This window comes from Trichoplax adhaerens, genomic scaffold (assembly GCF_000150275.1).
Source record: "Trichoplax adhaerens TRIADscaffold_5 genomic scaffold, whole genome shotgun sequence".
Classification (NCBI taxonomy): domain Eukaryota; kingdom Metazoa; phylum Placozoa; class Uniplacotomia; order Trichoplacea; family Trichoplacidae; genus Trichoplax; species Trichoplax adhaerens.
Window position 1 is genome coordinate 1,822,971 of NW_002060947.1, and position 60,948 is coordinate 1,883,918.

The window sequence follows — 60,948 nt, forward strand, 5'->3', positions numbered from 1 at the left end:
AGCGATATTATTACTGTGCTTCGAAACTTTTTATATGTTTACTAATATTATGTTTCAATTTTTAGAGAAATTAAGTAGACGATCATCTTTTGAAAGCCTTGAAGGGAATATATCCGGTCAAATTTAGAGAAATCTTACTTCAGTTTGTATAATGCTTGGCAGAAACCAATCGATTTTGTTAGATTATTACTCGTTTTAGTTGCTTTCGGTGTTCAGTTGTGGTGTTTACACAATTTTTGTCTTGACGATGGGTGATCCCCGATGCAATTATGCAAGCAGATCGTTTTTTCTATATTGATACGTGATATTTATAGTTTGTATTATAGCTTAATAGTAAAAAAAGCGTATTTAGCTTATTTTTAAGCAAAAAGGAAATTCTGGCCATCAATGCTGGACTATGAGCGTTATTATTGTAGTGTAAACTATTACAAGGTCAATGAATTAACAAGAACTTTTTTATAAGCGAATTGTTTAAATTTTAGAGAAAACGAAATGGATAATCATTTTCTATAGTTTAGAATAAATTGATCAAATGCAATTAGATTTGAAATAATTTGACATCAGTTTGCGTAATGCTCGATGATCGTTAAGAAATCTAATAAGAACTTTTTATTTGTCAATTGTTTAAATTTTGGTAAAAACTAAATGGATAATCAACAAATAGATAATTAATACTCCATATTCTTGAATAGGTTGATCAATTGAAATCAGATTGAAAATAATTTACATCAGTTAACGTAATACTTGATAATCGTTGAGAAATGGAGTTATGTACTTTGATTGGATAGTCGATTGGCAGCGTATTTGTAGTACAGAAGTTCGGATTTAGATATGCAGTAATGTGCCCCGCATTTGATTATATGAATAGCTGTATTTGATTGTGTTAATAGCTATATTTTGATATAGATAGATTACTAAGAATAGATATTATCGTGAAGCTAATATTAGATGATTGATAGCTACTATATTGGAAATTGTTGATGACTAATATTAGCCAGTTGATTAATTATGGTACAAGATTTATGTGACTAGAAATATTGTAATTGTGAAGAAGCCCAACACTGAAAGGCGCTGGACATTAATAGAAAAGTATTGATATCTTAAGTAGAGTGATTCGAATTGTAGAAGATAATGATGTTCTATTTGAGGAAAACTATTCTGTTTGATGACTCAAGTCTGATTGTAGTTAATTAAATTGTCATAAATGGATTTTACGAAATGTATTTAAGAACCATGGAGATAAGCTCACGTAAAGATGAAGAAATTTCACTTCTCTATGAGCTCGAAATACTTTAGATTTTAAACTAGATTCTTGTAGTAATTAATTATTGCTATAATATTCCTGAAACCTTGTAATAAAAAGCCTTTTAGAAAATATCAATTGACTAAGACAGTTCTTGTGAGACACTTGTAATACAAGACGATAGAGTTGAGGACACAAAATTTAGCTTGATTAGTTTGAAATTTAAAGTATTGTCGTCTGCCAAGTCTCAAACTTAAAGTATCAACTATAAAATAGATCGCGAAGCTTTGCGCTAACAATAGGAAGTTTTCCTTCCCTCTTTACTCTCATTAATTTTGATGTACGAGTAGTATCTAGCTGAGTATTTTCCGTGCGAAATTAGATAGAAGTAGGCGATCTAATGACCATTATTTGACTATAAATTCGGGAAGATGTAGACTCATAAATAAAGATTAAATAGAAGAAAAGAGACAAATTTTCAAGGCTAGCATTCTTAGTATAGAGAATATAGGGAAGGGAAGTAGTCCTTTCTGATAAAAATCGATATCTTTATCGCGTTATTAAATTAGATAGGCAATTGTATACGGTAAGTATTTCTGACCTGTAACTTTTCTAGTCTATGTTTACTACGGTATAGATTTCATGTTAATTTCGGTCTGCTGTCTTTGATGAATAACTACTGATTAAAGATGATTACTGTAGTTTATTTTATTGAGAAGTAATGATGATAATTACTGCGTGACTATTAAAATCGTACATCGGTGTTATTCGTTTTATTTCTTTTGATATTACTTTAGCTAATATCAATAGCATTTATCTCAAGATTTGGTTAATTGCAAGTAATTTATGAACATTTTTATCTCGAAAAGTTGCAATGGATGACAATGATATTATTATGAGGCTATTTTGAGTTTGACGTCGCTGATGTTGCTACTGTAAATATCAACCGTGCCTAGCCTCAAACAAGTTAATTACTAATAATTTAATCATATTTTTTGTCAAAAATTAGATTTGATGTCCGTAATATTGTTAGTCTAACCGTAACCCGATATAAGCTAATTTCAATAATCTAATCAAACTTCTTGTCAGAAAACTGAAGTTTGATGTCGCTGATATTGCTACCACTAATATCAGCGTAGCCCTAACCTAAAAAGAGCTAACTGCTAGTATCTTAATTACATTTCTTGTAAGAAAATTGGAGTTTGATGTCCATGATATTGCTGCCGTTGATATCGGCTGTGTCTAGCCCCCAAAAAGCTAATAACCTGTAATTTAATCATATTTCTAGTGAGAAAACTAGAGTTTGATGCCAATGATATTGCTACCATTAATATCAACCGTGCCTAGTCCAAAGTAAGCTAATTACCAGTAATTTAATCAATGCATTTCCACGTAAGAAAATTGATCTTCAGAAATGAGTATTGGTGGTGAATCATTCATTATTGGAAGACTATTTCAACTTTGATTTTAGTCTTAATACTTTTGATATTACTTATCGTTCCGAATATTTAACGTGAGCTGTATCCATCCTATGACTGTACTAAAAAGAAGCATTTATTACTATCTATCGAACTACTCCGTTCGTTTATTGCCTTGGCAATCTTAGCAGATTACAATCAGCAATCCAATTACAGCAGTAGATTTAATTGAGGCAGCTAAGTATTGAAGCAAATTTCAGCCTAATTTCCTTTAATATTACACGCAATATGACTATCAGATCTACTTTAGAATCGATTCGATTATTGATAGAGACATGGTCTACCTTAGGATAAGTTTAGTAAGTGCTTGGATCGCGATCGAACTTAGGATTAGTGATTTGCTTCAAAGCAACGGGATGCTACAATTTATCCAATATCGTTACAAATTGATTGGGTTCTTATTTCAAGTTTGGCCAGTGACTACGTCGATCCCCCCCCTAATATCAAGGTTATTATTTCAAGCAACTGCTGCTGTCATTTATATAATAACACGGTTAGTGGTGATTAAAATCCGATTTTAATTAGATATGCTTATACACATAATGACATCCGCTAGGTTTACTTGGGCATAAAACTAACTAGAGGCAGTGTTTGTATTGCTGTTATTAAAAAATTGAAATTCAGCCTCTCCTCATGTTAATTCCACGAGTATATATATAGCACGTATGAACAACAAACATATCCGAGATGAAAATTATCGCTGACGAAAAACTATTTTGTTGTCTTTAGTCTTTGAAGGGGAAAAATACAGCAATAGGTAGTAAACGAACAATCGAATACCTACACTACGATTAAAAGTTTAGCCCTCTTTAACAATGTCGTACCTTAAAAAATGGTTGAAAGTGGTAATCAGAACAGACGATTTGACGCAGGGAACTGGATGAGGTAACCACGATGTAAGGAGAAAAATGACCAGCGTTAGTTTAATTAAAGGGCTAGCTAAATAGATTATTGCTACGAAAGTACAGTCTATCCATCATTTAAATAAAGTGGAGGGTTAAAGACCCCCAAAGGTTCATCGAGCTAGAATAATATGACCAGCGTATGACTTTGAACGATTGATTTTCTTTTGTCAATTTACCGGTAAGTTTAAATACTGTTATTCAGAGTGGCGTTGTACAACTTGTTCTATTTGAAAGGCTAAAAATACTTCACAGCAAGAGACAATCAGCAGCGATATCAAGCATGCATCCTTAATGGATTATTAGTGATATACAGTATTTATTCATCAGATTGTAGAGTTTCAATCATCTCTACAAGTTGTTATTATGATGAAATAGTAAGTCTGTGTCGTATATTGTACCCTTGGTGGGTTTGTTCTTGTTCTTATTATCCCAGACGAGCATCTCGTTGCATGCTGTAGTGCATTAACTTTCTATTTCAAGCTATACCCATAAAAGCACTAATATGAATCCTGCTATGAAGTCATCATTCTCTAAATATTTATTACGACCGCCATTGTTGTAATTATCCTTTATAGTCTTGAGAGCATGTTGGCAAAATAGAATTGCAATCATGCTTGTTTCTATAGTTGCACCTACAGTACAGCGCGATTAACTTCGATGGCACTAAGGAAAATAAACTGTGCAGGCTAAATCAAGCCCAAAGTCGATAAAATCTTATATGCTTGCTCGTATAGATTTTGAATAGGAGTGTTAACAAATTCGCGTTGTAGTCTATGATTAAGCCATATTAATGTAGGTATCTATCATTTGCATCTTATAGTAGCATCTCTTGGCGGCCGAATAGGTAAACTAATAAAACATCGGGTGATGACTGAAAGAAAGCTTGAGTCTATAAATTCTGGTTGCATATGCCTTGTTGAGCTAAGTAAGAGTAACATAATCAATGCTGTCGTTGAGATGAAATACATAGTGTACTACTATGAAATGAGATTTAAAAATGGTCAATCAATCACTCTATGGCTATCACTTGGATTGAATCGGCATCAACATGTGATCGATGGCTAAAACCTCAGCCGTTGATTGGAAAAAGTTAGAATCCACAAACTTTTCTTATAATTCTAAGCCAGGCTAAACGCATCAGTCTATTAATTGAAACTACGTCCTGCATAATGGCAATGACCTAAACGATAGAAATTCTAGCGTTTTGAATAATATAGAAAGTTTTCAATCCGTTAGCCTATTTCTGCCATGTCAGCAATATTCGTATCGGCATATGATTTTTATGGCTGACATGACTTCATTATATCTATTTATACAGTATATGATAGGTAATCTATTTCTATGCTAGGCCAAGTTTACTGAGCTAATAATTTTACAAAGTAATAGGCAAATTACTTTATAAAAGCCAATAAATCATAATTAATTTTATAAAATAACCAAAATCGGTAGTTAATTTATAAAGTAAACCAGGATAATTCTACAAAGTTACCATGAAGTTCATGGTTCATTTATGGGATAAGTTTTTCATGGTTTATGATCACCTCAGCCAATATGACTTAGCGTAGACTGTATACCCCCACCCCGTCCAATAAAGAAGTTTGGCGGCCTATTTATAAAAGTCATTAAATTACTCTTATCATTATTATGTGATGCTTCCTTAAATTATTAAGTCATATTGATAGCGCATGGGTATGTGGGGTTTGGCTAGTTGTTAAAAATCACTTGCGACTAATGAATAATATTATGACAATCCCCTAAAGTTGGCGCTTTACAGTGCAGGCTATACAGTAACTACAGAATAGATGATATGTCGGTGTTGAAGAGTCCTATTTTTAGCAGTGAAAATTTAGGCAATAAACATTGCAATCACGGTAGAGGTTCGATGGCGAAGAGCCTACTAATAGGATAGGCCAATTGCAATTTGCCGGTACAGAAGAGTTATAATTAGGCTATATGTTAAAGGAATGATCGGCAATGCTCATACTGTGATGATAGAGGTTTACTGACAATATTTGATTTGGCTATCGTTTACTATTGTAGTTTAGTAAATAGAAGAAAGCCTTGAAGTTGATTGAATCAATCTCGTCCATTTTGTTTTATGAAGGTAATCAAACGAAAGATGATACGGAAGTGCTTATGCGCGTATACTTTTCAACGGAAATTCCCAGGGAACGAGCACTCTTGTCCACTATGATGGTCCTATTCCATACTATCGCATTCAAACTCGTCAACATATCAAACACTATTCGCTATTTTATTCTGCAAAGTGGTAAATGTCAATAGGACATAAGTCATTATTATTTTTCCCCGAAATTGAGAATGGATACGTCTGGCAAGGAATAAAATTGGATTAAAAGGACAATTTTTCACCATTGTATTTTATCTCATCTTGGTTGCGTTAGAATCTTGTATGCTAACCTTCTTACTGTAGGTTATTTGTTCATCTCAATTTTGCTTCATTTAGTAGCAATACATCTGGTCAGTATCTGCTTATCGCTATTGACGATAGGCAGACCTCTACCTCATCTATTCATCGATTTAGAGTTCATTCCCTGGGACGAAATGATTCATTTTCAAAAGAGATATTGGTTCATTCTTGTTTTTAATTTATCTCTACCAGTATCGCTAAGCTGATGATAACAATTGCGGTTCGAAAATAAGATTAAAACAAGCCATTCTCGGCCTTCTTTAAAGTTACTCGTTGGCGAATTGACTTGACTTTGTCCAACAACGATTCAACTATATTCGGCACTGGTCGCTTATAATGTTAGGGCTTGAACAGGTAGTTTTGGAATACTGACACTATGGCGAATTCATAGATACAACTTTCAAACACTATCTAAGCGTACGCGTGTTTATCTCTTACCTCGAAGTTCAACACAAATATTATCCAAAAACAGATGAAATAGACTAAACTCTCCCCAAATGATTAATTAATGAATTAATCTATCGTGATATCCGTGTAGGAAAATCTAAATTCAAGTACTCATCATTTATGTATAAATCTATCCTGTTCGCGCTGAGCTCGTAGATTCCTGCATATCATACGGCAATACATTCATTTATTCTTCGAACTGCAGGGCTAATAAAGTCCAACAAAATTAATACATGATAAATATTATTTTCGAATGGATTTTAACTAATCGTGGGGAAAATGTTTCAATTTGTTATTAGTAATCAATGATGGAGGGATTGTTTACTTTAACATGATGGGCCATTTCCCCGAGACTAGTTTATTAATTCTTTCGGAAAAATATCGAATGTTGATTTTGTTGGATTCTACAGTATTGGCGGTGAAGTTAGAGGGATAAGTAAATGCTTGTATACTGTATCACAGTATGCAGGCAACCTACGAATTTATTCCAATGCTGGGATACCAGCTGTCAAACAGATCGATTGATTATAATAATAAACGTGATGGAATATTTCCCATCATGAATTAATTAGACCTTTCAGAGAGATATCGAGTATTGGTTTTTGTCGGATTCAATTCGCACTGAAAATAGAGAAATAAATAAATAACTCTGTGCTGTATTCTGGACCAGTATTTGGTAAGCGAGGAAATCCACGAGTTTATTGCTAGACTTGGATACCAATTGTCAAACAGATCGATTGATTATGCCAATAAACATGATGGAACATTTTCCCACAATGAGTTAATTAAGCCTTTCGCAGAGATATCGAGTATTAATCTTTGTTGAATTTGATTCGTGCTGAAGTTGGAGGATTGAATGCATTAATGTATACCGAATTATAGAATGAGGGAAATATACGAATAAATTCCAATGTTCGGATACCGACTGCCGAAAAGGTTGATGATACTAGTCAACATGATGGAACATTTCTCCATAATGAACTAATGAAATTTTTCAGAGAAATATCGAGTGTTGCTTAATTGGATTCAATTCGCGCTAAAGTTAGAAGAGTGAACAAATGTGTACTGTAATACATCTATTTATTACTCTGATTTTAGCATAGGTGGATTCCAACCAAAATCAAGATACGATATTTCACCGAAAGGATTAACTAATCGTAGAAAATATTCCTTCATGTTATAACTAGTCAATATATATGTCAAATCTATGATAATTGTAAAAAAAGGCGTTTTCTAGAACATTACCTGGGCATTCTCTCTCTATATTTCAGCTAGAATTCGAAATAAGAATAAAAATATTAGAATTTCGGGCTTTAGCTGATTATGCCATAGCTTTGAGCATAAAAGTTAATCATATTAGTAGATTTTGTTTCTCTACGAAAGTGATTAGTAATATACTGAGGACTAAACGTATATAATTATAATTATATATATATGTATATATACAGTATGTTACTATATATAATCAATCAATCAATCTCCTTCGAAGCTCAGGTGGTTATGCAGCTGCTATTTATGATGATATTTCTTCGGAAGGATTAGCTAATCGTAGAAAATGAGATAGATATGCCATGCGTTAAGCATAAATGCAAATCCTGTGAATAGATTTTATGGCTCTACGGAAAGTGTTTAGTAATATACTGAGGACTAAACGTATATAATTATAATTATATATATACTGTATATATACAGTATGTTACTAATATATAATCAATCAATTAGTCAATCAATCTCCTTCGAAGCTCAAGTGGTTATACAGCTGCTATTTATAATGATATTTCTTCGGAAGGACTAACTGATAGTAGAAAATGAGATAGATATGCCATGCGTTAGGCATAAATGCAAATCATATAAACAGATTTTATGGTTCTACGGAAGTGTTTAGCAATACGCTGAAATCGGAACTCAAGCCGTTGTGCAGCTGCTGTTTACCATGCAATAAATACTTGGATATACAGTACTGTATACTATGCCCTTGCGTTAAGCATAAATACTAATCCTATTAACAGATTTAATTGCGCTATGGAAGTGTTTAATACTATGCTGAAAGGACTGAATGTATGTAATATTATACATGTAATAATATCAATCAATCTCGCTCGGAGTTTAGGTCATGATGCAGTTGGTATTGATTAGGCTGTGATGCTATACTTTGCTATACTATTACCTGAACATGACTGTATTGTAATAATTTCAGTATAAAATAGGTGCGATAAAGGGTGTTGTGACTAAGCGTTGATGAGCGAATATGTTAATGTACTGCTCGATACATTCCAGTGGATTCATACTGTATTATTATAAGACAACGCATTGGGGGTAGTGCACCACTTTCATGTTGACTCAATCGAGCTAGAAGAGCAGCAGGCTAGAAAAGCGATTTCCATGCTGCAATTTTACTTTCTTAATCATTCTCTTGGACTAGTAGGACTTATGGTGAGACTTTACTCGATTCTAACTGGTCTCAAAATGATCAACCATTGATGTTTTAGCTTATATCGATCAATTTTCAGCTGCAGTGGCAATTAGTAGCGCCATCGCAATAATCCAAATTCGATGTGATCCACTGGTGTTACTTTTGCCATCAAGGGTAGAAAAAATACTACTGGTCTTCTGTCTACTATTTACAAATCATAAGTCTAGTCTAGACTATCCCTTTGGCTCAACTTGATCTTATTCAAAAACTGATTGAAGATGGATGACCATTTTCGTATTCGAACATTCCAAAATGGAGCTTTGTATGAAGGTCATGAGGTTAGTAAACATGGCGATAAGTGAGACTGCATCTTGTGAGGATAGGATCGCTTAATGAATGTTGGATATTTAATTTTATTACTTGTTATCCAAGACATTATTCGCCAGTCTTGATTAGTCATTAAGCAATGTAAATAAAGTAAAGTAAAACCTAGCTTGATACGTCCCATTTTCTGCAAAGATACTGCAAATGGATGATCGTTCGTGTATACTGTAGACTCTTGATATAGTTTAGGAGAAAGTCATAATTAATTATAATAATAATAACAGCAGCTCTAGTTTTACCGTGATAAGGTGGAATCATGCTTGCAGTGTGATCAATCTATTAAAATAAATTATTCCCATTTTTAATTCCTACGCCATAAGAAGTAACATGATATAATATACGAGTATATTTGTAGAGCAGAATCACTGTTCCCTACCGTAGTTTTTATGATATTGCATTCTCTATTCCTTTTACGGCGATGCATAGGTCTTTTACTATATCATCTCCAACAACGATCAAACTCTCTTCCGTATGATGAAAATTGATAGACAAGTTGCTACTCAATTGTCAATCCATGTTGATGGAGTAAGTATTTATCATGAAAATAACAATCTAGATGTATTTACCAAGGAATGCTAGTCTTGAATAACTTTATTACTATCCTTTGCGGCCTAGTCGCATAGAGATAAATATCAATAAGCAAGGTTTTGTTGCTAGTACAACAACTTAACTTAAACTAGTACTGCTTGGCTATAGATTACTCTCATACTGATAGACGGACTATGATAATATAATTTTGGGCTAGATTATGTAATAAAAATCAGTAGACAGTAGAGGTTATGCTGGGACGTTTTGTTGCTAGTATATTTAGTACTCACATATGGCATAGATTGAGAGTGCGTTTCCTTTGGGATAGATATTAAAGAAATGTTATAATCAAGCTGCAATATTTCTTGCTAATAGAGTAGCCATAACGAGACTACTTTGCTGTAGTTTACTGTAGTAGGATAGATACTTGTGATAGCATCGCTTTTTTACATGATGCAATAAAGTACAGGTGATTAGGCAGAACTAAAAATTGAACTAAAATAACTATTTTTGGACTGTAGTCTACTTATTATATCGGTACTTCTGTAGCAACTTCCAGTAGCTCTTACGCTAATATACATATAGTATAGTATTAAGAGTACAATTACACATACGAACAAATGAATATACAGTATGTCAAAATGTAGGCTAGATTTTGTTGCAAATAAAATGATCTCAACTTTACTGATGACTCTATTTTACGATGCTGTAACTGTCATTATTGTAGCAAAATAATGCTGGCTATATTACGCAATAGAGTTGTAAAATTGAGTGATCAGGTAGAACTAAAATAGAACTAATTGTAATTAGCTGCAATAATTACTTACGCATGTACGTTTACACTGCATTGATGACTATATAAAGCCTTCACGAGAATTAATTATCTTTGTACTCATATTAGATGATTTATAATGCTAAAGAAGTGAACACCAAATTAAAACTCTTTTACGAAAAAAGCCATCGCAATGGAGGTGCTGTGCGCCATATTACCTCTACTTATGGCTTATTAGGTAATGAATGTTAGAATTGACAGAACTCTCTGAAACAGTGTTTTACATACCTCTTGATGGATGTTGCTAACAACTACATGGATTGTTACTCATAATCTGACAAAAGTTTTGTAGAGTGAAAGCTACATTTCTAGAAATCAGTCTTGTAGAACGATTTCAATTAACATAATAGTATGTTTTTGGTTTCTAATAGGCTTTGTCAGATTTCTGGAAGGTTATTATATTATAGTGATTACAAAAAGGGCTTGGTAAGTTGTTACAATTTGAGGACCATAAAACAAATTTATCAACTACCATAGCTTAATTATTATATAAAAACTTTCTTAATAAAGTGCATTTTCGCTCTTTTGCACAAAATACACTTTAGTGTTGCAACCATTGGTGGACATTATGTTTATTGTGTTGCTGATACTAAAATGGTCTATATACCTACCGATCAACGTAATAATCGCTCTGAAGAGACGAAGTTCGTTTATTTTTCAGTTAATTTCATGTCTTCAACAATAATGCAAGTTTGTGCATTGTGATTGAATATTTGAAACTGAACTATTTTATCACGTCATGTTTACGTAATAGATATCGTAAAGCGTTTCAAGATATTGATTTATCCAGCAACTTTTATTTTAGGTACATCTTAATGAATAGCATTTAGGGAAAACTATTTAAATTATATGTTTCCTTTGTAAAATTGATTACTGCAATACAATTTATCCGCTATCTACTGTTTTCTTGTACTTACTAAATATCGATCATCTCAGTTATAGCTATGATATTACCAGGACCTTACAATACAACATGACTGCATCAAAGTTAAACGCTGATCCATCAAGAACTGCAGAAAGCGAGCATGTACCGTGTTCTAAATTTATCTGGAATAAGTACTTATTATCAGGCATAGAGCACAAGCTTCATCCTGATTGGATTCTCCATGTTATTCACGGCTTTGTAGCTCAATCAGGTAAAGTTGATTATTATTTTATTGAAATTTTGCTAAGGTAATGATATTGACGGTAAAAGTTATTAAGATGATGTCGCTTGCGTCCATGTAATGTTTTAGATATTTCTATATATGGCCGTTCAATATATGTAACCCTTATCGCGCGTAGATCCAGAAAATATGCAGGTACAAGATTTTTAAAAAGAGGAATGAATGATGAGGCAAGTTGGCAGTCTTCAACTTAATTTATTATATTAAATATGAATAGCTCTGCTACAGCTATTGATGATGGCGTCTTAATTGCTAGATAAAATATTATATCCTGTTAGGGTGATGTAGCCAATGACGTCGAAACGGAACAGATTGTTTTCGATACCATTGTAACGTCTCTGCAAAGTGGCCGATTCACATCGTATGTACAGCTACGTGCTTCCGTTCCTGCATATTGGTCACAGGTAGCAAAAAATTGCGTAGTGTTTAAAGATAATTCGTAATTGTTTGCTAGACGTAAAAGTACCTGCGACATGTAACAATGTTAAATGTTCGTTTCAAACCTACTGTAGGTATATTCTGGGATGGCTCCTAAGCCACCAATATCTGGTAAGGAGTTGTTGATATTGCGCGATTTACGTGTGCGTAATACAGTGATCGTATGTTTGTTATATAGTTAGTTATCGATATTGTATATGGAATAAAAGCTGCAGCGGTACTAATGCTCGTTAGAGTATGATATTCGTATTTGTTGACTGTATAACGATATATAGAACTATTTTTATTATAAATCTATGCAGTGGATAGAGTAGATCCTTATGCAGTAGCTGCTGGACACCATTTCAATTTCTGTTTAAAACACTATGGAGCTCCAATAGTTGTTTTGAACCTCGTCAAGGTAGGGGTTCTTTGATATCTGAACAAGTGGTATGAATACTAACCTGCCTGTACATATTGAATTGGTATTTCTAGAAAAAGGATAAAAAGCCTTTTGAGTCACTATTGAGTAATGAACTAGAAACTACGATCGAATATTTAAATCAATTTCTGCCCAATGAGCATAAAATACAATACGTAGCTTGGGATATGTCGCGTGTATCTAAACGGTATGTTAGTATAACTTTAAGTTCATCAGTTTCTAAAAGTTTTATGTACTATCATTTTATTGTACTAAGAGATATCTGGCTGTCGAAACGACAGCTTGGTCGGTTTTGAGTATATGTAATTTGTTGTCGTTTATTATTTAGGAAGGATGGGGCCGTTATTTCTTGGTTGGAAAAATTTGCTGAAGAAGTAATCAGAGTTAAAATTGTTTATTTCAACAAAACTTGGCCATGATTATAAATCGTGATATAAAAATGTTCCATTACTGTATCATTACCGATCTAGTCTATCAAAAAAACCGGTTTCTTCCATAGTGGACCTCAACTTCACTTTCATAAGATGCTTGGTGATAGTTTGTAAGTTTGAGTATCTATACCTAAAAAAATTGAAAGTTACCGTGCATATTTTTAATTAAGCGTTATACAATCGAAATTTCAATGTTATTTAGGAAGAGCCAATATGGTCATGGATATTCAGATTCAGGCTGTTTACAGGTGAAACATTAACTAGACTGTTTAATAACTTGTAATAAATTGGTTATGTTTAACTTGAATATATTGATTATGTTTAACTTGAACTATTGCATTCATTGTGTAATTGAATAGACTGGTGTTTTACGGCTAAATTGCGTGGACTGTTTGGATAGAACGAATACAGCGCAGTTTATGATTGGAAAAATAATTCTTGCAGTACAGTTGTATTCTTTAGGTATCTTGGATAGTTTAGATATCCAATTTGAAACCCCAGCGGTCAAGTACGTAGGAATCTACATTAACTATATTTATAACAATCATTTCTAATATTTTGCTTGATATTTATGATAGATTACTGGAAGAATTATATGAATCACAAGGAGATACACTTGCCTTGCAATACGGCGGTTCACAATTGGTTCACAGGTACGATTTGGGCTATATTTCAGTATGCTATTATGATAGAGTGATCTTATCATTCAAAATGTGATCAAGGATCGTATCTAGTTTCTTTATTCAATTCATTTCAATATGATCCTATTTAAGGATACGATCGTACAGGAAAGTTTCACGTTGGTCTTCTCGCTCTAAGGACATTTTACAGTCTATTTCAAGATATTACAGTAATTCATTCACAGGTAAACGATTTATTGGATTGCTTGTAATTTATTACAGAATATTTATCTTACGGTATCTGCACTTACAATACTTACATATTACTTGCAGATGTCGAAAAACAGAATTCTATCAATTTATTTTTGGGAATATACAGACCATGGGAAGAAACCGAAAGTTTATGGGATCTACGTAGTGACTACCACCTTCATAACAAGCCCAAAAAGAAATCATATGCCGTTATTATTAGGTTTAAATTAATAATTATAAATTGGATTTGCTTCCATTCGCTGTCATTAAGCTATCGATTTTGTTAGATGATAAAAATGGATTAACCTTATCCGATTACTTCTTACAGTTATACTCAATGGCTTGAAAGAGAAGTCTTTGATTACTTGCCATATCCATATGGAATGAGTAAGACAGTTACTTTTATACCATTACATTTTTGTCGATACTGTAATTTAAATAATAAGCTCTTTTAATAATACCTGTATTCATGTCAAGCTAACGTTTAATATACCTTTCTAGAGTTTTTTCGAAAAATTGAGAAGCGTAAAGATAAAAGCGAAAAATATGACCTGTTTTATGAATTTTATCGACCTTTCAGTTATACTTCCTTGGAATGGTGCTGGGGAAATTATATCTTTTCTACTCGCAAGTAAGTTAAAAATTCTAAATTACACGTACCATTTCTCAGTTTGTCGCCGTCAACTGACGCTCTTTTTTGAATTAGTCCTCTACTAATACTGGTTACGACAAAATTACACTGCAATTGTTAGGACTTTCGCGCCGCCTTCAGTAGTTGACCCACACCCGTTTACTGCTTATGCTAGTACTAAGCCAGTTGTTAAAGGGTAAGATGATATGAACCATAATTGAATTGAAGACTATCTGCATATTAGCATTTATCAGTATTATGTCTGTATTTGGAAACGCGTTCGTAGCAAATATAAGATTGCTCCTCGAAATGTTGCTGGAACTCCATCACTGATTGATGAGGAAGGTAGTAGTGATGAAGATGGAAGAATCAGTAGCGACGAAGAATCTAAACCAATGCCTACATCTGCAACTAGAGATAGTGTCCGTCATCGAGATCATACAGCAAGTTTGCAGGTAAATAGTTTTTTGGAATTGCATAACGATATTTGATGTTTTCTTTAAAAGTGCTTAAATTGTTATTATATGTTTTGCATAGAGAACGCCATCATTGAACAAGAAAGATTTATATGAAGCGGAATTACAGGAACTACCACCCAAAGATGTGTCGGAAATGGAAAGGTGAATTTTACTTAATATAATTTATGCACCTTCTGGACTAGCCGTAGATACTGTGGACTGCTCATTAAAATGTACTTCTTATGATTTGCCCACAACTTTACGTCAGTTCTGTTTTGATATGCTGCTTAACTAAATTCTATCACTTTGTCTGATCTTATACTTATTGTAGGTACATTCACGTTGAAAATTTCATAAGTGCTACGCCTTTGGGTGATTCGGCATTGGAAGGCTCCTACACCAAGTATATAAATATTTTTTATAATTCTAAGACTTGATAATGTTAATATTGACTATATCAATGGATTTACTCTCAACTAGGATTACAGAAAAATATGAACCGCACTGTGACCTCCATGATATTGTCGATCCCGATTCCTTTAAAGCCTTTAAAATAGCGTGCGATATTGGTGTAAATGATCAACAAGGACCCTGTACCTTAGTTACAAATAAATATCAGTGAATTCTAGTACTGTAGGGTGTTTAATGTGTCATAATCTAGTACTGTATATTGCTTTGTACATTATATGAGATAGCTACAGGTGTCATTTGCACATTATCACAAACTGTGGCCAAAAGTTATAATTATTTATTGATCTCTTTGTAAAATTTACTCTATGTATATGACAGCATACTTGCGTAATTCGTATAAATATTATGTGATTCATTACTTTGCGTACGCGTATTAAAGCGGATATTTGCTAATAGGTATATGAAGCCGCACAAGTTATTATTCTTATAGTATTACCATTAGTAATTTTACTGTAGTATGTGTATTGTATCATCAGACAAATAAAGATAATCTAATGCCAAATTTGTCTTCAGCAATTAATTCTGTCGGTTAATTCAAATTACTTGAACCGCTCCGGAAGATTTCATAGAATTAAAAACTAGAAATATCTGCTTGGTAACTGTTTAACTTGTACAATATCTTATAAATATTTATGACATCGATCATAAAATTATAACACATAATTGCTAATTATTCAAATTAATAACATCGAATAAAATCGTAGATTTCGTAATATAATAATTTACAATCATTTCGTCGTCCTATCTTTTCAGTACAGCCAGGAAGGCTTCTTTAGGAACTTCTATTTTACCAATCATTTTTAGTCTGCTTTTACCTTCTTTTTGGCGTTTGAGTAATTTCAATTTTCGAGTAATATCGCCACCGTACTGCGTTGATGATATGAATTTAGCAAATCGACGTTATTATATATAAAAGCATTTATTTAATGACAATAGGCTAATGAATATGCGGTTTACTTTTGATATTAAAACCACAAAAATCTACTTACACATTTTGCTGTCACATCCTTTCGAACAGCTCTAATCCTAATATAGTAATAACATAATTAGGCTTGTTATAATTTCTTATTGATTACTAGCCGGATCTGCTCACTACGACATACTAATGATCAGTCAGACTTATAATACAGCAATAGATACTTGAAGACATATATGTACGTTACTCATCTGTCAATAACTTACACTTAAAAAGTAAGAGGGCTACTAAGAAACAGTAATAATTGGAAGATGAAATAGCAGTATGCCACCTATCACTCTGTTACGTACTGTGTTATGTAAATGATCTGTATCGGACTGCTGTATTATTCTTACATACTATCGGAACTAGAAATCGTTCACAATTTATGGGCTAATCAAACGGGTTAGATTGAAGGATAGCATCGCTTACGGTAATGAGCTTATACATTGTATTCTTGCACAGAAATTTACAAAATATACAGAACTTACGTCTCTCGTGCTACCACTTTGCCTCTAATTGTAGCTTGAATCGCAACTTCGTATAGTTGTCTAAGCAAAAATTTTAAATTTATGGACGAATAAGAGAATCCATTCTGAAGCTCAAAAGAATATTTATAGATGCAAATCATTATAATTAGCTATACCTTGGGATTGCCTCCTTCAGTTTTTGACATACTTGTTTACCCGTAATACGAGCCTTTTCCTCATGTACTACCGTTGTTAAAGCATCTACAGGAGTTCCGTTTAGTAGTATCTCCATCTGTATATTTTGCAATTACAATATTTCAACATGAACTCATATAGCGACGAATCTTGTAAGCTATTTTATTATTTCGCACCTTAGCTAGAGTAGCCGATCTATAACCATGATCTTCATAATCAAAGCTGAATCACGAATTAAGAGAGAATACAGAAAGAGAAATGTAAAGATTAGATTGTTTCGATTTCAAGTAAATAAAACATCCTTTTCCTAACGCATGAATAATATTGAAGAAGTCATCGATAGTATTTAATTTTTGGGGTAAATTTTTCCTTGTTACCTTGCATAACCGGATGTAAGCGATTTTAATTGATCATAGAAGTCAATTACAATCTCGTGTAAAGGTAAAATGTATTTTAACATTACTCTCGTTTCATCGATATAGGAAATATTTACTTGTTGCCCTCTTTTACTCTAAAAGGAAATATAACAATCAGGAACGAATTAGTATACCATTGAAAATATAGTAGACAGATTACTGATATTTTTGCCAATTGAGTAGCAATTCTTATCAGATTCGCATCGCGAAACCTGGCATAAATTCAGCATTTTCCCCATATATTTATCCGGAAATATGATAGTTCCCATCACCACTGGCTCGAGATATTCTACAACCTGAGCGATATCTGGAAACTATGATGAAATATCAAGTATGTAATGTTGATTAGTAATGGAATATTGCAATGCGTGGTTATCATGACATCAGGTAGAATATTAAATAATGGGAAACGTTAAAAACCTGTGAGGGCGTGGTTATAACCATTTCTTCGTGTTCTTTACGTAAAATGGCTGTAGTAAAATTTTAAAATTATGTTAGCGATCATAACCGATAACTGCAGATTTGAAATAAAATAAAACAAAAATATATTTATTAGAGATCATTGAAATCTGCGATATTCTCGTACTATACTATTATAATTTATAAATCGCATATAGCTATAAAACTGCAATCCAGGACAAATAATAATATGCATTTTTTTATATTAAAGTAACCACTGATGCTTGGTCGCTACGTAGGAAATAATAAATGATTAAATGACGTAAGTATTATCCAAGATACCATTAATTAAACAAGATTGTAAATATTTTCTTAAATTGTGTCTATAAGATATTTATACATGCATATCTGTACTTGCCCTTGAACGGAACATTTGGAGAAGTGATAACTACCGACACATCATATTCCTATATTTAATATAAACGAAATATTTTTGCGAAGTTAACTTTATCTTTACTTGTAGAAATAATAAAATGTTAAACTAACTTGCTCCAGTCGCTGATTAAAAACGTCCATGTGTAATAATCCAAGGAATCCAAGACGAAAACCTGGGCCAAGCGCAGCACTAGGAAGTAAAATGATGAATATAGTATTTACTGATCTATACGCATACTACATTAAAGAGCTTTTACGGAAGCTTTCTCTTATGATGACTATATTCGTAACAGTTACTATGTCATTAAGAAATTAAGCTGAGTAGATATAGAATTAGAAGCTACTTCTAAGTTACTTAAATATGGTCCGAAGTCTAGGAATGTTTTATAAATGTCACACTGTATGATGCTATTGGCTTACGAATCGATTTAAAGATTTTGTACCTGTTATCGTTGTGTACACTAACACTGGAATCGTTTAGAGTCAACTTATGTATGGCACTCCGTAAAACTTCAAATTCTGACTTGTTGAATGGGAAGAGTCCTGCATATACCTATAATAAGTATAATTATAAATTTTGTTAACAGCTGAAGCTAGTACGCAATTATCACCTTACAATCGCATAGTGCAAGAATGTAAAGCTGTTTGCTCATCTTCAAACAGTTTTATTTTGTTTTGACTTATGAACTGCTCTTTTCATAGGACCTACCATCGATTTAGCTGGCTTAAATCCAGGTAGTGCGTCTACAGGACAATTCACATGACAAAATGTATCTCCAATTTGAGCTTCTTTCGTGCTTTTCATCCCAGCTACGATAAAACCAACTTGCCCAGATCCTCTATACCAATAATACAAGATACATGGCTAAGACACTAAGCTATATCATACATTGTAACTTTTACTTAATATCACAACAGTTTCTCATCCTATTATTACTAATCGTACAATGTTTTTGTTGATTTCTCATTCGGATAGAGAATTCCTAAATCGAGAATTTCGTACTGCTTCTTACTAAAAGCCGATTGAATCTTTTCGCCTACGGAAATTAATTAATCCAAATTATCTTTTACCAATTTTCAAGAGCTAAATATACGTAATTAAGCAAAGACAACATAATACAGGTAAAATTAAAACTTATCGACATTTAAGCAGACCTTTTGTTAATTTTCCATCCTTGATTGCTAACAAGCCTATGACGCCTCGATAACGATCATACCATGAATCAAACAATAACGCTTTCAAAGGCTTTTGCTGATCACATGTCGGTCTGATAATAATTAATGGAGAAGAACGAATATGAATGAATTTTTGTAGTTGTTTCAATGGGCGATGCATTTTTTACTTTATATTATATTTGATGCAAACAAGAGTAAAACACATAACATACGGTGGTATTTTTTCGATAATTGTTGGTAGAAGCTGATCAATGCCTGTGCCATCTTTAGCAGATACCTGTTCATAAAAAAAAGATTTGTCTAGAACAATTGAGATATTTTCTTATGCTAATAATCTTGGGTAGGATCTATAATAATAATCCTGTTGGATATTATTTGTTGTCTTGAAGAGCAAAATTAATTAGCCTTGTTTGAAAATGCTATAGATGCATCATATTTTAACCACATAAGCCTTTTCTCAAATTGATAGCACTTCAGTAATTTAATTACAGCTTCTATCTTAAACCTTCGAAGATTCCAATTTAAATATTGAAAAACTCCTTAGTTATTTATAATGAATTACTTTCATAGTTTCTTCAGGTTCAATATCAAATACTCTTTGTAGTTGATTAGCTATTCGGTCGGGATTAGCGCTTTTCATATCAATCTATCAGTGATAAAATGGAGCATTAATCAAACGATCTCAAGTATTTACAATAATTTTGAGATAAGGTTTGTATAATAACCTTATTAAGGACAGGAATGATCTTCAAATCTGCCTCGAAAGCTAAGAAAAAATTAGCAACAGTTTGAGCTTGAACACCTTGAGATGCATCCACAACTAGAAGTACACCTTGGCAGGCGGCAAGCGATCTCGATACTTCGTAATTGAAATCAACATGGCCCTGTGTAAAAATAAGCTATTAGTTTTCACGCACTTTTTTGTTTAACAAGAGAATGATTTTATTTGCGCTTATTTTTGTTGATACGAAAGTAACGCTCTTTTAAGCATGTTAATCTTCAATAGTCTTAACAATTGGAAATTTTGCATAAATATAACGGCAATACACTAAGCTTACAGGTGTATCGATCAAATTAAGGAGATAGGTTTCACCGTGATATTCGTAAAGCATAGAGGCAGTCTAATGAGATACAGTAGTAGAAGAGCCATGAAGATGAAGTAGCACAAGCACACAAATACTGCTCGTACATGACATATAAGACCTTATCAACTATGAATCATATTAGTGTGAAGTTTTAGAATATTATGGGAAATTAACGTTAATCTTAATATTTCTATTGAACTGTAATAACTTAGACAATATTAAAACCAGCAAATTAAGCATTTCACCTGAGCCTTTACAGTTATTCCTCTCTCTCGCTCTACTTGCAGCTTGTCTAAAACTTGTTTATTTTCTGCTGATTTTGGAATAACTCCTATGAAAAAGATCAACCATGACCAAAATTATACAGCCGCGACGTTTGCTAGTTAGTAGTATTATGAATCATTAAAATTAGAATGATTTAAAATTAATCTGATTTGCATGAAATTTCATTATGGTACAGACATTTACAAACCTATGACAACTGTAATACAGTAAGGGTGTAGTATGGAGACTTACGAACAACTGAATACTTGTCTGATCTTAGCTTAAAATTGATAGTTTTATAAGTACTAGTAAGTAGTAACTATATTACCTGCAATTTCAAGCAATCTATCCGCCAAAGTACTTTTGCCATGATCAATATGCGCAATTATGCTAAAATTGCGAATTTTTTCCACTGGAAATTCAGAGAGAGCCGTAATTGGCTATGATATCAGTAGAGACAGCAGTTTATAAAAGCTTATTTTAACATTAATTAAAGAATGATTATTCCTAATCGTAGCATGTCTAACTATAGTGCATAAAACTAGTGTACAGTTTCGAAGGTACAAGATTGCATAGGAGAAAAGCAAGCACATCTTCAGCAAAAGTGTAAGAGATTACTGAGCGTAATTTGAGAAATTGTCTTATCAAGCTGTAGCGCAGCGTAGGGGCATCAGTGTCAATCAAGCTTACGTATTACCTCTGCAGCTTTCGATGTAAGGTTAGTTGATGTTGATAACCTAGCCAGATAATAAGGGCAATTTGATTCGAGTTCAAATTAAAGAATAGTACAGTAAAAATCTTTACTCTTATTTCTTGAACTAATTTGTGATTATTTGCTAAGTCAAGTCTACCCGTCTTCAAATATCGTAACTTGTACCTCGCATGATGGCGTACGAGCGACACTGCAGCTGTATTTCTCACATACGAGGCATAGTGTTGCAATACTTTCCAGGATGGTTCTACCACCTTGCATCTTAAATTAAGCGTCATATTGGTTTCTACGCCTGAACTGAGGGGGTAAATGTATAAGCTTTTAATCAATTAGAACTCCCATAGGCACATGGATTGAAACTTGGATCCACTTATCCTCGATAGCTAATCCATAGCAGATCCTCTAAAGCAGCTTACCTGGTGACAGCTTGGATCAACTAGGTTATTTCATACCAAAATGTGGTAGAAGAAAGGCCCGTTACTAAAAGTCATCAATTAGATCGTAAAATAAGTTACTCATCTAGCGTACCATTGGGCAAATGCATGTAGAAAAATCAGTATTCTACCGTACATTCTGGATGTTAATACAGTAGAACAGCGGAAGTTTGCTTATCCTTTCACGGCCATTTTTGCAGAGGCTTGAGCACTGCAAGAGCTGTGCAAGATGCACACATAAAGGAAATCGCGGTACAGTACTTAGCCTTGAGTTTTCACTGTAACCTCGTTTTACAGTTCATACAGTTCATACAGTTTAGTACAATACATGTACTGTAATCCTTGAGTGTACAGTACTGTGCTAAAAATGCTTCCGATTTCGGTATACTGTACTGTCGAATGACTAGAACAACAGTCAATGGGCCATACGGTACGTACTGTGTACAGAACAGTATAATTTTATAGTATGACCTCAATGTTTCCATAGAAACGATCATCCATCAAGGATAGAAGGGATGGTTAGTCAATTGAGGACTTTTACATTTCCGTAGTTACTGCTAAAGTTATGCAATTAGGTGTAGCTGTAGTATGCGTAGATTATATCACTGTTTAAAGTTGATTTCTAGTATATTTGTACTCTACGATATATTCGATACAGTGAGTCAACAGTGTACAGTATAGGAGTGTACTTACATTACTCTATTCGCTCAATCTCCACTATCCAGTAGACGCTCCTACGTCAATAATACTGTACAAGTATTGAGTCAGACGATCACAGTCGCAGTTTATCATTAAATCCGAAACACATCAAAAACCAATAACCACTTAACATGTTAACATCAATCAATCCACTCTAGCTCATTAGATCGGATCAGTATACACGGAATCAACACGTATTTCAGATTACAACTACAACATTAACAATTAAGAATTACGGTACATAATCATACCTTTTTTTGGTTAATTTGCAAGCCGTATTTTCATCATGGGGTCTGGTGCTTCATCAAAATCGAAGAACATTCCCGGTATATGAAATTTTATCATCGTTATTTTCTCTTCATTTATCGATTTGTGTTGTTCTTCGCGCAAATTTATGATTTAAAATTAAAATAAAATTAATGTTTGGTTATATGATAATGATACAGTTAGAAATATCTGAAGTTAATTGTGGTGTAATAGTAATTTTGATTATTGGTCATGTTTCGATAAGTATACTTACCAATGGCATATTTATTTACCACCTTCACTTGCATTTTACTAGAGAATGAACTAAATTAAAATGAATTTATTCTTATAGATTTAAAAGTAAATTTAAAAGTGAAAGTTCCATCATTTAAAATTGTCCTTGTCGGTAAGTAATATGGCAAGTCAAGTTAAAGCATTAATTATGTTTTAGAGTTATTGATCCTGATCGAACGGAGGCAGCGATAGCACAACTCTTTTGGTCTATAGATCAAAATAGTAATATATTTAAATTGTATTATTTTACGTCATCTCCCGTAATACGAATTTCAAAGCCTAAAAATAGTCAAAGTGATCACAAATCAGACGTAATTTATTTTTATCAGACACAACGATAGACAGTATGCGGACATGTTAGAAAAATACTTACATAGATATTACTGGGTTTCACCTTTATCTTAACAGGTAGTTGCGAAGTTGGCAAATCCAGCATTTATTTAAGATATACAAAAAATCAATTTGACTACAGCTATCAACCCACACTATCTGTTAATATCATTAATGTTACCAAGAAGTTAAACATACCCGCAGACACATTAGTATCGCTAACTTTATGGGATATGCCCGGTGAAGAAGATATGCAATTAAGGAGAAGTTATTATAAAGATCTTGATGCTGCAGTTGGTAAATTTCGATATATATCTTTTATCTCTTAAGTGTTAATGCCACCTTTTAAATTAAGATTTACTTTTAATCTTCCATCCTTAAACGGTAATATTTAGTGGTAGTCGATTTAAGCGACAAAGACGATGTTGAGAGGGCCGAATTTTGGAAGCAAGATATTATTAATAACACGTTTGTCTCAACTGAGACAAATAATTTGGGTGATGATATGCAATCAAAGAAAAGAGCTGAAAACATATCTGATAAAAAAATTCCAGTTATACTTATGGGAAATAAGTTTGATAAGGTATTGGATAGCTATCAGTTTATTAGTAAATAGGTTAAAGTGGCCGTCATTAATCTATGTCTTATAGTTAACTTAATTATACTCTTTATCCTGTATCATAGGTTGAAGCGAAGCTGCATGAGGGACAACTAGGCGGCGTTCCAGAAATTGTGCATACTCTCGAAAAGATTGCACAAGATAATGATTTTATCGGGAGGTAATAATAAATCGTAAATGTAAATTTTTTATCGTAGCTTTTACAGTTTGCTGTTTTCATAATTTTGGTTCCATTCTTATCAATAGCGTGACAGTTTCGGCGAAAAGTGGCGATGGCAGTGTTCATACGGCAATGCAGTCATTGGTTCGTTATTTAATAGAGCAAAATCTTCAAGATGTTACTGAAAAGAAGCGTTCTTTAATGAAAGCATTAGCGAATAAAGGCAAAAAATTACAGGAAAATGTTAAAGATAAAAAAGAAATTCCTCCTGAACAACAATTTCAGAAACTGGCAGTAGTTGGCATGCCTGAGGTTAGTAAATTAACATGCATACGATTACTAAATAGTACTATAATAAAGTAAAAAGTTTTCTTACTAGTAATACGAGTATAAATCTGTAGTAATCATAATTGCTAGTAAACAGTGGATATACGAGTATGTATATTTCAGCATAAGTTTTTTTCGCCTAATTGATTCAAGGTTTTATAACTTCATTCTGTTATTTTATTAATTATTGTACAAAAGGATTCTACAAATTGTTTTGTAATATTTTGGCTAAAGTTATTTAGTATTTAGCATGGAAGGCGACTGCTGCTAACTTTTAAAGAGTTGATATGCAGTCTCTTACATCTCGTAAAATATCTTGATAAAATACTATACTAAATACCGAAATTGCATTTCCATTTTATTGTTTTGCCTTAAGAGTGATTAAATTTTTCTACAGACATTATGAATTTACCGTTATAGTGTTAAAATATCTAGAATCTATCATTATCCGTATTGCTCTATGATGATATTGAATGATTATTATGAGACTGCCTCCGTTTTTGAAGGTTTAGCTCAGTAGTAATAATCACCTTACATCAACGAAAATTGTCAATGTAAAAGTGAAATTTCTGTAATAGTATCTACTATACTTACTAGATAATTCTTATGATGTACTTTTTTGCCTATCTTTAATTTATTTAGTTTGATGACGAATTTGAGCAATGTAACATGTCTATGAAATTGCTGGTGGGAATTAGTGCGGCCTTTAGCAATTCATTATACAATTTTAGAGCTGCTTGTATGACAGCTAAAGCAATTTCAGATATTAAAGCGCCAATAGAAGAATGCCTTCAGGGTTTAGATACCACCATTGGCGAAGATAATGATATCGAAGTAAGTTATTTAATTTTGAGTCATTTTGAAGTACTTAACAAACTCATTAAGTTTTTCAGCTCGTACGTAGTGCATATAAATTTGCTAAATTGTGACAATAAGCTGGTTTTATATGTATTAGGCAAATCAAGATGGCGGATTAATTCAACTGATATTGTCTGAAAGCAATAAAGGTGCAACCGCCGAGCAAAGAAAAGTGATCAAAATTTTCAATTCAGAAGTACGTAGATAACGAAAGTGATTTACACGCATCGATAATGGAATTAATATCGAGACAGCATTTCATAAAACATTCGTACTTTTAAATTAGGTCAGCGTGGCTATTAACAAAATCACAAATTTGTGCCCTGGCATAAATTCGAGATTAGACAAACGACAAGATGAGATTAAAGAATTACTTGAGAAAATAAATGATTTAAACACCGCCAAAATCATGTCACGTAAGGATATTTTAAGAGCTAGAGAGGTTGCAGAGAACAACTGTGATAGAATAGATACTGCTAAAAAACATGCAGAAAAGGCTTTGAAGACTGCGACAACAATCGAAAATAAAATTCTCGGTTCATTAGATTGGTAGTATTGAATTTTGACTTGTCGATATTAAAGTATGGAATTTAAGTTAAAAAATAAACTTTGTAACAACATTGTTTGTGATCGATTTGTAAGCCATTAAACTTGTAATTATTTACAATTATAGCATAAATGTAATATTGTATAGTTTTTCCGTAAATCTTCATTGATATACTCTTTGACAAAAAGGCAACATAGACGCTACATATTGGACGAATCAACTTTTGGTTGAAATGTAATTTTGTCTTGCAGTTTTTCTTAATTATAAATTATTGTTAGAGCTTTTATTTTATATAGTACCTGTCATACCATTGAATTTATCCTATGACTTTATCTTAACTTGGGCAATTAATGCTAGTTCAAATGTGTAATAGTACGGTACTCACTGGGTATATATTATGATTTAAAAGGTATCGACAACACGGATACAGTTACTGGCTCCTGCAACGATTTTTACATGAATTTTACATGCAGTAAAAATAACAACAATAAATAAACTTTAAAGTTGAGCGTACGATACTCTTTTATTGCTGTTGGGTTAGTCCAACAAGTGAGAGTAAATTAAAAGAAGCGATAAACATCCTCCCTACAATTTCGTACCATTCAAAAACATAGGTTTCTTATGAAGATGCAGAAATATAACTGCATGGAAAATAGTACAATTCATTTAGCATTTACGGTAAATACGATGTTTATAAACATATACAGCCTTCTAAGTGGCCGTATTCATAGCTTTCATTACTTTCTTAATTCTTGAAGCGATTGACATATCGATATATTTATCATCGATATCGACAATCATGCCACCAATGATTTTTGGATCAACCTGACAATTGAATGACAATTTGAAACCAGCATTTAGCAAGATAGGTATAAATACGATTAAGTTATTATCTACTTCAAGGGAAGAAATACAATTATCATTGTAGTTATGGCTACTGATGTACCTCTGTGGCGATCTGAAGTTTTTGATTTTTTGCAATGAAACCTTGTAACGAGTCCTTAACATTTTTCAGCTGATCATTGTTTAATTTCTAGGAGACCAAGAATAGCGAAAAATTTATTAGAAGGATAGGTTAAAGTCACTTACTTTAGTATAAGTTGTCAATTTTAATTACCTTAGCGGTGGTGATGGTACATCTGACTTCGCCTCTATGAGCTTCCATAATACGAGAGAACGCTTCGATTATTTCGGAAGCACTGCCAAGACGATTATTTTCGGAAAGAGTACCTAATAAGAAAGTAGAAATGATACCGCACATTATAGCTTTACTATCAACACTTGAAATTAAGTATTAAATACTGAAACACATACCGAAAACCTTTAATGATAATTCATGAGCATTGCGCTTTCTCAACAATTCCTCCAAAACGCCTAAATTTGTCCAGTAACATTAGTAAATAATCATTTGATATGCAAAGTTTTTGCTATTATTATAATCACTCACCTCGTTTAACTTGTCTCTTCATGAAAGGATTAGCAATTAATCGTTCTAATTGAATATCGCTATCAATTGATTGCTAGAAAATCCAAATATGATAGAACACATGGCTATTCAGATTTGAATATCATTTGGATGACAGTTATTGACAGTCCTATTCGTTACTCTATTCCGGTTATCTAAAAGTAATCATGGCGGTTGTTGAATACCTTCATATCCATTAAGTCCTTTTCGACTTTTTCTAAGCACTTTTGTTTAGTAGCTGCTGAGTAGATAGCGTGCGCATAGCGACCTTGTACGCCAAATACTTTAATAGGTGCCTGCAATTAATACAGTGAGCAAGATAATTGTGTCAGAAAAACTCGAGTACACATTCATAAAAGTATCGTATAGTCTAGTGCTGCTACATTGACGTTGCATATGAATAGTTGAATACTAAGCAATAGATTATTCAGTAATATTGATTAACAACACGAAATCATTCAGTTTCGCCTTTGTATACATCATTTAAATCAAGTTTGCAAATGCTCATGACTCAAGTGGTTGCAAGATCATTTTATAGTATTCCAGATCTCAAGTTATCCACTACATAAACTGAAAAACTTTTGAAGCAAAAGGTTCAATCTACAATACCTCTATACATTCAATCTCCTTCCAGACAAGATTAAAAGTAATAGTACTTCTAATAACGTCAAAATAAATCTATTCCATTACCTTTGCTAAATCCGAGTGGACAGACGACGTACTTAGACATCGAACCTGTAAAAGGCAACACAGCATATGTTAATATCAGCTCTTCAGCTCTACACCATTTCTTGGCGCAGTCGGTTTTTGGTGAAGAAGTTTACAAGTAATCCTTTTTAGTTGTATCCTTCAGATAGTTAAGAGATTTTTGAATGAAGTTTAAAAGAATTTCCCCTTAAGTGCTGAGATATAGATTTGGAATAAAACTTGTGACTGACTGTCTATCAGTGGACATTTTCGACTGGTCGACTACACGAAAGGTGTATTGGTTACCATGGTCGACGAGAATTTTCTTCCCCAAAATAAACTAGCATATCACAGGCGAGAGCGTCAATGGACTAGAATAGTGGCATTATACTACAGGTTTTTTTTTAAATTGAATATTGAAAAGTAGAACTTGTCTCAAAGCAAGTTGGTCTCTATTTTTGCATTGGCCAAGTAATGACAGTACTGTATATTACATCAGCTTAAAAGTCTTCTACTATGATGCAACTTGTACAGTACAGTATAAGGAAATCCAAGATGGACATCTTAGCACCAACGTTTTAACATAGAACAAGAACACGATTCGATAATTATGCTATCAACATTGATGACATGAGCTAAAGAGACTTACAGCTAGTCCAGCCTGCGAAATTGGAACATTTGCTGCCATCCGTGTGGCACGGAAAACTTGCGACGCCATCTTGGCAGAGTAGGAATAGCGCGTGTGCAATTTACTTCAGTTCAAAAGTCTTTAGCACAGTACAGAACCGATACAGTACCATACAGAACACTACAGCACCGTACAGTGCTGTACCTTCCTTACTGTACAGTACAGTATACTGTACTGTAATGTACTGTACTGTATACTGTACTGTAATGTACTGTACTGTACTGTATACTGTACTGTACTGTAATGTGGAGTGCACGGGAGCCGTGCAAAGATCGGAGAAAACAAACCGACTGTAGCAAACAGACAGGCGGACGCCATGCCGTACCGGCACTTTTTACACTTGAGTACGGTCAGGGAGTATTAAAAAAGATAGAGACGCGACAGGAAACGACCACAGTGGAAAATAATGTGGAGGCTTATCATTTTTGGGGGTTATTCTACCGATGAAACCGTATACCATACTGCACAAAACCAACTTTGTAGGTTAATAGCAGCTAATTTGCACGTCCATTGCGGACAGTATAGTGTACCGTTACAGACATGCGATACAGTTGAAATGACCAGTAAAACAATCATCCTCTACGTTCTTAGCCAAGGGTCGTTGCCAGTCCCGTCCCGCCGTCCCGTCTCTTTCTTTGAATAGGTCCCCTGCTCCCTGATACTGTACTGTACTGTACTGGTATTTCTATGGCAGAGTGGTTCTCGTCCTTATAGAACTGTACAGTGTATAGTACCGTCAGTTTTCTTCTTGATACTGTACCGTAGTGTTGATACACTAGGAAACTACAGTACAGTGTACCATAGAGTGTCCAGCATACTGTACTGTAGAGTGTAGCAGAAAAAAAGCTGGGTTTTTTCTTGGCTCTATGACATCCAGTTTGAAGTAGTCCATGCCAGAATATACGTCCATACAGTGCAGCACAGTACTGTGCTATAGACACTACTGCTATAATAGGATTGTATGGAGCACTGGTTGACAGTACCCATCTTGGCAGAGGTCTGCAAAATCGATTGAGCTTAGTCCCATCCTGTATGGACGTGTAATTCAAGAAAAGGAAAGAATCAAAGTGCATGTATTAAAATAAACCGGTACAATACTGTACACTTTTTTTACAGTAGAAGTCTCTGCTGTAACCATAGACCAATAGAAGAAGAACTAGACTGATCACTCCCTCAGACAGACGGACGTCTCTTTACCAAATACAAATGAGTCCGTCGTAAAATGGCTACTGTCTTTAGCGTGTTGTGTATTAAAAGCATGATGCTTAGAATGGATCTTCCGTGTCTATTTTCTAGATCAGTGATATTAATTTAAATAACATCATAGATGTTATAGAACTGTTTCCAAGCAGAGCTTAGAAACCGATAAGATTCAACGTAATATTATGACTTATTGGATTAGTCCATTTTGAATCGATTATCTGTATACTAAAGTACTGTCATAACAGAGTGCTTTGGCACACGATTTGAACGGGATGCAGCCGAGATTGTCTGTCCGTCCAAGAGTGATCAGTTTCAGTAGTCTATGACTGTACTGTACCCTACTAGTCAAGGATTTCTAAGTAGTCCTTGACGGTACAGTACGGTACACTGAACCATGACTGAACATTGAACAACCCCATGAACTACGGTGGCCGAGAAGGGCCACTGTACAGTAATGAGCAGTGTGAGTTGTACAACAGTAATACATTACACTAATACTACACGAACAAATGAAGATTGTTGTACTGTACACTGTACAGGTGAAGCCCTGCGTGACTGACACCGCATGAACAGTGTGAATGGTGAAACTACACGAACGAATGAAGATCGTTGTACACTATACACTATACAGGTGTAGCCCTGAGTGAGTGAGACCCCATGAACAGTGTGAGTTGTAAAACTACACGAACGAATGAAGATCGTTGTACACAATACAGGTGTAGCCCTGAGTGAGTGAGATCCCATGAAAAGTGTGAGTTGTAAAACTACACGAACGAATGAAGATCGTTGTACAGTACACTATACAGGTGTAGCCCTGAGTGAGTGAGACCCCATGAACAGTGTGAGTTGTAAAACTACACGAACGAATGAAGATCGTTGTACAGTGTACTGTACAGGTGTAGCCTAGGTGTAGGTGTACAGGTGTAGCCCTGAGTGACTGAGCCTTGCTCATGACGTCTGCTTCTATTTTTAGCTTCAGTGATGTGTTTGACTCGATACAGGTCAGAGTACCTCGGTTGTGTCATACAGTAGATCGATATCGTAGTCAAGACGACTAAAGACGAAAGGACAGCCAAGAGGAAAGCAACCGAGTTAATCCATTTGCTGCCATTTGATTCAAGTGGAGGCTTGAAATTAACTTCTATTGCATTCATTCAACTAATATCAAGATCTATAGTAAGTAAAACCTTCAGAGAAATTTCTATGTAACCATAGTATCGTTCAAATGAGTTCAAAACTAGTCCACCAGCACCAGCAATGCGTCTTTTATCAGCCCTATTGAGCAGTAGGATGAATTGGATGATTGCAATCAAAACATCATTCTGTATCAGTCAAGTCGATGATGGCAGAGTAGGAAAGTAATGCAAGCGAAAACCTCATCAAATGGATAGCACGTTATGACAGCATAGAAAATTCCTTGCAATGATAGTACATTGTAAGTTCGTGTGAGCAACAACCCCGGAAAACGACAAAATTGGGGAAGTACATGATCGCTGTAAAAATAAAAAAAAAACAATAACAAAACGAAATTAATGACCATATTCCAATGATGGACCACTACAAAGTAAAAAACTTCTCCACATGTTGGACTGTTCAACATAGATCAACTTAGGGTAGAGTACATTAACAGTCAGAAATAGCTGTAGTAAATACTAATCTCGGTTCGTAATTTGCCACCAATGATGTACTCTACTGCAGAGGATCAAGATAGATATTATTATTACCGAATTCACTGTCACCACTATCCATTTAGGGCGATGCAATCAAACTACTATTTTCCATTATTAGTCATATTGGGTATCGATCGCTACCGTGAACTAATTTTCAAAGACAAGGTGCTAATACTATCAACTTACATCAGTGGGAGCAATGGATGGTACTGTGTTGGTTAATTTACAACCAAATGAAGCTAAGTAATGTTGGTGTCTGCTTACATACATGATCAATGGAAGATGCCACAATTAATAGCAATCGATGGCACTAGTTGATTGAGTTAGAACTAAATAAAGCTAGGCTACATTGATATCTTTTGCCGTACGCGATCAGTGTAAGATGCCATCTACTCATACTGTATAAATAGAAGCAATGGATGGTACTAGTTCATTAAGTTAGAATCGAGCCAAGCCAAGCTACGTTGATATCTTTTGCCGTACGGGATTAGTGTAAGATGCCATCTACTCATATAAATAGAAGGAATGGATGGCACTAGTTCATTAAGTTAAAATCGAACGAAGCCAAGCTACATTGATATCTTTTAACGAACGTGATTAGGTAAGATGCCACCTACTCATACTGTATAAATAGAAGCAATGGATGGCACTAGTTCATTAAGTTAGAATCGAACGAAGCCAAGCTATATTGATATCGGTTGACGTACATGATCGAGATGCTATATACTCACATAAATAAAACCAACGGATGGAGTACTCGATTAAGTTAGAACCTAATAAAGCTAAGCTACATCGATATCTTTGTAACATACATGATAGAGGTAAGATGCCACATACTCGCATAAATTGAAGCAATGGATGTCACTAATGGATTAAGTTAGAACCAAATGAAACAAAGCTACATTGATATCGGCTGACGTACGTGATCGAGATGCTATATACTCACATAAATAAAACCAACGGATGGCAGTACTTGATTAAGTTAGAACCTAATAAAGCTAAGCTACATCGATATCTTTGTAACGTACATGATAGGGGTAAGATGCCACATACTCGCATAAATTGAAGCAATGGATGTCACTAATGGATTAAGTTAGAACCAAATGAAACAAAGCTACATTGATATCGGTTGACGTACATGATAGGTGTAAGACGTTATACGAATATGTTCACATCAATAACAGCAATTAATAGTAAACTACATTGATATCTTTCAGCGTACATGATAGTGTAAGATACTGTGTGCTCACGTACTGAAAATAGAAGCAATGGATGGTACTAGTTGATGAAGTTAAAACCAAATGAAACTAAGTCATATTGATATGACAATTAAATTAGGGATAGATCAATTTTTTTCTTATCTATCTATGACACATCCTAACTAAAAGCCTACAGTTCATATGTGTACGTACAGTATACTGATTACAGTCAACCATGCTAATTAACCTTTTTATTATAACTATTGGTAGGGATCATCAGAATAGAATTAGACAAGGTACTGCTAGGGAATCGACATGTTTTCCAAGAAACCAACCCTTCAAGGTATGTCCAGCTACTTGTTATTCGTATATCTCTACCTATCACTGAATGTATATCAGTAAGTCTATATTCGATATTCTTAGCTCTTTGAGCGATTCAATGTAATGATATTAAGCAATGGATGAGATATTTTAATTGATGGAATTAATTAGAATGTAAAGAATAATTATTAAACCGTAGATCGATCGATATATTCATTAACATTATTTAAAATGGCTTTGATTACAATGATACCTTAAAGGCAAAATATAAAAATACGTATGAATTCGTTAAATCTTACCCATATCGATGTCATTGCATTAGAACAATCTAGGCAACAAAAGCGCGAACTAAATCGCGTTCAACGAGATCTGGCTCGTGATAGAAATTCTATGGAGAGGCAAGAAAAGCAGCTGGTAAATTAATATAGTAAATATAATAAAGTTGCTTATTACATTGTGAATTTATGATTTCATATTCGTCACATCTGATAACCTAAATGAGCGTATACTTCTGGTAATCAAATTTCAATTATCATTGCGATAGGAGGCCGAAATAAAGAAGATGGCCAAACTAGGCAATAAACAGGTAGATCAATTTCTTCCTAATCCTACGGCATTGATAATTCTTGATTCGTTGTATTGTACTACTACATGTAGTAATTAAATATGTATCTTTCATATACGCGTATACTTCATTTAATTTACTCATACGATTTTGTGTGTTAATTGCTACTTTACTAATTTAGGCGGCTACAGCTTTGGCGAAACAGTTGCTTAATTTACGTAAACAGAAGGCGAAGTCCTTGGGAGTTCAAACCAAAGTTGCAGCAGTAGGATACCAAACTCAGGTTAGCTTGTAATGTTGTAAAAGTATATTGTACGTATACTCGTATATAGGCTTGGTATTCATAGGGCATTATTGATATTAGTTACTTTCCTCAATTACTTGCAGTAAGTTAATTTTAACAAATCAGAAATCAATTATCAAAATCTGTTCTTCACGTTAATATGTCAATTGTACTGTTTAATTAAGGCTATACAGTCTAATATGAAAATGGCTTCAGCTATGTCATCGGCATCAAAGGTAGTTATCTGAATTGAATCAGATATTACTTTCCGAATTTTTGATCATTTCTATTCCAATAATTTTATAGACTATGACTGCTATGAATAAACAATTAAATCTAAAAGAGTTGCAAGCCACGACACAAAACTTTCAGAGAGAAACCGCCAAAATGGATATGGCAGATGAACTGCGTAAGCATTCAAAAGTGCATATATGGCACTGTCAGATAGTCACTTATTTATTGGTTAGACCATGTAATGCGCTAGTATTTTATCGAATTAATTGTTACAATCATTGATTTATTTATAATAGTAAATGACACACTTGATTCTGTACTGGATGGATCTGGAGATGAGGAGGAACAAGACGCTATCGTCAATCAAGTTCTCGATGAAATTGGTATTGAAACATCTGGCAAGGTCTGTATACATGTAGTATATTATGTTAGCATGTCGATTGTAGCCAAGGTTGTTTAAAAGTAGTAATGAATGATTACCTTCTTGTATTAGTCATGCACTAGTTTAAATTTTTATACCTAAAATGAATGGAAATTGTAACAAAACTACTTTGTCGCTTCGTAACGTTGTAGTTATCTGCTGCACCAGCCCCTGGCGCCTCGATGCCTGCGAAAGCCTCTACTACTGGAGTTGAAGACATTGAAGAAAAATTAAGGCAATTGCGAGCATAACGATTTTTTAACGCTTTATGACCGCTACCTGGCTACCTGCAATGTTTATAAGATTTTTAGCATCAAACAATATTGACACTCCTAAAATGTAATGTACGACTTACTGTATGATCCGTGTGTATACTGTATAATCATATAGTTAATAGCATATGTTATGCTAATAGCAGTACAGTATATTTATGTCTAGGTTTCGGTGTCAATTCGAACAGTTATACTAGAAAAATATTATATATATCTATCAGGCTTAAGGAAAATTTACATACATTCAGCCTATGATGGAGTAATTTATTTACTGTATTATAGCAGCTTGAATACCAACATTTTGACTGAAATGTCAATACATTTAATCACCTACGGTATGATATCATTAACAAAGTGTGTGGTATACGTACGGTTACGGTACTTATCGTAGGAATCTCGTTTATTTTTAACGCTAATGTTGTCGTAGTCGTTTTAAACTAGCATAATTTAATTCCTATCATGTTAGTTTTACGAAATTACAGCGTAATGTAATCATATCGGCTAAAGTAACCAAGGCGCCGTTGATTTATTGCCTGTATCAAGATTGTATCTATTCTAAAAATCGCTTCGATAGACTGATGGTTGGCAATTAAAAATGATTTCACTGACATTAAATTATGTTTACTCTTGAATAATTAGTTGCTTCTTGCTGAATACTAAAAATCAAAAAAGTTTTTTATTTTTGACGACTGGGTATACTGTAAGCAATTAAGATTTAATCCGTGTAATTTTATGAAATTTAAGAAAGTTATTCAGTTAAAATTAATAAAAACAGTAGGTAATGGTCACCGATAAGTGCAGATATCCATGATAATACATTTAATCAGCTATGTGAACACATGGTAAATACTACTTTTCATATATTGTACAATAATTATGATTAATCGCAATAGTAACCCTTTGACAAAAATGATTTAAAAATGTTTTCGTCAACTAGATAATTTTCTTGAAAGAAATTAAGACCACATCAGTGCAAAACAGCCACCGATAAAATTGCTAAAACATATAGTCAGTTTATCCACATATATCACAAAATTAGGTCCAATACAGAAGTCAAATATCTAAATCGCTGATATCGAGGTATATTTTAGTAAGCTCCAATCGCATCCTAAGTTTTACTTGTTCATCGTGAACAAGCATTATTATATAAATTTCTAAATAACTGTCTATTGATAAATATCATCAGCACCGGAAGATTGATACAATAGATTAATTTTGATGTTTAGTGTACCAGTATTAACGCCATTTAACTTTATGCTTTTCTTCCAAGGTCCCAAACCATCATTAATAAGTTGAGAAAGAGGAATAGTAGCACTGCCCAAGAAATCTTGATAAAAATACCATAAGACATTGCGTTAATTATTTTACAAAGGAAAAGTGTATAATTACGGGTATATCAAATACAAAATTACCATCAGGGGCATAGTATCGTTTATCCAGAATGGTTAATAATAATAATTCTTGCGCCATGTTTGCTGCATAAAAATGTAACTAATAAAAGGACATACGTCAGAATCGTTTGTCAGCAAGTATTATGAGTAGCTAGATTATATTAGATGTACCGAGCTGGCTACATTACCGTGGAATTCCAAGTTGGAGTTGTTGTTGATGGTTGCACTTTTGTTGTTTGCTTTTGCTTGGCTAGGTTTACTTGCACATAGGGATCACATTTCCCTAAAATAGTATAGCGATTGAAAGATGTTAAGATCACACAGGCTTTACAAACTGAAACTAGCTAAATGTTACCGATAATTTTATAACGACAATTTACAGAATTATCATTCATATAATCGTATACCCACCATCACGCTTTACTGTCTTTAAATCTTGTGCATCTATTACGAACACGGTAAGCTGTGCTTGACCTACATTCGCCTTTAGTTTTGCAGCTGGAAGAAATATCATCAAATTAGCTGTTCAAGGTAGCTGATTTTAGTGTAGAATAGTTAGAATCTGGTGTTAACAACTGACCTTTCTTTGTCTCCTCGCCTTGTTGGCGTTCAATTTTCTTATATTTGTGCGATGCGCCTACAATTTTCTTTACCCATAAATTCCTGTTTTAATGTAATTTGTATCAGACTCGCTTTTACACCTGGTAAGATGACTTAATTTGTTTACCCTATTCAAATAGCAACTAACCTTTCACTCTCCTTATCTACTTTCAATGAAATCCATTTCTCGCGGTATAAAATGGAAAACATAGTTTTATCTTCTATAATATTAATTTAAATGGTCGTTAATCCAGGGCTATATCTACTTTGACAATGTGCAATGTCGTCTTATCTACTAAATTTTAATTATATTTAGTAATGTTATTACAACTACAGTACCTGCAGGATCATCGCTGACTTTTTTCACGTTAACTTCATTTAACATGAAAGGCTTTAAAAGATAAAGAGTACAGATCTATGTGAGGAGTTACCGTAAGGAACTTGTTGATATCGCGTTATCTACGAACTTTACCGGTTTATACATTTGATACTTTTCATCACTTTTTTCAAAAAAGACTCTTGAAATAGTGCTCGATTTTAGCGGTTTCGTTAATAGTAAAAAGTCGTTAAACAAGAAGGCGACTAGTTCCCGATTAGATTTAGCCTATATTTGACCAGGATTAGCAACAGATATACTTTACATCAGCTTATATTATAGGATTGCTCTAACATTTCTATATTACATCTATGATATGCATATATTATGATGACATTCTGTAATACCCCTCACCCTACCTTAACTACAGGGCCAGAATGGAGAAGTTTGCGTTGACCTAAGCAGTTAGTTTTAGAATTGAACACGATATCCTATATAATTAAAATTAAACATAATTACTTCATTATAATCAATATCCTAAACTAAGAAATATCAGTACTTTAGTAAAAAAGATTTCCAATTAACGTATAAATACCTCCGACGAATCACTACAATTAACATGGTGTTGAAGCCAAAGGAACTTGTCTGCAGTCTCCTTTTGTGTCACACTTTCGTTAACCTAAGATAGCAAGTACGATTATAATATATTAAAGTTACAAATACCTGTACGTAGAACGAGCAATTTTTATATAATTATGATTACAAAAGTACTACAATAAACCTTTTTGCATAAATCAATAGCAGCTTTTCTTGCGCTTTGAAAACTTCGATAATCAGAACTAACTTCTGGTGTGTACTTCATAATCTATTTACGAAACAGAATGTTACACATATTACATGCAACTTTTTCTTGATAACTACCATGAAAACATAATACATTGTTACATACCTTATCCAGTAATAGTGGGTATCTCGTCACTCGTTGCATTGGCTTCAAAAGAAAGGAACTTAACGGTAACCCTTGCGATCGCGGGTCAGCGGAACATCGCTGTAAACATGATTATAACCTGGTTTAATATATTCAAATTCGTAAAAATACGAGAGCTAGCAATATTTCTAAAAACCTTTTGGTATTCCTTGAATTCTGTATCAGAATTCTTTTCTTGAAGGTATTTGCAGGCAGCCATTTGATGGCTGCAAAATACAGCATAAGGCATCATTGTTGGTAACTGCAAGATATGTTCGCAAACAGTAACCAAATTTAAAAGTTGCTCGTGGTTGAGATGTCATCAAATAACAATGAAATTATGCAATTTTGAAATTCTTACAACGTCACGTAATACTGTCGCGAAAGCTTCAGCATCATTGCCACTTTGGGATTTTTGTTCTATTGCTCTAAAATCATATTAACCTATTAGGAATGCAGTCAATTTATCTAATAGCTCGAAATCAATACACTTACTGTAATAGTTTGGTGCTGCATGATATTACATCAGACCAATTAATAAACAACTTATCAAGATCCTCTTGATCAAAGTTATTATCAGCTCTCATAGGAACAATGTATATCTAGAAATTCAAGTATTTTCATTACTGCGGTTATATGCTTTAGCAAGATTTATTAATAAATATCTATGCTATGACCGTTTCGATTTTAACACAACTGCAATGTATTATGTCCAATCATTTGTTTATCGAAAGCAATATTAAGATATTGTTTCCAGAATAAGCATACTTCATTGATAAGTATAAGGTCTTTCAAATACTTTTCTTCCGTTTCAATAAACTCTTTGATCGTCAACTGAGAAATGAGAAAAATCAGTATAAGACTGCAAAATTTTAGACTAATTTGGGTAAGATATCGAAATAATACCATTCTTGCATCTAGTGATTCACTTTCAGTTCCTACGAAAGCATATGACATAATTATTATAAAAGTTCCACAATTAGATTCAGATATATCATCTTATCTAATTTGTCTCAGTTTACCTGTTTCCGTTTCCGTATGATTTGACGACAGCGATTGCACAAACGTTGCAGGGAAGTAACCAATAACTCCATTTAGTTCCCCTTGCCACCAATCATTGTCATCGTTTTCTATCACGTTAATAATATTGCCTTGATGAAAGGCAAGTTCGTCCGGTTTACTTGCTGAAAAATCGTATATTGCCAGCACTTGGTCTGCAAGAAAAATAAAGATGTTAGTAGAAGAGATAACAGGTACTCGGTCGTTCCAGACATACTTGCGAAAGCAGGCGTGTTGTCAGTGTCACTTTCTGGAGGCTATTTTTTCAAAATAAATTTGAATTACATTATGTAAAGACACAAGATGTAAGTGTACTTTTTCGCAAAGCTATGATGCACAACAACCTCGTTCAATTCCGTCAATTGAACATAACTTGCCGGAAACCAACCACGTACAGAATCAGAGGGAGAATTCTGAAGCATTAATTCATAAAATAAATTCCATAGCATAACCTCTCACATTAGAAAGGTGGTTGAATTCAATAGCAACAAACCTGTAGTTCTCCTTCCCACCAGCCGTTCGTTTCTTTATTCAGCACCAGAATTACATCATTTTCGTAAAATGATATCTGGCTGTCATCTTGCTTCGTATAATCCGATATAGCCTTCACATATTCGGGAGAATTATCTTTATTTTGTACCACTAGTTCTACGTAATTTGCGGGAAAAATGCCAGACTTTCCTTTACAGTTGCCTTTCCACCAATCTCCTTCGCACGATATTATTAGGATTCTATCACCTTCATCGAATTGCAGATCCTCCGCTTCGTTTGATCTGTAATTGTATAAAGCAACACCGTATTCCTCTCTTTCAAATGCGTATGTTTCACTTTCTGATACACCAATGGTAGTAGGTGAAGCAGCAGGTGAAGCGCTATTTTTTCGTTCAAAATTGGCGGCAGGTATTATTGAATTTGTGCTTGTATCATCCATTTGGGGGAGATCCTCCATTTCTAAGTATGTGCTTGGAATAAGTCCACGTCTTCCATTGAACTCTCCAGTCCACCATCCATCTCCTGATCGTTCGACTATGGTGATATAGTCATTTTCTTTAAATGACAATTCATCATCTGCCGTCTTATCGTAATCAGCAATTGCTCGAGCTATCAATCCTTTCGTAGTTCTCTGTGAACCATCACTTCTGAGGGAAGGGTTGCCAGATTGTAGCGACAAGGAATCTGTATTTATATCTTCAGTAGATTTATGCGGTTCAACAATTTTTTCAACAAAGTCTCTAGGAAGAATACCTACTTTGCCATTTTTTTCACCATACAACCAACCATCACCTACATTTTCATTTTCAAAGATCTAGTAGAGTAACATAGTACAGCCGAAATAAAATTTATCACAGGTAATTTAATGCTGATACGTAGATCGAAGAATGAATAGGCATATAAATAGATGCTTCAACAAAAAAGAAAGTAGTACACACCATCAGTTTGTCTCCAACTTCAAGCGAAATTTCATCATCATTTGAAGCATCAAAGCTATACATAGCTTTGTAAGGAACAGTGTTTTTAGATTCATTTGTATTACTTTGAGGATTTGCAAGTTCCATCGTAATTCCAGCCATAAATGCAGATGTTGCTCCAATAGCTGAAGTTAAGGTCTTTCTTTTCTGTTTAACCAGTGCAGTTTAAATTAAAGAATTTTGTAAATAAAGTCATCCATTAATTAATTAATTACTTACTGAAAATCTAAGTAGATACCCTGATGCATACTTACAGCATTTTCAGCAGGTTCAAACGCAGATTTCCATGCTACTTCTTTGTCATCAGATGTATCGGTATTGGCCATAGAAACGGATGTATCTGTCGATGCCTCAAATGCAGCAAAATTACTTTGATTGGTAGTGTCCCATGACATCGATCCAAAAGCATCTACACCCACTACTTTTTTGTTTGTATCTTCTTGATTTTGATCCTTATTAGAGCCTACTGTAGACCATTCCGCACCAATATTACCCATAATATCGTCAGTGCCTGCATTACTAGTTTTGTTTTCGGTGTTGCTACTTTGCTGCGGCCAGTTAGTATCGAAAGCATTTCCTAAGTTACTACTAGTGGTATTTTTAGTTTCAAAATTATTTTGAAAACCAGAGAATGGACTAGATTTTTTGTCATCAGATCCAAAATTGCTTTCGAACAAGTTGGAAGTTGCAGCCTTATCTTTACTAGTATTATCATCTGTATTCAAAAGTAGTCCAAAGGCATCATTTTTTTTATCTTCTTTCGTTTTTCTAGCTGTTGTGGAATTCGATGGACTACTAACGTCTGTCCAATTGACGCTAAATAGATCATCATTTTGTGATCGTGCTTTATCATTGCTTACGCTGGATTGATTTCTACTGGTATTTGACATTGTATCTAGAGATAATAAATCGCTGGATGCTGTGCTCCTATGAATAACAAAAAAGTTATATAAATACGAACTCATAGTTATCAAGTATCAACACAAAAGCTTGAGCATTTAAAAATGTATCACTTTAAGAAACATTTTACAGCTTATCCATACTTTTTTCCACTTTTAAACTCGAACTGTCGCTGCTTGACGTCTTTCATTTGCTGTAATTTCTGCAATTCGAGATTTCGTTTCTTTACATCTTGTGATAACTCCTATAATAAGTATCGTAATAGAAAACTAGCATCAATGCGCACAGCAGTATTTTGCGATCAATCGGTATTGTTATCATACATCTCGATGAGATATAAGGCCTCCAAATTCAGTCTGCTTTAATTGTGTATCGTTGTTTAGCTTTTGTAAGTTCATTTGCAACCGTTGTAAAGTTGATTTCATTTCTTTACAGCTGGCAGTGACAGCATCACATGCTACGGCTAAAATGCAACCATACTATATTAGATATCCAACGATAAGTTCATATTAGTAATAAAAACTAATAACCTGTCGTAGTTCTTCCTTTCAAGCTAAATTCCCTAGCAGTTTGTTCTCTCTCCTGATTTGAAGCGTTATATTTTTGAGTAAAATCCTAAAGCGTTAAATTTAACAATTTTTGAGCATATGAAAATAAGCGGTAAAAACAATAAAGTTAACGCCTGTTATGCAATGAGGTCGTACCAACCCTGTATTGATCTCTTAACGCTTCCAATTCAGACTTCCTGATTGAAATAGAACTATTAATCATATTTAATGAGGTTACGTGTTGTTCCTTCTCATATCTGTACTTGGATAAGTTTTCTTCTGCCATAGTTTTACGTCTTTGCTATAATATAACAAATATCTAAATTTAATAATAAAGTGGGAAACATTTTTTGACGATTAAACTATAATTGTTGTACTTACTAAGCTGGAAAGATCCATTTGCAGTTCAGATAATCTACTCCGCAAGGTTGTCACTACGGCTTCTTCCTTTTTCTTTTGAGCACTCAGTTCTTCACGCCTACGATCTTCCCAATCTTTCTGTCTCTGGCGTTCCTTCTCTAACTGTTCAGCCTATAAAGTTGAGGTAATGGATAGTGATGATAATAATAGCGCTTGCAAATGTGACACAAGTTTTAATTTTACTAAACAATCAGGTTTCACTTTTATTATGACTAACAAGTCTTTTCTCAATCATAGCTTTGCGTTGTGCTTCTTTTTCTCGCTCGATAGCTTCCTGCTGTTGCCGTAATCTTTCCATTGCTTCTTGCTTCTTTCTCTCTTGCTCCATTCTGAAAGTAAACAGGGACAAAATTTTAGTAATTGGCAAAAATGTCTTAACTAAGTATACTAGCCTGAACCCGCTCACTTGGAAGCGAACGTATACGACGCTACGCAATACTGTATCATACTACAAACAGTGCCTGACACACACATACATACACATATGAAAAAATTTAATATAATATAGTGATATTGTAGGAACACTAGGTTTTGAGACTTGAGTTAAAAGTAACAAAAACATTAAATAACCTTTCACGTTGTCGCTTCTCTTCTTCAGCTACCTCACGTTGCCTACGTTCTTCCTACGGAAAAAAATCAATTTCATGAATATTTGCATTATAATTAATTATCAGTAAAATTCTTGGGAATGGTACTGCTACACAGAATGAGGTTTACTTGTTCTCTTCTAAGTTTATCTTGCAGCTCTTGGCGTCTTCGTTCTAATTCCTGTCGACCTTGTTCAAAGTTTCGTTTTTTCCTCTCTTCCAATGATACTGATAAATTTTGAAAGACCGGTAAATAAAAACATACATATCCTTGAAAAATCACACAAGTTGCTATCAACCTGAAGATATTGGGAATGCAGTCTGTTTGCTGTCTACTACTTCAGATTGAAGCATTGATGATCTTCTACGAACATATGACGCAGGCACAAGAGCAGGAGGTAGACTTTCAGGCATCGAAACTCCATCTTTTGCTAGATCACATAAATATAAGGCAAGGCAAAATTCTTCGCCCGTCAAGCGACCATCATTATCGATATCGGATAGATTCCTGTTTAAACACACGTTAGAAATGCAATTAAAACGCCGGGATAGGTTAGGTAGATTCAAAAAACAAAACCATCTTACCAAAATTAAGCAATTTAAAATATCCGCTCAAAATACTGTAAAACTTAAGTCGTGGTATTTCTCAAGAGTAAAAATCTTGTAAAGCTATTAGAATCTTACCAAATCTGAATTAATATCTGTTGTGCAAGGCGTGATTGAGATAATATGTCTCGAGCTTGTGATCCTAAAGATCGATTGTATCAATAAAGGATGAATAAAGTCTGAAGGCAACAATCACACAAGTACAAGTAAAGCAAAGATAATTAATTAAAACTTATTGACTAATGCATGACTATGTGAAGAAACATTTTCACAGGTTAATCCAGGAAATTTAATAATGTACTACTGCGCTCTAATAACAGCCATTCAATACCTTGGATAAATCCAGTTTTTGCTCTGTCGTAACGGTTAAACACTTGGGTATATTTTACTTTTAAGTTCTGGGGTATTGGCTCTTGGAAAGCTTTATCACTTTGGCCTGCCGAAATACAAGTGTACGTTAAAGTATTTGCTCGAGTTATATTAATGTCGAAATAATAACACACAGCACTATCATAAAACGGATACTACATACCTGCTAGCACGCTACCTTTTCTAGGCATTGATTCAGAATCTTGACCACCAAAGTTGCTACCAACAGTAGCGGAAGATGATGGAAAGCCTGCCAGTTGGTCAAAACTGCTGCTAAAATTTGCTGCTTTAGTTTCGCCGAATGTTGCCTTTTGTTGCTGCGGATCATTACCTGAGCTCGTAGCAATTTGCATAGGCATGGTAGAGGATTTATTAGTTTGGGTCATACCACCCATGCCGCTCAATTGACTATTAATAGCACTATCTAAGTTGAGACCGCCAGTAGAGGATGAACTCTTAGACCAATTTCCGAATGAAGATATAGTACCTTGGGTTGCGTTGTTGGCAAAGCCTCTTGCCGGCAGGGTATTCGAGTTTGTGGCCATCTGTAAGTTATCTTTAGGAGGTATTTTTGGAACTGATGCAACCGTACTTTTGATACTGTAAGGTAAGACACGTGGGACCTCAACTCCGCGTAGCTTATTCTGAATAAGATGTACCGCAATACAAAATTCTTGGACAGACAAACGGCCATCATTATCCATGTCTGATAATCCCCTGCTCATTAATAAAATACCAAGAATTAGAAAATCTAAGACAAGGTACATAAAGATAGCATCCGCGCTTAAACCATAGTGTTATTATTGCTACAAGAGCAGAATTTACATGACATTTCAAGCCATTTAGACATACGCGTAGTTTATGAAAATCGAAAATAATAAACTCTATTTTGAAAGGCTAATATTCGACTCTAGAATTTCATGGGAATCAAGGCTAAAATATGTACGAAAGTGATTTAACACATTAATATGTGTAAAGGAGTCTGCTTCTGTTACTCGATAAACAGTAAGAGTATTGGAGCATTCGGATCTGATAGTATAACGTACAGCTGGACATGATTCATTCTATTCACAATTTGCATATCACTGCACACCAAAGACAAACTATACAACCCAAGTCATACTTTTATAGAGGATTAGTAACTAAACTAACAAAGATACTCTGCAAACCGGCTTAATCATCATCTTACACATTTTTAACTACTAAATACTAACGCTATAACAGTAAATTTTATAAATAAAGTCTTTAAATTTTCATGCATCATGCGAACAATATGTTTAAAGGATTTAATTTGTTAGGTACTTCTGCTAAAACTGATCTAAAATGCTTTGTTATTAAATAAAGTAACAATAATGAAAATTTCTAGAGGTAAAAATACAGAATGTACTATGCTACCATACAATAATACCTATATTTCATTAGACCATTTCAAATTGAATCTATTATAAATGTATCATAGAATAAGTATAGGTATTGATCTCGAGTTAAAGTATGGTAGCCAATATTTAGCAAGTCTTGAAAATAAGACGTAGGCCATAACTTACTAAAATGTCAATTTAGCTTCAATTGCCCAACACTGAAAGTATTGATTACATATTAATTAGGGATGTAAAAATATTAATGTGCATCGAGTAGCCAGCCCATGGCTACTCGATTCCTCGGGTAGATCTCTGTAAAACAAATTGTGGACCAGGTAACATAACACAATCAAAATCTTAGATGGTAACAAGATACCTTAGTTGGAATGCGATAAAAATAGAATCGATGACAATGAATGATCTGTGCATTATTATAAAAATATATGCGTCGATAGTAACAAACAGCATCGATGTGGAAGATATATCTTTTTTACTCCTACAGTGCATACAGTATATCACATCTGGTAAACACGATAAAAGACAGTGATTGAAGAAAATACAAAAGGCACTCCCCCTTTAGTGATTTATTATTAGCAGAATGTCCGTTAACAAGACAAGGTTTAAAGTTATTGGCGATTTTAATAATATAATAAACACTTCCTATGTGACTTACCAAATTTGAGCCAGTACATTAGAAGGCAAGTTGGAACGCATGAAATAGTTTCGAGCACTTTCACCTATTATTTTACCATAATTATTGATTAGTAAAGTAATCAAATCAAAACACATTCCAAATTGTCGTTGCCAATAGCGATGTGAAAAAGGATAAGCTGCAATACTATCGATACAGTCAACTGACACTTTTTTAATTAAAAAGCACATTCAATAAAGTCGCTACTGTCTATCGTACAGCCATTCTCCATGATCAAAATGCAATGTACAATCCATTACTTCGTCGTCTATACTGTACGTCAATAATTATAACAATTGGTTGGCAGCAGCATCAGTATCAGACAACCACCTAGTTTTGATCGATGACCCTTGGAGGATCCCCATCAACAATTAACCTTATCCATAATTCATATGTACTGTACAATCTATTTGAGAATAATTTAGAACCTCTTCACTGCATTCTACTGTAGTTCTAGCATACAGTCGTACAAATAGAGAAGTTACGTGTGCTATCATTTAAAGAAATAAAGGTAACATACAAAAATTGTGGCGCGTTTTCCTCACTTCAAATCATGAGTGCGATCGCTATCGACAGTTTCCCATTCCAGTATTATGATCTAGCTATCACTTGACTTACCAGATAAATAGCCATTGGTGGGATTTAAGCCAGTGAACATTCTTTGGTAATTATTAAGTTGTTCAGCGGTGATAGTCCAAGGATTAGCTAGATAAAATTGGACATATTTCCATTAGAAAATAGTTTTAAGTATGGATTCAATGATTTCGTAATTCTCTTGTACACTATTCTATTGCTGTAGTAATCATGGCGAGTGATGGCAGACACGTTGACTCGTTCCATCACAACAACTATTCCCTCTCCATCGACTGTCATGGCCAAGACTAATATCTCGTCTGTAGTAGACTACTGTCAAAATATATAAACTATCTACTGCAGATAGGATTAATAGTAATCATTTTATCCACGTTGTAGATCAACTTGGTATCCCATGTCAACATTGTCAGCTGAAGTCGATGAAAATGATGAAGACTCAAAACGGGCGTATTAAGTAGAGACATGAGTAGGCCTTGCTATCGTCTACCTCCATATCGTAGACTAGATACATATGGCATGCATTAAACACTACAGTATGTTGATGTTGGCCTTTTGAAGGTGTTGACTTCGAAAAAGGACATCAACCTCTACAAAATTGCAAAGTGTGCAGTCTAATTCTGTATAAGTATGATCGAAGATATATTAGACAACGATCGATGCCATAGTCCGTTTTCAAAGAGGAAAATAATACAGTATCCACTGAAGTAAGGATGTAAAATGGATCATAAAGATTTGACACCGTGACATTGCTACCATCCAGAAGGAAGTATGCCTTACAACACATTTCAAGTTGAAGTTGTTTCAGTATAAAATAATACTATTCGTCGCGTACCTTGACCAACCATCATTGGTTGTTGACCAGCGTAGTTCATATTCATGCTGTTATGGATAAAGCTATTCCAAAGTAGAGTAGAGTTCAATTAAGAAGCCATAGAAGAAATTCACCATCGACTCGAAGAGCCTTTCCTGCAGTTTGTACTTTCACTTAGTTCTGCCGTCAATGCCACTGGCGTTTCACCGCCTTGTACAGTGTACAGTGTACAGTACATAACGAAGTGTCCTGTGCATACTGTATTGTACTGTACTGTACGTACAGTACACGCAATTGAGTGCACTACAGGGGGGTACAGCTACAGTACTGTACACTGTACGGTATACTGTACCTGGACGGACAGAAACAAATCCATAACGAAGTGCCCTCTGCATTCACACAAGTGTGTGCACTACACCGGGGTCTACAGCTACAGGACCGTATACTCTACATGGACGGACAGAAACAAATCCAGTTACACTAAAGAGGATTTTTGTAGAATTTTTTTTTCTTTCCTCTTTGAAGAGGTATGGAATTATTTTAAGTATTTCACTGATAAAAGAGAGATCAGAGAGGTTTTTGACCTCTATGAAAGAAAGATAGAAGTATTTAAACTACTAAAAGGGAGATGGAGGTATTGAATCCTACATTCGAGTACTGTATGTTGTGGCTAGTGTTACGCAATGTGTGCATGGGTATACTGTACGGTAGTGCTGCCACGGTCTATGGAGGGTTCTGCAAGTTATGATTTTGCCTGTAGTTTATTATATTACTGCGACAGTGCATCAATCTGTAGGGAAGTTACTGATGTATTAAAGACGTACTTTATTACCTCGATGAAGAGTGACGGAAGTATGTATTGATCGTAAATAAATACTAAAAGAGAGGTCATACAGGTTTTCTGACCTCTATATCGCTCTATGCAAAGCCCAGACTTAGTCCGAAATGGTCTATTTTGGGGGAAATATAAGGATCTGTACTCTTTATCCCATAGTTTTGCTTTAAGATGTTGCGCCAGAGCATCCTTCTGGAGTGGCGCAGGAGAGTCTCGGATGTGCTACTATTTTGATAATACCATTGTAACATAAGTTACATTGAGAAGTAGAAATCCCATTCATACAAGGTGGCATAAAATTCAACTACCAGGAATAATTTATACCACATGCAATCACTATGACTATGACGTTAACTTGAGCAATAGATCATGATAAATTAATAGAACTAGTAACATATTTTACTATATTTGCATCATAATAGTGCAATTATAAAATTAAATGATCAGTACAACAGCAATATTTTTAATGAATTGCAATAAGATGAACATAGCTATTCCACATATAAAATATCAGCCTGTCAGTGTTTAATAATATGCTAGAGCTTAGGATGATTAACAAACATATATCGCTATTTTTACGCATCATACAATCAGAAGATGAGCTGGACAGACTTATGAACATTTCAATGCCACAATCGCAACGTTGAGTGTAATAATGCTATTCACCACTGCTCTATACAGCAAGAAATAGAATTCGGTATTTTGACCATCTTAAAGTATTTACAGTCCAATCGAAGTTGATATTTTACGATATCTTCTCGTATTATCATATAGGATATTTGAATAGCAAATACTATTTCCAAAGTACAAATTTTAAGTTCCAACGCAGGCATCAAATCCTCCATTTAGACCTTCTACATATCTTCTTTTCCTTTCTGAAACTGATGGTCACAGGATCATCATTTGATACAATGGAGTGTCTAATTACATCTTCGTCAAGTTTCAGCTCACTATGCAATCGCTTAACAATTGGTGGCGCTCCGTGGAAATCGAAAAGGAAATAGCTGTTGTATATGTGTAATAAAGTCAAAAGAATCATTGTTAGGTTGTAAAGGTTAAGGGCTTGATTCTATATGCTATCCATTCCATTGCTGAAAGCAAACTAGATAATATGCGTCCAAGCAAACATTTCTATACAGGCACTGTATAAATTATACAGTATTAGATTATCATTTGCAGCTTACCTTCCTCTATCGTACCAAACGGTGTGAGCTCTTATCCTATAAGGCAATAGTCTATCAGTCCCTAAATTTTCTACTTTACGTATTACACCGCCTTGATTAAAAATTCTCGAAGCTGTTCTTTTCAACATTTCGATATACTGTTCCGGCTGTAAAAGCGAAATATTGATATCAAAGTTAGAAAAAAAGAGCCATAGTAATTTGTAGATCAAGTCCGATTTTACCTGTTTCATACAGCGTATTATTATAGGCATTTCATATCGCGGCATCTCGGTTTCGTAGGTGATAATCGGTCACCAAGGTATGTATGTATATCAACAGTAATAAAAATCCTACAAAGGTGTAGAGAGTCGATTGAAAGGAAAGTCTTAAATTATGCCTGGAGAAACTTAAATAGTACAAAATATCCTAATTTTAAACTACCCACAATATGCTTACACACCGATATCTTTCCAGTACTTGAAAGGCTTTTATGCTCTACACAATCCTTTCAAAATAGCTCGCATGCAGACACCAATACAGCCACTGAAAACCAGTAACCCAATGCACAATAGGTATGCGATGGATTATCCTAACTCTTCACAACAGGTAGACTGCAGGCTATGCTCCTAACTTTTGCAGAAAGTGTGGCAGAGTTTTTGGTTGGATAGTCAGCTGGACAGCCTATGCCTACAGTAATACTATTGATAGTTAGTATTCGTATACGGCACATTTGACATGTAAGTACGGTACCAGATGCCTGCGATTAGATTGATTGATAGTGACTTGATATGATACTGATGACTGGCCATGGACTACCAGAAGGAAACCTGGACCCGATGGGCTGATCCTTCCCTCAGACAGACGGACTTTTCTTACCTAATAAGAGTCTTCAATATCGAAAAATGACTACTTAGTATGGATTTTCCGTATTTATTTTTCAAATCATCGGTACTAGTACTAATTTAAATCACATCAACAATCTTATATAAAAGTTTCCAAGTAAAACTGAGTAGTGGATAATAAGATTTAACGTAATATGACTTAATTAAGAAAATAGCGGTCAATTCAAAACCAACAGTCCACCTACTAAAGTACTGTTATAACGAAGTATTTGGCACAATGTTTGGACCAGATGGAGGCCGAAAATGTCTGTCCGTCCAGGAGTGACTCCATCTCTTCTTCTATCGGTCCATACTACAGGCGCAATTTGTGCACCAAACTTGTGACTCTATCAAGTCAGTAACCAGTATGTCAACCTCAATAGTACTGTTTGCATACTAAATTGCAGTCAAAAGGAAGTGTTTGGCATTATATTTTGACGAGATGCAGCCGAAAAGTTCCGTCCGTCCAGGACTCATTCTTGGTCTTCTTCAAGCCGTCCAAGCTGCTGACGATACTGTACCAAGCTCGCCGACTGAGACTGTACTTGCGCACTATACATGTAACTCTATTAAGTCAGTGACCACTATGTCAATCTCAATAGTACCGTTTGCTTACTAAAGTACTGTCAAAAGGAAGTGTTTGCCACTATACATTGACGAAATAAGGCCGAAGAGTTCCGTCCGTCCAAGACTGATTCTTGGACTCCTTCAAGCCGTTCAAAGCTAGCACACTGAGACTGCACTTGCGCACTATACATGTGACTCAGTAACCAGTATCTCAACCTCAATAGTGTACTGTAATGCAGTAGTGAAAAATGGGCCTCCGATGCTCATGGACTACAAGGAATATCAAATTATATTATATTACATTGTACCAGTAGAATTTCTAGTAGTCCATGCTTGAATTGTAATTTTCCCCATACCTTTTTCTGTTAGTGGTAGCTGTACTATTCACTTGTACACAAAACTACTGTAATTAGCTGAAATCACGACATCAGTGTATCTACTAGTATACTGCATTCTTCAAAGCCAATCGAGCAGCTCATTGGGATGACAATCGTAGGCAGTATTGCGTCCCGTTTCACATGTATGATACAATTGAAATGACCAGTCAATGAGTCTAACTCTCATTTTTAGTATGGCGAATAACCCGTCCCTGGCTCTTTAGTATAACATGACTGATGAGTGATGACTTCACCCACAGCATTACCATACGCCTGCATCCTTGTTTCTATAGCAACCTGAAAGTCATAAACGATTGGCGACCTGGCTTAAATCCATATATAACCAATATCTAATTACAGTGTATACTCGTATTTATATATCCAGTTATCTATTCTACACATTTACACCACATATATTGCATTTAGAATACTTTGCGCTATTGAGTAATAGATTCTCGTGAATTGATTTTGTATCATGTTATAGTGTAGATCAAGCACAGTTTAAAAGCCTCGCTACAACATCAGAAGTGATATAAGATACATAAGAGTAAAACAAATTGCCATCTCATCAGTCTATGGTGCACCGATACAAATTTTGGATAATTCCATTATATTCATCAAACAGATTAGATATTAGCGTCGATAGTGTGTCGGACTGCACTCCAATCGGAGCTTAGGTACGCGTTCTCATATTCTTGGTGTAAAATACAACTTTGGCAGTATAACTAAATTTCACCAGAAAGCAATCTCTCACTATTGGCAGTCAACTTGAACGTAGTATTAATTTTTACGGATTTATCAAGCAGATAACCAAGATGGCACAAACATTCGCGTTACCGCATCATTTCTCCTCAAGATCCATTTAATAAATTTAAAAATAACAGCAAGGCCATAAATCGATTTTTAATATTGCAGCATTAATTGTAAAGCCTGAAGTAGAATCCCCAAAGCAATGAATTCTACTGATAATTTCGAACTAAAGGAAGATAATTCAAAATATCTCGAAACAACGCTGCCTTCACTTTTAACACTTTATGGGGTAGAGGATTACCAAAAGTTAAAATCGAACAAGAATACTAAAGTAAGTGTATAACAGCTAAAAGATCATACGGTAGTTTATCACAAAACCGAATGACTGTTAAACTAGAATATCCATCTTGATAGATACCGTACAGAGTCGATTAATTAATCAAATTCAAGATTAAAAACTTTATATTATTAATCCAGTGACAATCAATAACTAGAATAATTAAGATATCTTACAACTATCGTACACTATCGTCATTAGTAATAAACATTGGACGCTTAGCCTTTGACTACCATCATAAATTGTACCCAATTAACACCAAAGAGCTTCATTACTATGTACTTTAGACTGTTGTCAGAGAAAAGTCGACTAAAAAAGCTAGAAGTAAAAAGAAGAGTGCCAGTAGAAACTTTGACTTTGATCCAGAACCTGAAGAGGTAAATAGATAAACACATCTCGCTAAAAAAAATGCAACTATCGTAACGTACATTGTAAATAGGGTATGCTTGGTAATTTATGTATGCAGTATATTATGTGATATTTTACACACGAAAATATCTATTAGTAAAAATGATATTGAAAAATATTCTTTTTTTGTTGCAGTTATGTGATCACTTAGAAAAAATGTCGATCCTGCGGGATCATTATAGAAGAGTTTATATGGAAGCATTAGAGGAAAAAATCGATGAACAACGACAAAATATAAAGGAGATGCAAATGAAAGCTTTAAAAAAGCAGGAGAGACACAAACAGCATCTTCTGGTAAATCATACGTCATGCTATGCAATTTATTGAACAGGCAGAGTTTGAAGTATTGTTAGAAGAGCTATACGTAAAAATCAATCGAGTAATGCGTACCTGAATATACACAATACTGCTGCGCTATTTATAGATTAAATAAATAACCAAATATCTATTATATAATGGTTTTACTATCAAAGTGAGACATTACTGTTTGTGTAAGCCAAAATTTCATATTATTTGGGAAAAATATAGAAAGATAAAAGGAGAATTTTAGAAGATAATCGTATGAAGCGATCAAAACCCGTAAGCGACAGCAGTTTTACTGATGCGTTACCTAAAACAGCATATTACAAGGTAATAATATGTCATGACTTCATGCAATATTGATTCAGTAGATTAATAAATTTAATTAAACTATAGAATAAAAGTTTTACTCGTACGTTATATTTTATTCGGTAGTATATTACCGATTGCACGATTCCACGTACATAAATTTATTTTTTTAACTCTGATATTAAAGATTATAGGATTAGAGCGTCGATTTGTTAAGGAGGGTAAAATAAAAGGCCATAGCCAAATAAATACGTTTTGGAATGGGATGTTGAGTCAACCTAAACAACTTCAGAAAGCTCTAGGAGGAGGTAGATCTTGCGGTTCATTGTTATTTTCTCCAATTTTGTAATCAGAAAAATTTTAAGATGCTTACATTTATTTCGTTTTTATTATATTACAGAACTTGCTGAAGATGATATTAAGAATCTGTTAATGGACAGAAGAATTAAAACTACTTCAAAAATATTTGATTATATTACCGTTGTAAATGAGTCGGATGGATTGGGTGATTTACCAACTCATGAGCAAATGGTAAAAATAGTCACTTCGGAGAACTATGTTCATACTAAACCAACATTAGAAGCAGATATGATCTGTACTTACATATGGATAATTTAACAAGTTTATCTTATAATTAAGCATTACTACCTATGTTTCATGCAGCTACAAGCACTTCCTGAATTAACAGGAATTAGATCAAGAGATTCTAAAAGAGCTTCTAGAAGGGCTTCACGAAGAGGATCAACACAACAAGGATATTCGATAGAGAAAATGTTCCCTAGGGTAAATGTTACTACATTTTTGCTAGCTTACCTCGCAAATTTATACTGAGGCTATGTAGAGAGATTTCAATATCACTATTTAATGATAAATAACTTAGATTTGTCATTCTGGGCACCCAACTACTGATTTAGATATTATAATAAAATAGTACCGGCTTTTAATTACATATATATGCAGCAAATGCTGCTTATTAGTTAAATAATTTATTGCATTAGCCGAGTTTTGATTATAATATGTATATTTATTGATATTATAGGTCAGTATGCCAACAATGGAATCGCTTCAAAAAAGCTATGTAATTAAAGGCCCATCTCCTGAAGAGGTTATTAGCGATTGACATTTTAGACGGTCTGAGAAAATGCTTGATAACTTTATTGCTAATATATCAATTCTTATTCATAGATACAACGTAAAGAAGAAGAGAGACTAAAGCTCAGAATCAGGCAAAAAGCTAGAAGACGTATTGGCCGTATGTATTTGCATGCATTAGCAAATGAATCCGCGTCAGCCAGGTGAGATTTTACTTACAAATTGATTCGAGAAAATTATTGAAAAGATTTCCTTCCAGTTTTAATTTAGTTTTACAGACACTCTAATGTCTATTATTGTGATCTTATAGAAAAATAGAAGATTCTGTCGATGCCCTACGTTTGTCCTGTAGAATTTCAGATTTTATAACAGCTACAGATCAAGTATCCAACACAGAACAGGATGAGAGCGATGAGGAAAGTGTGGCTGATAATTCTCAGACGTGTATTCCAGTAGAAAACAATTCGAAGGATAGTGACGCTAAGGATCGGTTGTCACAAGATGAAATTACTAAAGAAGCATACAGCAATGAAACTGAATCTAACGACGATAAGTTATTATTTCATGATCCAATCAAGACTTTAATAAGAAAAGAGATTAGCGAGACTAAAATGGAAAAACGGTAAATTTATTTAGTCATAAAATGCTTCAGCTTTGTATCTGTAAATTTACGAGAGGAATAAAATTCTTCTATAATCTTCAAGTAACGCATATTTATCCATTCTCTCTAAGTAACTATGTCATTGATTTTGAAGCAATCTCAAACATGTAAAATTATATAGCAATGTTGTAAGGATAAATTTGAAAATGGTGAAATTTTAGCTACGCTAACAGATCAGAATTATCATATATTGATACCTACCAGTATATCATGATATATCATTCTTATTTAAATGATAATTAAAGATTATAACTAAGTTATTTTAACTGAAGTTCCATAAAATCTATATGATTCATCAAGTTCATATCATAAAGTATAAAAAGGTGGCATACCTATTGTGTAAGAATATATAGTAAATAAACTAATAATTTCAGACTAATTTACCCCGTAAATCTATATATATTGAAATGAATTTTACTCTGTGGCATGTTAAATTGTTGTCTCATACACAAGTTACTATTATTTAATATCTGGATCATTATGCCTTCTTGTAGAAATTCTATGTATCAGTACATATTGGCAATGTCGTAACATATATAAATTAGCCATTGTAGAAAATTTAAAATATTATCTTTAATATTAAGTAATTCTTTGACACTGATCTATTCTATTTAGACAAAATTCTAATGCAAATCAATTGGAACCATTAAGTATGAGCCAGCTAATGCGAGAATCACATACAAAAGTAATTCTATTATCACATTTAAGTTATCCAAAGTATGAAAGGCAAGGTATTAAATCTTTATTTTAATGCATTTCATCTAGGAAGCGAAGCGACTGAGCTCCTTGTGGAAAATCGACTTTCTAACTAACTGAATAGAACCTTGCAGTTATTTTGGAGGCTGATATTGATAATAAGTTTATTACTTAGCTAAAATTTGTGATTATTGCAACATAATATATATATATGCTATTGCACAATTAATGTTATCATCAAAGAGTGATCACTTGATGCATATACACGCGTGCAACCTATTTAAATTCAAGTTTAAAATTTTATGAAATCTCTCGTATTTATACATTTCCGACCCTAAATCTGGACAGTATATGTTTGAATAACACAAAAATTAAAGGCTATTATAAACTTACAAGAGTAAGTGTTCTGCCGAGTTGTTCATTTCCTCTATTGGCAGAACACCCGCGTTATGTAGAGAACAAGGATAAATAAAATTATATTTATAAGACTTTGTGTATTGACTATAATTTTAAGACATTAACGTATTCAGGGAAATATCCTTATACCGCAAGCCGACAGTTCGTATACGCACTATCATTATTTGAAAAATTGAATATATTAACAATCACTAAGCTGAAGTACCGTATCTGTGTTTCCGAAACAAAACTTTTCTAGCAAATTCTAGTTCCATCTGCTGGTATTTAACTTTAACTACATCTTGAGCGAACTCTACAAAAAAATGTTTAATTATAAAGTAACTGAAGAAATATAAGCCTGTAGTCTGTTTTTAGATGAAATGAGTAATAGATGAAATAATTATTCTCATGTAATCATCTCGATACCGTACTCTCTTAAATACTCACTAGTATAAGCGTATTATATTTACGTTAGAGTTTAGAATTATATTGTTAGAAAAATCTTTTAATTCCACAGCTGTACAATTTCATAGTAATTGACAACAAATCTTCAGTTCAGTATTTCAATTTTAATGGATTCACCTGAGGATTAATCAGTAGTCTTACCTTTTATAAGCTGTAACGTTCTAAATTTGCAAGTAATGTGTGGTAAACTTTGCTATCATTTAGGTATGCATTCTGGCAGAAATTCTGCAAGCCAGTCTGTTGCAATCTGGGATTGAAGTAAATGCCAATATTACAGTCTGCTCACGTTTTTTTGTCATCTAAACAGTATCAGCGATAGGTGTCTGAGTCAATTTCCTAAATACTCGTACAGCTATATTAATTTCCAAGCTATATATTGCAGTTATATAGCAATCTGAAAATATTTGTAATAGTAGAGCTAGCATAAGCCTCCTTTTTATTTATATTACGAAATATTTTAACACTAGCGAGACAATGCTTTTCGTACTAGCGAACCAAGAAGGCGTTTGGAGTAAAAAATTATAGTGATCGAATATTAAACAACACAGAATAAACCATTGCGGCCTGTTGGTATTTCAAAAGTTTTAGTTTATTCTAATTCCTTCACGGCATAAATTGAAGTGCACATTTTCTAAACTATATTTAGCCTTAAGTAATATAGATATATGGCGATTTAGATTGATATCCATCAGTTTAAGAACGCTAACTAGATCTGATATCATACAGTGGAAGATTCTCGTTTCAAAATGATGAAAAATCAACCCGAATTCATCTAATCAAAATTACAAAAATTATATTCTATTCAAGAATGCGCTAAAGGAATAAATTGCTATAAATTAAGCGTATCCTTATTCTCCTAAATTACAATATTTTGGCATATATTGATTATTAAAGAGATGTTTTAAAATAGATATTGTATAGATATAGGAATGTTCGCTAAGAATTTAAATTTCATCATAGATTCTCTGTTATAAATGCCATGATATCATTAAAAATTTGAGCCCCTTGTAGAATGCGACCAATAATTTAAATTCTATATAAATCAGTTGCAATATAGATCATGATCTGCAAGATAATCTGCTAAAATTGTATTCAAATTCAAATCTAATAGGCGTCGTTAAGTAATTTCTTTTGAAATAGCATAAATACATTTTATCAGCAAGTGAGATTTAAGCTAGCTCTTAATTATTGTATTATTCAAGTGTTTGTATATTTACTAAATGATTTTCATATCACATGTACCGCAGGATAAATTAAAATAATGGTAACTTTTAATGTTATGCATAAAGGTGTGTATCGGGATAAACTATCCTAAATTTAGCTATACTGTTCACCTCCTATTTTATCGCTTTAAGCGATGTTATAGGCAGGAAATATGACTTCGATATCGATTACGGTACTTTATTCGAGTTTGTAGCCAAGTGACTCTTGCTATACAACATAAACACATAACAGGACAAACACGATTGCGGTAAATAGAAAGTGGTATATATAAAGTAAAAATCTGTGGCTTAATCTAAAATTAATTGTAGTTTTGATTTTCGAGTCTAGCCTATAGCACTATAGCATAAGCAGTAAATTTTATCTCGTTATTGACTATAATGTAATTTAGTATGAAGCTAACAGATCCCACTTTGCAGGATAAGTACCGTATTAGGAAGACAAAATTACAGTAGAATGCAAATCCTTTATCGACTGTTCTAAATTTAATTATAATTCTGCCTTTCATAGCAATGCCTAGTGCTCTATTATAACTAAGAAACTTATCATTTATTATGATGCGATTTCAGTTTAATACCAGTAAGTACCATTATACAGTTTGAATACTACAAGTACGTAATAAAGGTAAAATTTTTTAAGCACAATATATATCTGCTATCAATTATCCTAAATTTAGCTACATTTATTAATTCTTCCGCATGCTGGGTTATATTATTTCCTATTGTCACAAACCAGCTTCGTGACAAGGATAACGTAAAACAAATCTCTAAATTGCTATAGTCTCCGGGATTCAGTATCCCTTAACTACCTCACAAGAATTTAGACGCCTTTGATTCTACGTTAAACTCAACTAGACGATTGAGAACTGCTTTATTCAACTATCTGACAGGCTTATATACCCTTCTACAGCAGCTAACATTCACAAGTTATCTTATAAAAATACTTGGGTGAGAACTAACTAGTTTTTCACAGTCGGACTACAATATGTCCATTCACAGAATCATTTCAGTACACATTACAGCACAGCATTAAATTTACTGTAACACATTTATAATTAGAGTAATTCCTATTGTAAGTAACTAGTTGTGATATAATATCACTATATTATATTAACCTAATTTAGATATCTATTTCTTCACGGTAGTTCGCACCATGACACCTATATAGAAAATTTTATATTGTTATTGATATATTATTCTTTAGCTTCATATACTAGCTGTAGCCGTTTGATCGATTGAAGGATAAATTGATTAGCAGTAAAGCCTAAATACTAAGCACACAAATTGTATATTTATCGACTATCCTAAACTTAGTTATTAGTAATTATTATTAGGTAGTTATTAATAGCTGTAGATACTGTACTGTGCTATATCTGGTGGCAACAATTAAATTCTGAATTTTCATAGAAGTATAATTAGGTCCTTGATAATTCTCATTGCCATCAATAGCCTATTTGTTTCATAGTGTTAAGCTGCAGCTATCATTATAGGGCTATTACACCTAAGTTATTTTATAAAGGTGAAGATGCTTGGAGATTATGGAATGCTAGATGCAATTAACATCTAATTAACAGATATGATATCAAAACAAATAGACGGTGTTATGTAAATTTTAGATATTAACGATCAACAGCATAAGTTAATATGTTACTGCAACTGCATAAGTTAACAACAACTGGTTATTATTAGCATATTAGCAGCAAACCTTATTTTGATATTAGATTACCATGATAATACAAATCAACGAGAAGAGAATAAACAAATAAGTAGATCAAATGTAATGACTTAAATCGTTGCAAAATGACTTTACAATTGCGATCTGTTTTGATGCAATATGTTAATTATCTCACTGGTTTTGGGCGCAATCTACCATTTTGATGAATCATTCTTCGATTCTGCATAATAGCGAATAAAATTACAGTTAAAAGCGATTCACTGTATGATTGCAGAAAGAAACAGTATTGGCTGACCACAGAGCATTATTAAACTTTTCCATAATGATTTTCCTGTATTTTTAGTCACCAGTTTGAGAATCGTCGAAATCACTTTGCACAGTAATTGACACGGCATCAATATCATGATGGAATGAAAACTATCATCCATGACTAAGTGTCAAATATTGATTCACACTGGGATGTAATTTCTAAAATTTGGTTGAACGATATAATACTAAGCAGAGAAATAAAATCTAACTAATAATCGTTATGTTAACTCAAAGTCTCTATTATGTTGACCGTGATCAAGACAGACGTTATACAATATGATTCTCGTTGACAGCGTAGCGTAATATTTTCACTTGATATAGAAAAGAAAATTTGTCCATCTTAAATTCTAGCCCATCTCTGCAAATAACCATTAATTGTCTGTAACCATGTACTATAACGTTAATCCTTACTATTGTACATTTAAAAGGTAACATACCACGAGCTATAATATGACTAATTTTGTAATCGTATATGCTTAATTGCAATGAAACAGTTTGAAACGAATTCAAATAGCTTCATTCTTTGATCACTAAGGAACAACGATAAAAAACGAATGGGATTGTTATCCTATTATTGGTAGCTATATGAAAGGCTAGTATAAGTTCGATAGATTAATAACAAATTAATTTTGACTTAATGTAGGGA

At 33.8% G+C, this 60,948-nt stretch overlaps 8 protein-coding genes across 8 annotated transcripts; 4 read left to right on the forward strand and 4 right to left on the reverse strand.

Moving 5' to 3' along the window:
* Nucleotides 1–9,192: 9,192 nt before the first annotated feature.
* Nucleotides 9,193–15,697, forward strand: TRIADDRAFT_56303 (uncharacterized protein; the record flags this gene model as incomplete). The annotated part of the gene is made up of 24 exons (XM_002112330.1): nucleotides 9,193–9,252; nucleotides 9,725–9,823; nucleotides 10,728–10,836; nucleotides 11,030–11,084; nucleotides 11,204–11,302; nucleotides 11,616–11,794; nucleotides 11,943–11,959; nucleotides 12,103–12,228; nucleotides 12,337–12,373; nucleotides 12,565–12,662; nucleotides 12,737–12,870; nucleotides 13,012–13,057; nucleotides 13,154–13,224; nucleotides 13,317–13,362; nucleotides 13,474–13,622; nucleotides 13,693–13,767; nucleotides 14,114–14,206; nucleotides 14,315–14,373; nucleotides 14,488–14,617; nucleotides 14,739–14,813; nucleotides 14,862–15,072; nucleotides 15,155–15,237; nucleotides 15,407–15,478; nucleotides 15,556–15,697. 24 exons carry the CDS (start codon nucleotides 9,193–9,195, stop codon nucleotides 15,695–15,697), a joined length of 2,265 nt encoding a protein of 754 aa, XP_002112366.1.
* A 590-nt stretch (nucleotides 15,698–16,287) lies between these two features.
* TRIADDRAFT_56304 (uncharacterized protein) lies at nucleotides 16,288–21,931 on the reverse strand (the record flags this gene model as incomplete). The annotated part of the gene is made up of 22 exons (XM_002112758.1): nucleotides 16,288–16,413; nucleotides 16,536–16,572; nucleotides 16,993–17,052; nucleotides 17,148–17,263; nucleotides 17,343–17,388; nucleotides 17,544–17,677; nucleotides 17,795–17,896; nucleotides 18,003–18,052; nucleotides 18,382–18,448; nucleotides 18,528–18,606; nucleotides 18,860–18,969; nucleotides 19,126–19,255; nucleotides 19,363–19,453; nucleotides 19,572–19,684; nucleotides 19,805–19,869; nucleotides 20,155–20,238; nucleotides 20,318–20,476; nucleotides 20,651–20,713; nucleotides 20,923–21,008; nucleotides 21,270–21,381; nucleotides 21,639–21,678; nucleotides 21,819–21,931. The coding sequence occupies 22 exons, from the start codon at nucleotides 21,929–21,931 to the stop codon at nucleotides 16,288–16,290; spliced, it is 1,983 nt and encodes a 660-aa protein (XP_002112794.1).
* Nucleotides 21,932–23,072: 1,141 nt separating this feature from the next.
* Nucleotides 23,073–26,173, forward strand: TRIADDRAFT_56305 (uncharacterized protein; the record flags this gene model as incomplete). The annotated part of the gene is made up of 9 exons (XM_002112331.1): nucleotides 23,073–23,112; nucleotides 23,385–23,438; nucleotides 23,735–23,953; nucleotides 24,052–24,239; nucleotides 24,341–24,435; nucleotides 24,522–24,747; nucleotides 25,405–25,596; nucleotides 25,718–25,816; nucleotides 25,907–26,173. 9 exons carry the CDS (start codon nucleotides 23,073–23,075, stop codon nucleotides 26,171–26,173), a joined length of 1,380 nt encoding a protein of 459 aa, XP_002112367.1.
* A 689-nt stretch (nucleotides 26,174–26,862) lies between these two features.
* On the reverse strand, nucleotides 26,863–29,037 carry TRIADDRAFT_63937 (expressed hypothetical protein; the record flags this gene model as incomplete). Its single annotated transcript, XM_002112759.1, has 8 exons — nucleotides 26,863–26,992; nucleotides 27,114–27,200; nucleotides 27,285–27,397; nucleotides 27,482–27,541; nucleotides 27,615–27,687; nucleotides 27,818–27,928; nucleotides 28,323–28,367; nucleotides 28,969–29,037. The coding sequence occupies 8 exons, from the start codon at nucleotides 29,035–29,037 to the stop codon at nucleotides 26,879–26,881; spliced, it is 672 nt and encodes a 223-aa protein (XP_002112795.1). The 3' UTR covers nucleotides 26,863–26,878.
* Nucleotides 29,038–33,679: 4,642 nt separating this feature from the next.
* On the forward strand, nucleotides 33,680–35,154 carry TRIADDRAFT_25101 (uncharacterized protein; the record flags this gene model as incomplete). The annotated part of the gene is made up of 7 exons (XM_002112332.1): nucleotides 33,680–33,814; nucleotides 33,945–33,986; nucleotides 34,147–34,248; nucleotides 34,434–34,484; nucleotides 34,555–34,657; nucleotides 34,779–34,885; nucleotides 35,056–35,154. 7 exons carry the CDS (start codon nucleotides 33,680–33,682, stop codon nucleotides 35,152–35,154), a joined length of 639 nt encoding a protein of 212 aa, XP_002112368.1.
* A 7,881-nt stretch (nucleotides 35,155–43,035) lies between these two features.
* Nucleotides 43,036–44,445, reverse strand: TRIADDRAFT_25536 (uncharacterized protein; the record flags this gene model as incomplete). The annotated part of the gene is made up of 6 exons (XM_002112760.1): nucleotides 43,036–43,174; nucleotides 43,416–43,468; nucleotides 43,563–43,660; nucleotides 43,732–43,940; nucleotides 44,117–44,180; nucleotides 44,370–44,445. Coding segments are annotated over 6 exons (639 nt in total), but the record flags the coding sequence as incomplete, so codon positions are not given.
* Nucleotides 44,446–46,434: 1,989 nt separating this feature from the next.
* TRIADDRAFT_56309 (uncharacterized protein) lies at nucleotides 46,435–50,146 on the reverse strand (the record flags this gene model as incomplete). The annotated part of the gene is made up of 6 exons (XM_002112761.1): nucleotides 46,435–46,502; nucleotides 47,075–47,161; nucleotides 47,883–47,944; nucleotides 49,548–49,700; nucleotides 49,881–50,026; nucleotides 50,102–50,146. 6 exons carry the CDS (start codon nucleotides 50,144–50,146, stop codon nucleotides 46,435–46,437), a joined length of 561 nt encoding a protein of 186 aa, XP_002112797.1.
* Nucleotides 50,147–52,636: 2,490 nt separating this feature from the next.
* Nucleotides 52,637–56,353, forward strand: TRIADDRAFT_56310 (uncharacterized protein; the record flags this gene model as incomplete). The annotated part of the gene is made up of 12 exons (XM_002112333.1): nucleotides 52,637–52,765; nucleotides 53,059–53,148; nucleotides 53,315–53,473; nucleotides 53,708–53,809; nucleotides 53,976–54,096; nucleotides 54,189–54,319; nucleotides 54,452–54,571; nucleotides 54,828–54,893; nucleotides 54,974–55,083; nucleotides 55,191–55,502; nucleotides 56,157–56,272; nucleotides 56,307–56,353. The coding sequence occupies 12 exons, from the start codon at nucleotides 52,637–52,639 to the stop codon at nucleotides 56,351–56,353; spliced, it is 1,503 nt and encodes a 500-aa protein (XP_002112369.1).
* Nucleotides 56,354–60,948: the final 4,595 nt, after the last annotated feature.